The following is a 72,089-nucleotide window of genomic DNA, read 5'->3' as shown; positions in this document are numbered from 1 at the left end:
TTCTCTCTCTCTCTCTCTCTCTTTCTCTTTCTCTTCCGTGATGGTTATTCTTTCTCCCTTCCCCCGAGCGATCGGTATATAGGAAAAGACTCTGCTTTTCGGGATTCGGCAATTGGTTATGAATAATGCAAGGATGCGGCCAATTGCAGGGCAAGTGGGTTGCTGTGCGTTTCCGGGAGAGGACTGAAGGCGCGAGAGTTGACGGAGGGGCTTGGCGCGCGTACGTACGTGATGGAGTCCGTGAAAAATCAGGTTACGAAAAGACAGGGGGTGAGCTGTTTTTGTGTTTGCCCTCGAAAGTGACTTTATTTTATTTTTTATCTTGGTCAGGCTGTGAGGTTCATTTGACTTGATTTTTTTTTTCTTCCATCAAATTGAAATTTTGAAGGCAAGTCTTTTAAAACTTATGTTCATACGAAAGTATTGCCATCCAGGGGATATGTAAAAAAACTTTGTGCTTGCATTCTGATGGGTTATACATTTTAACCAAATATTACTACTAAATTTTAACAAGGTTTGTTGTCTAGTTTGAAAATATTATTACCGAAAAATGTTTATTATGTTGCTCTTGATAAAATCGGTTTGATAAGATCTTGCAGTTAATTAAGCATTTCCAGTCATTTTCAGTTAACTTTTTTAACAGTTTACTGTTTGAAAAAATTCATTTGGTTACCCACAAGATTTACCTTACGATGTAAAAACTAGGGTACAATTGTTGTATGAATTTTTGAACACAGTAAGAAAAATTCTTTTTTCTGAATAAAATGCATTTTTTATGCTGAATATTTTGTATTCATCACCGTTTATGAAAGATTAATCAGAAAATTTTTTTTTCAGGCAGATGGGTACTTGCAATAGACTTAATACACTAATTTTTAATACGCCTTATGGTTAAAATAAAATATTAAAATACTTTGACTCAATTGATTTCTCTTTCTATAATCGCAATGCATTGTTTATGCTGGAAAAAATATTGTTGAACGCTTTGTTACAAGTAGTAGTTAAAGAAAATTAATTCATTATAAACAAAGCCTTGAAAAAAAATTCTTAAACTGATGATTTTTCGTGTAAAAAATCCTGTATCGAGCAATGATTCCGCTCATTCCCTTATCCGTTTTTTTACATCTCTTTTTTGAGTTCTTCTCTGCTTCCGTCACTGTCTTTTTGCCACTGCTTCTTCTTCTTCTTCTTTTGTTTTTTTTCTCTTTTTGCATTTAATTTTTTTTTTCTCGACCTCACGTACACGCAAGAGAGAACAGAAGCATCGCAAAAGAAGAAGAAGAGGAAGAAAAGAGCGCCGAGGCGAACTTTCTTAATTTGCTTGTTTACATATTATAACGAAGGGGAGCCCCGCTCCCCCAGCCCCTCCTTTGGGTGATGTACGCGCAACAATTTCACCGTGCATTGCGATTGTTAGGCCGAACCGGTGCATACGTCGCTCGATGCAAATAATTGTCGATTTCAATTAAACAGGTTGTACCTGGTACGGGATTCCTCCAGCTCGTCGGCCGACCACACGGCGAAGCTACATCAGTCGGGGCATTTCGAGCAACCACGTGCAATCTGAATTTTACGTTTATTTTTTTGCTAAAAGCTTTTTGATGCCAGCGTGCAATAGTACGTTCTTGTATACCTGGTTTAGGGCCGAGTCAGTGAAACTAGGTTCAACTTTTTGTTATGGTGCACTGAGAGTTTTCCTGTACTCTATTTAAAAAATTTTAGGGTACAATGGACTCCTTGGTAAGTTTTGTAATTTTTTTCCTTGTTAAATGGTTCCTCTGGACTTTAACTCAAATTATAGACATTTTGAAAGTATATTCATCAAATGAGTTTGTTCGCGATATATCAATGCATAATAAGCTTTTAGTACTTAAAAGAAATCATTGTCACACGAGATCACACGCATGAAACATCTGGAAAGCATAACTAACCACTTTCTTGATTCAATCTTGTTTTTTGACTAAAGGATTGAAAGATTAAGATTAAGGTAAGTGTTCCAACTCTAACTTGATTTTCGAAGCGATATAATTATACCTCGTAAAGTAACAGACAGGTAGTTTTAACCTTTCTCTATAGCATGAAAAACAAATTTTTCATCCAAAGCCATTTTTTTGCCTCCATTAGATAACTGAGACAAAAAATTTCTCTCTGTATTACGAACCCTTTGAACCTTTCATAGCCCCTCGAAAAACACTTATTGATCAAACCTTAATAGTTTGCAAGCTCTCATTCAACTGAGAAACAATTTTTTTAATTAAAATACAACTTCTGCGTTTTTGTACGGCCCTTCAAAATAGCGATAGTATAACCACGATAAATTAGGGAACAAAAAATAATGAAAAAAATTATGCTTTCTTGTAAATAACGTGTATGAATGACTAAAAATGTATTTACGGAAGAGTCACAATAAAGGCAGGGTCCTGGTTGGAAAATGTACCCCTGTGATAAAAAATGCAGAATATGACACTGATTATCTATAATTTATATGCAGAAAAATTCTAATGATAATATGGAAAAGTTAGAGTTTGACTCTACCAGTTTAATTGCTTCCTGCTTTGTCTTGACCATTGAGTACCGACATTATAGTCGAAATTATTTCATATACATAACCGAAGTTGAAAGCGTTCAGTTGGACGGAAATTTCCTAATGATAAGTTACGTGGGACAGTCGATTGCGCTGTGACTTTTTATGTGTTTCCGCGCTCATCAGTCACGAAACCCCCTTTAATCTTCCACCAAAATCGCAAACAGTCCAAGTACACACGCGAGCCCAGCAAACGACACGCCAAAGTTGTCCCCGAAAAAGATGAAGGAGGTAAGCAGCGACGCACGGGAGCCAATAAAAACCCCCGCGCGGACAAAATCAGCGAGTCGCGGGAAAATTTATGGAAGCCAATAGGGCAGTGTGTTGTACCCCCTTGGACGGAAGCCGAGAGAGGAAACCCGGGCGATGGCGCTTGTTGCGAGTACACCGTCAAAGACGTCGCCAGAAGGAGACACTCGTCGTCGCGCTTGGGTCGGCGATCGTAAAATAAATCGCATCTTTGATCTATATTCGGACGCGAGTTTAGCCCTCTCGTGCACCGTTAGACGCGAGGGTTGGGGCGCCGGGAGCGATGGGGTATACCGTGGCGATCTGTCTCAGTTTAACGAAACGTATCGCCCAGCTCCTTTACCCGCTATTTTTGGTACGTATAGGAAAGGAGAGGGGGTGAAAAAAGGGTGTTTGCACAGCTCGGGGCTGTCTCTCTCCATATCTGCGATACGGAAACGTGTATGTATTTTATAATGTCGTTGGATTCAACGGGTGCTCTGTTGATTAGCTCTGGCGTCGAGACGAGATCGCCGGATGGTGGCGGGGATCGATGAGCTGTGAAATTAAGAGGTACGGTATACCGAGCCCCGAAGGGGAGGCACAAGTTGGATTTTGAAATTGAATTTTCCTCAAACAACAAATGAAAAATCATACAAGAGGCGTTTCATAAAGTAAGTTTGAGACGAAAATAGCTTCAAGTTGACACTGCAGACGTTTGGCCTAGAATTTAGTCAAACGATTGATGAGCACATATAGCTAAGAGACTCACATAAAATCATCAATCTTACGAAAAAAATATGCACGAATCGTTGTATAAATCGTTAATGGAACTATAATTTAATGAAAAAACATTTGGCAATGATTCAAATTCCCACAAACCGTCGATAAAATGATTGTTTAAGTTGCACTGTGTAAAAAAGTAATTTCATGGATGTATCAAAGACAAGTCAACTTGTGATTATTGTAAGTACATGGTGAGAAAATTTGGCCACGTGAATCCAAAAAAGTAAATTTCCTCAAGCAAAACAACGCCGGAAATGGAAAACCAATCGGATCATCCGTATAAAAATAGCCCATTAAACAAACCGTCCGAAGGGCATACATATAAATGTGTATATACAACATATATGCTTAATCAAATCGCACTCGCGGCGCATTCCTGCGGGGCCTTAAACGCTCGGAAAATAAATTATACCCCATATACTCGTACGTATATATTATATGTATATGGGCGACTGTTGACCTGCACCGCGCAAAACTCCAGTTAGAAAATCCAGATTAGGCATACACGTGAGTATATATATATATACACTCGTGCAGCTTAGACCGGTCGAGGAGCCCGATTTTTTGAGGAGCCGCGAATATAATAAGCCACCATAAATTAAACGGCGCGGAAGTCGCGAGCGAAACGCGAATGAGCGTGTATACATATATACATACGGTGCTCCGTGGGCTCCCTGAGAAATGGTGCGCGCACGGGGAAAAAGAGAGCCGGTGCAGCAGATGTATATCCCTCTTCTCTGATCCTCGTGTGCATATACTTACATGCACGCCTTATACCAACTTACATCCGCGTATAAATGTGTATGTATACGTGCATACGTACGTATATACAAGTGATGGGGTGGTAGCGAAGGAAGATAAAGAATAAGGAGCAAAAGAGTAGGCAGCACCAGCTGAGGGAACAACAACAATCGCGACGATCGCGGTGGCGGAAACTCGACACGAGGACATCCAACAGTGCCAGAGCGCGGCTGAGGCCCAATTAATACGCGTCCGTTCTTTCTCTCTCTCTCTCTCTCTCTGTCTCTCTTGCACTTGAAAATCCGAGTAAGTGTATACGTCGTGGTAGTGTATTATAGCCGTGACGCTTGGCTCCTATACATGCAAACATTTTATCGTATAGGAAGGTAAGCGGTGAAGAGATAACAACGGGAGAACATAGCGGAGAAAATAGCTTACGTTGACGAAACGCTGACGGGTAGTGCCTATAATGTATGCAGCTTACATCCACTTGTTTTTTACTACTTATGGGCAGCCATACTTACCTACGTTGCTTCTGTTCTCGTGTTTTGGAGTATTCCATGATGACTGTTTTCAAGAGCGAGCTTGCGAGGGGGATGGAATAGGGTGTAAGGATGCGCGATGCTTAACGAGACTGGTGTGTGATATGGGCTAATAATGCCATGTGTTGCATTTTGAGTTAAGATCATTTGTTGCACCAGTTATTTCATCCATGACACAACTGATACGAATTTTTAACAAAAAATTAAGAAATTAGTGGAAACTAAGCTGCTTGGAGTATACGTTAGAATCAAATGACAAGAAATAATAAACGCAAGGGCCTTACGCGATTGGGAATGTAAAAATATACACAGATGGCAGAAAATGGAGTATTATATGAAAAGGAAAAGCTAGCCATTTTAAAAATTAAAATGATTGTTACTTAAATTAGAAATCTAATGTTCCGTCTGTAACATGTGAATGGAACAGTATTATATGCAAGCTGTTAAAAAAGTTGTTAAATCTAAGAGATATTTAAGAGACACTTGTACCTTAAGTTTCATAATTTAGTAACTTCAAATAATTTAACATAGGATATTATAAATTTTTAAGAGAAGCTTATGAAATTTGATGAAATCATGTATTAAAATCAACGAAACTCAACTGAAGATGAAATTTTTCTACCGATTGTTAACATTCATAAGAAAATTTTATTTACTGTTAAGAAAATTCTTGAATTGAAGAGATATTTAAGAGACAATGTCATACTTGAGCCTCAGACAAAAGATGAAAAATATTGGTGTCATTAATGTGGGTGGATACGAAAATATAAGCTTTATTTGGTTGAAAAAAGGAAATACGGAAAACTTTACAAATAATAGCGCTTTCACCAACGGTATGATAATGGCTTTACTGGGAAAAAAAATATTATTTGTTAAAACTCTACTTCTAGAAAGTGTCACAAGAAATTTTATCAATGCTTTAGTCACACTGGCTTAGAGATACAGAAGTGAAAGGCAATCCAAACAAAGAAAGTTAAGACTTTGCGTATTATAGTAATGTGATAATTATAATTATCGATTTTGTAATGTTGTTGAGTCAGCCGAGTGAACAGCGTATGTTTCAAAGAAAAAGTGCAGTAGTGGGTATATGTATAAATATTCATACATAAGTGGACTAATGTCAAGTGACGATGAAAAAAAAAAAGCTTCAGTACTGTTTGTGAGTGGAAAATGACAAACTGTGCTGTTTCGAAATAACGAGAAACTGTAATCCAAGTGATGTAATTTTGTGCACTATTTGGTTTATCTTGAGGTACTAATTATTGTGAACCACGTCTACTTCTAGACCTTCAAGGCTCAAATTAACATTAATGCACAAACACATGTGTTTTGGTTTCATTTGTTAAAACAGAAGTTCAGGAATGTTTCAAAAATACTTTAGGCTCGTAGCGCACTAATATCGTCAACAAAGCGATTAGATGTTCTGTACTATCATTGGTTCGGCCAAAAATTATCGTTAAAAATTATTATCACTAACCGGCGACTCTGACATCACCGTCACTCGCCTGCCATACTTAGTGCTGCGCAGTTACTATTCCCAAAGTATCGAGGTTTAGAACCTAAATGTACTCAGTATTCCCTCAAAGGACAACTGCAGAACAGTTTCGTTTATTTGATAGCAAAGTTACACAAAGTATCTTTTAGATATAAAATCAATACACCAACATCAGTCACCATCACCTTTTCTTCCTTCACCGAGGTGAAAAATAATCATCAGTCATGAGTAACGAGAATAGAATCAGTCTTCACGAAGCAGTACGCATCGGTGACTTTGCCACAGTTGATGAAATTTTGCAAGAGTAAGTCATATTTGTTTACCAAAATTATTATTAAACCTGCAGCTGAACATTATGCACTCACTACTTTTTTAGAGATCCATCTTGCATCAACGATTGGAATCTGTGCTACAAAACACCTCTGCACATGGTTTACAACAATAATAATGAATACGAATCCACACATTCTGATGACAAGCTTCGGATGATAAAACGACTCATCTACCATGGGGCGGATGTCAATGCCCGAGAAGGAGTTGAATTGAAATCTCCGCTGTACCTCGCCACGAAAAAATGGCATGTAAGGTCTTTGAAATAGTTGACAAGTCGACAAACATTTTACATTTGATGAACTTCTAGACTGACGGGGTGAAGCTCCTTTTGGAGAACAAGGCCGATCCGAATGTCAAGGACATGTTCAACTCTACAGCTTTGCACTGGGCGACGTTTCTCTGTAAAAAAGAAATCGTAACGCTGCTGGTAGATCACAATGCAGCCGTCAATATATTCGACTACAAAAATGAAACACCGTTGGATAGTGCCATCAGAGCTGGGGATTTTTATTCCGTCAAGAGGCTCATTCAATGCTCGTGAGACTTTGACTCTTTGACCAATGATTTTTTTTTTTTAACCCATTTTTAGAAAAAGCTGTTGGCACACCGTTGATTTTAATTATTACAGCAGCAAGACCAGAAAACTGTACGAGACTTTGCAATTTGCCTGCAGCAGTATATCAATTTGCATCAGGAATAATTATATTCGCCACAAGAAGCCAATTTACGAGCAAATCATCGAATACGTGGTCAACCACGCATCTGAAATAGACTTGAACAATAACTTTTCATTCGAGGCTCTGGTGTATTACGCGACATCTGGAAAGCATAAGAAAATACACGATAACGACGGGAATTGCTTTATCACGAAGTTGTTGAACAGAAATGGAATAAATATCGAATGCGTCACAAATGCCATACGTCACTCGGACTTACACGTAGCTGCCCGCGACGGAGATGAGGCAACTGTCGAGGCACTTCTCAAAAATGGATGGGACGCTAACGTTGCAAACGTCTTTGGTGAAACCCCGATGCATTTGGTTTGCAAGCAAATCAAGATGTTTGACAAGGACGAAACTTGTCAAAAGTACGTGAGAATCGGTTGTCTACTTGTTAAGTATGGTAAGTTGAAGCTTATTAAGGAATCAAATCAAGGTACACCTTTTTTTAAACAATGTCCAAAAAGTATTTTACTTGACTATACTATGAAAAATATACTTTTTACTCCAACAAAGTTTTTCTTTACCATCAAGAAGTGCAAAGTCAACCCAAATAACAAAGTGTTTATTCATTTAAGGAGCCGATTGCTGGGTGCAGAATTTTATGAATAAAACACCATTTGTTCTGGCCACAAATGCATGCAGTGTTTCATTAGTAAGTTTGATGCTGATGAAAATGACAGGAGTAAGCGTGGAGGCTCTTAAAAAACCTGGTAAAATTGAATTTCGCAAGTTTCGGATGATTCATCACAACAGTGAGATCGAACTCTATGAGCTCATCGCTGCCATCGCTCTGAACTATGTGCCGGTCGTTGATCGCCTGCTTGACATGGATCGCATCATCAAGATGAGCGAACATTCCGTTCTGAACGTCAATGTCGCACTGATTTTAGCCCTGGGGTCGTACAAACCGACATTGAAGTACAACATCCTAGAGATGCTTTTAGAAACTGGATTTCGGGCTAAAAAGTAAGTAAAAAATATTGTGTTTATTGCTGCCTTGTTTAGTTTATATAATTAACATTTTTTTTTCTTTTTCATCAACAGTTATTCTGAATTCGATTTGCACTTTTTCCTTTTGGTGCCACTGAACAGGTGTAACTTGAGAGTTGCGTGCTTATTCTGGGAATATAAGGATAGAGTAACTGTGACTTTTGCAATACTCACTGCCTTCAGTGACGTTATACAATACTCGTTGGAAAACAAAATGACACAGCTGATGATTTTTTACTACGCCTTGCAACTGCGTTTGAACGAACTGGATGAATTTTCAATTCCAGCGAAGGGGCTATTCAAACTGAATGCTAAATTGGCACAAATTCTCTCTGATTGCAATGAGAAATTGGATGAACTGAAGACTATGAAAATAGGAGGTCTTTATATCTACGACATTATCACGATGCCACAAGATTCACTTGTGAATTTGTTTGACAATAAGAATTATATCAATGCTTGCACGAAGTATTGCTCGGCACTAAAAAAAAAAAAAGAACTCCAGTATTACGAACACGCAGTGAAAACTCGCATCGATTTAGCAGTAGAGAAGAGAAAGTTGTTGAATACTGCAAAATATTGTCTGAACAATGCCTTTCAAAGCATCCTAGGGAATATGGGTTTCAAACATCTACCAGATCAAATCATGGCGAATATTTTGGGTTATCTGAACAAGAGAGAGCTTCGAAAAATTGCGAACGTTGGTTTTACTTACAAGAGATCCCATCCTCAGTCCTTGGGAAAATAAATTTTATGATTTTCAATCAAATTAGTGTAGAGAAAAAAAAAGTTTGGGATTGGCAAAGGAAAGTTATTAAGGAATTAGGTACGTCTAAAAGTACTATGCATTTAATGAAGACAACTACAGTAGTCGTTGAAAAGAGTTAGAAAAAATGTTGAGGTTTAACGCTGGATGGAGAAAAAAATCCAAAACAAGTGTAATTAGATTATCTTAAATGGTTTCTAAAACCATACTTTTTCTCGCTTTTTTACATTTAAATATATGTATACATATAAGAAAACTGATATACATTTTTTTTGTACGAACGAAAGGATCGATTTACATTGTACATGGAGAATAAAAATAAACTCTTTTTGTATTTTGAAAAATATATTATTCTAAAAAAAAATTTGTCTAACGTTCAGACATTTTATCATTTTGTCCGGATCTTTCTCCTTATCGTCAAAAAATCCTTACAACGTGGTTTCGTCTGCACATCAGATAAATACGAATCTGTATTAGGTAAAAGTTAATTATTAAGATGGAGTGAAATTTGCAACAAATAGAAAAATTTCTCTCAAAAAAGTTATTGATCTAATTCACGGAGTCAATGAATATTAGGAAATCGAATTCCAAAACTCATAATAATAGTCATGTAAATGAAAATAAATGTGTTCACTCAAACAATCAACCGAAATTGAATCACAACATTCAAATAGCTTTGCATTAATCTTTTTTTTTTTTTTTCATTGTTCTCCAGTCGATAAAACTCTTTTTCCACTTGATGCACCAAATCGCAAAACTCTACTTAAAAGGAGATATATTTACTTTCAAGACTCGATGAATGAAAGAAAACCATACCTCCCAACAATTTCCCCATTGCTAACGTGGGAGAAGTAACGATTGTTTTTCCACGCCAACGAGGCCCACTAACCACCAAAGACCACAATCGACACGTTCGGCGTTCACATGTAGGCCGATCCGCTCAAACGAGATGTAATGGTAATAATTGTTGAGTTAAACACCGGCATCCTGCAGCTTTAGCTCTGCACGAGACCTCCGCACGTCGCTGTTGTGTATCTCTCTTAAACGAGCTCAAACCCACGTGGAAAGAGAAATTACAAAAAAAAAAGGGGCTCGAGAGTACCTCGATCTGTTTGACAAATCTATTAGCGAGAGCCTCACGGATGGGATTCATACAACCCACCTTATAAGCTTTGACTCATCGTATGGTACAAATGACGTAGCCGTTTCGTGTATCACGGGAACGGCAAGCCCGTCCAGGCCGTGTTGTGACCACCACACGAGCGTGGCCAGTGTGCACAGAAGCAGCAGTGCCGGCGCAAGTACAATGAGCGGGCCGAGAGGGTTTTATTAATTGCCGAGGATCAGTCAGTGTCCAAGACTAGCGTATATTAAGCAGCCAACCGTGGCGGTGATGGTGGTACGGTGGGCTTTTCTCTCCTCCGTGTGAGCGGCATATATATGTATATACCTTATTTATATTGTCCCGAGACCTGCCTCTCTTCTCTGAGTACACATATATACATGTTCAACGGTAGCCCTGCGACGACGTGGTGGTCGAGGGTCTCTCGCGTGTCCTATTGCCGCGTATTATTGTATATATGCACCGGGTATTCACGCCGCTTTTTGTCTGTTATCTCTCTGTATGGAGGAACTTTTACGGTACTCGGCATTGGAATGGAGCTGGGAGAAGTATGATGAATGAGATTAATTTCTTTTTTTTCATCATTTTTCACATCGCTTGGTTTTGTGGGTCTTTTCGGGTTCGAGGAGTAGACGAGGAAATAGAGAAGTGTAGCCAGTTTGATGACTTTACCAACATGCCCGTGAGTAAAAGGTTACGCGAACTGGGTACTATGGCAGGTTTCAACGGTACTAATGAAGAGCTAAGTGGTATTGATGGTCAAAAGAGTTGTCGATTCTCAGGAAATTATTGATCAAGTTTGCGGTTCCTGAGTGAAGGTACACGATTAAAATGTTTATTTTCTATTTTTGTACGACAATTTTGTAGACATTATTAATCTTCTAGCTAAATGAGAAAATTTCCAACAGCCGATGTCATGTGTAACAACGTTGAAAAGTGTATGAGTGTAATCTCATCAAATTTTTAATGGTGCTACGTTACAATGAGATCGATAAATATTGTTCCTCATTGTAACACATCGGAAACAACAACAACAATGTGCGATGTGGAAAGGGCTCAAGAAACGCGTTTTGGATAAAGTAAAAAGGTCTAGGCCTCCATCTTTTTGGATCCATGTGGTATAATGTTCATCGATAACACAGAATAGAACAGAATTTGAGTGTTTAGTTGATGAACCGATGACTTGTGGTTCCACAACGTTATGGTAACAAAATAAATTTAAGAAAAAACACATGAAAAGTTCAGAAAATAATAAAAAATAGGAATAAAAGTGAAATCCTTTTGAAGAAAAATGTTCACATTACATCAATTGTACTTCTACTGGATCGAAAGCTCTGTATATTCTATTAAAAAAGAAAAAAAAAATTAAATTTCAAACCAAACCGAATATAATAGTTTTATTCACCATAAACCTCTAGTACACGTGTATCCCTCCAGAAGATAACTATTAACACGTACCGAAACTTATGTGGCACTCAAAGCTTTAGACCTGGAAAGGTTGGTAAAGGTCACTGGGTAGAGATGGAAAAGATGATCGAAAAACATTAAAGCCCAGATCCAGAAATATATATATATATTGCAAAACGAGACGAGACGTACATCGTAAAATTTCTCGGTCTCGCGAATGCCCATTGTCTCGTACGATAAAGTACACGCGAACACATACTATAGGCATAGGAGGCACAAACGTAAACATTCTTGCGCTTATTTCCTTCTCATACATAATATAATATACCCTCGGCACGGATAAACGACGATGTATTCGAAGACCTTCCTCTATGTATATATACACACATTAACCAAACTCGGTTCTATTACAAGGTATATATGTATATACGTACACTCGCATAGGTACACCTAACGGAATCGCGGTTCCCGCGCGGTTGAAAGGAGGCAAGGGAGGAGGAGGAGTACAGGTCCATGTGGTACAATCAAAGATGTTACACGTATGTGTATAAGTCCAACTAATGCGTTTGCGATGTACTTATATTACATATAAGTGCCGACTCTGGTGTATATCTCTGAAAGTCTGAACTCCAGTTCTATACGTATGTGTGTATAATCCGCGTTTCATGTATACCCCCCCCCGACCACCCTCGCTCCACACCCTCTTAGTTTACATTACAAGCTAGAGAAACCGCGGTGGTCTCCCACGCAAGTCCGTGTTATCGCTTATTGGGCGAGGGAGTGCATCCACGGGTATCGCCGGACCATCGCACTTGTTCCCCGATGGATCGGAGATCATCTCTCTGTTTCTGTTTTTTTTTGCACTTTTCAACGCGTCCATACGCGCGTGTGGACGCTGTCATATTGTTGTATGTATACGCATATATACGTACAGGTACGTCAGACATTGATCTCTCGTCGGGGCGGAGGAGCAAGTCATCGTCTTTTAAGGACTCGTTAAGTGATACGCGTGTTGCGTATATACACATAACGTGGGAGAGACCTTCGATTTCCTCTGCGAAGCATATCGTGGACCGGCTCTCGGATATTCGTGTTTTTTTGAACCACTTCAAAACAACAACCTCCCGCGTGTACGTATATATACGCACATGCACGTTTTACGCGGACAAGGAGGTATAACTGTAAAAGGTTGATTGAATCAAGCCGAGAGAGAATCACTTGTGTATGGCCAATATCATGCACACGCGAGATCTTACGCGGCGATTATTGAAAAAGTTGTTTGTTGTGCACAAACGGCCGGTTCGTCGCTGATGGGAGAGTCGCGGAAATTAATAACGCACACCTATCCTTGCGGTAATATACACATAGACAAGCAAACGGGATACATCGATACGAGCGACGAACAATCAGCCCATCGGGTGTGTGGAAAATCCCGTGGGATTGATAGATAGGCGTATGGTTCGCTTATACTTCTGGGGAAGGGAGATGTCAAGGGGGCGACTTTTCATTGGTTCCTATATTGCGAGACGTGTTGGGTGATTGTACCAAACGAGCTGGTACGTCGTCGCGGAACATCCGACAAAAGGATCCACCAAAGTTTGTACGACTGTCCACGTGTTGTGGGAGACAGGCTCATTTCTGGTCTATTGTACTACCCTGGAGGTATGAAAGTCCGCAATGCTCTGATCTTTTTTCCCCATTGGAATCGAAATGGCCAGTATGGCCCGATGACGATGATCAACGTCACGGAAAGAGTCGAGACGAGGGAAACAAAAGTCGCGGAGGAGAATCGATGTCGAGGGGTCGATGATCCGTCTCACGCTGGGTTTCCTCGTGTCATTATCGACGCACGTGGGCCCTGCTATTATACAGCTCGTGTACATAAGTAGGTACCGCGAGGCAGACATCACACGGAGAGAGAGTGCGTGGAGAGGCCGATGGCAAATCGAGAGGCTCCTTTTAATTAGACAGACGTGGGTAAATTATATAATTATACGTGAGAGAGTAAAAGCGCTGGTGCGACGTGAGCGTGGCTGATCGACAACACGGTGCCAAAGAACTCTCTTTTAGTACTCGGACGTGGACCGCTCGGACTTTATATTGTACGTTTTGGTTGGACGCGAAGGTCGGGTCCTCGGTTTTACGACACGGATGTTTTGGGTTGGATTCTCTTTTTGGATGGAATGAGCTTGTGGAAAAAGATTACATATGGATGTTGGTTAAATAACATAACACCTTCATTTCTCAATCGTAGGTATATATAGTCGTGATAGCTTTAAAGTTATTAAAAAAGAAATAATACTCGTGCGCTGTTAATATAAATTCACTTGTATGCGATACGGTGAACAGTGTTATTAAATATTAAAAAGCAAATACTTGCGATAATCAGAGACAAAGTAGTCAAGTCATTACTTATAACAATGTAAAGATAAATAACTCATTTATAATGCATCAGCACGACTTTACCTGAGTCTAATGAGACATAATGTCCGCAGCAGACAATTAGTTTATTGTTAACTTACTCATCGGAAACATCATATAATATACAATATGTACCTGTTTCTTGAACGTGTTATACATAATGTTTACTATTGTGCGTCACCTGTCAATGTAACCTCAACTTCAACATGCAATTTAAATAACAATTTTCTTGAAACCTGTCCATTTATGGAGGTCGCGACCCTAACAACTTTTGTTCGGGAGATGGTAAACTATACAACATACTTTAATTTCATTAAAATCGACTGAGAACCAAAAACAGAAGGATCTGTGCGGAGTCCCAATTCCAAGATCAAGCCGTCATGGAATATATATTTGCACGTTATATTTGTGCATTGCATTTGAAATTGAATGTATAATTTATCAGTAAAAGTAAATAATCGGTACAACACCTTGCGTGCTTCGTACATTCGTGGGTACGTCTCGGGCATATTCCTCATTGTCCGACGATAATCACGGTATATCCAAAGGCTACGCGTGTTTACGTGTATCTACGTTGAGGCCGATAAACGGTACAGCGCGAGGAGAAATGACAAGAAAATTACAACCTTAGCACGTGGGTACACGTGCAAGGCGATGACGAGGGAAAAAAAAAAAAAAAAAAAAAAAAGTAGAAGAAATAACACGTCGGTCAAGGGCGCTCGTGTCATCAAAGCACGTGATACGCAAAAAACCCGGGGCACAGGTCGTCGCTCCTCTAAAATTACTGCGGCATCCGCGCGCGCTCGGGAGCGAGCGTAACGTGATTGTGTCCTTTTGTCCGGCAGCCTTTGGCTCTGTCGCCCGGTCGAGTGAATTTGAAAGGGGGAAAGAGACAACTTTGGCAATAACAATGTAATTAAAATAATGAACGCCGAGCGATGATTTATTGTCACGTGCGTCAGGAAAGTATACAATTAGCTTTGGATTTTTTTTTTTTTTTTTAATTTTTCCTCGCAGCACGCGGTTATTTGCTTGCGGTTGATAATAATTGAGGCGATTAATTTATTGCCGATGGGTAATTTGGGCTCTAATGGCTCTGGGCTGCTATTCTCAACGGCACCGTCCGGAGAACGGTAAGATTTTTGTGTACATTATACGCGCTCGTGTGGTACTTACAACAATCGCCATTCAAGCATCAGGATATGCGTGTGTGTGTACCTGAATGTAATCGATAGTTCCCGACAATCAGTCGTTAATATTATACGACTCAATCATTTCCCTTGGGATTATCCATTCATGCGCTTTTGCTCGATTCTCGCGCTGATGCGGAAGAAAAAAGTCGCTTCCGCCAGTGAACTTGAAAATAAATCATCCACCTTATGTGTCTGTGGTATACTAACGTAACTTGGAAAAGTGTCGATGGAGAGGAAGATAAAGAAATGTTGTTTGTTAAAGTTTTAATAAACTCTGCAGTGACAGTAGTATTTGATTTAACAAGATGTGACCTTACAATAATTTTATATGGTAATTTTTTCTATTTAAGGATAGTTGGGACTACAAATACACAGAGTATACTTTTTTTTTTTTTTTTTTTTTCGTAGAGACACAAGATTCTTATTGTATGAACGATGTGACAATAGTCCCTGTAGTTATCAAGTATTTCTTATTGTAAGCGTTCGTTTTCTGTAATCAAGACCGCATCACAACTGATCAAATAAGGGTTGGTCGGGGTTGATAAGACGAGGAGAGCCACGGAGTGCACAGGCATTAAAGTTTCTCCACAGACGTTTGGTCGAGATGTGTGTCTCTTCTTTTTCGTTCGAATCAATTGACAAGCATCGTTGTCAAAGCAACAACGCGACTCTTTTGGTTATTATTTTTCCTTTTGCTGTTAAAAACAAACGTCTGTATTTTGCAGCGAGCATTCTGTCAATACACAATCAACTGATTTGGTTAATAAACCGTTCCCTTGAAACCCGTTCTTTTTTTTATCACAAAGAGTTGATAACAGTCCAATTTAGCCACAGTATCGAGTTGGCAGTGAATAATCCTGGCACCTACTCTTCACACAATGTGAGAACTCAATTCAAGTACAATGATGGTGCACGCAACTTGAAAAGCACTTTTTGAATTAACCGTCACTCATGTGTGTATGTATGTGTATCTACAAGTTGTGAAAAGCAGGTCGGAGTCACGAAAAGTGCCACGGCGTATAGTATCACTTCACAACAAATTAGCCCCGCGCTCGTTTAATAGCCTTTTAATGACGCGAGCGTTTATCTCTCGATTTAACAACAGCCGCTGAAAATCTTTGCTCGCAGTTTACGCGAACCACCGAAAAAAAGGGGACGTGGTTCACAGGTGCACTTCGGCGAGTAAATGTTATTATTATTATTATTAATTTCTTTTTTTTTGGAACCACATACGAGATGAACGTGAATGCCGACGGATGTACGAAATTGTCCAGAGGAGCCATCAGGCCGAGGTGGTAACAAAAATCAGCGGGAAAGTAATGCACAATTAATTACTGCTTTGTCACGGAAACGGAGGAACGCGGGAGGGAAAGTGTCGGGACCCTCGTGCGTGCGGTGCGGAAAGGATAGATCGGCGCCGCACGCGATCCTCGCGAATTCGCGGACGGGAGGGGAGGAGACAAATAACTTTCTGCTAATTTGCGAGTCGCGGGTCGCGTCGCTGGTGGCTCGTTAAAACCAGGCTTTTTATCTGACCTTTTGTTGTTTGTTTTTTTGTGTTTTTTTTTTTTCCTTGAGGTTTTGTGGTGCGTGTTCCGCTGAGTTGGTCATCTTACTTTGTTGCTGCGGGGGAGGAATCGCACTCGAATAGGGTGTCGACTCGCGTTTATTTTCTGTTAGTGGTGAGGATATAACCATTAATAATTTTTTTATTTTTGTTTGATCCATGACATGAGTTTTTTCATGGGTTTTTGGAATGGTGATTGGTTTTTTGGAATTTATTTAAAAAAACCCTTTTTTGTAATAATGGAATATTACTTTTTAAATTTAAAATTTTGGTGGAATTTTTTTCGGGCGAAAAAACTTGACTATTTTGTGATAAATTTGTTTTATACAGTTCTTTAAAGTCTTCTGCGGAAAGGTAACAGTTTCAATGAAGTGTAAAAATAGATTATTGCACTTTTCCTACAAATAAACTTTAAAAAGTTTTTTGACAAACTCTAATGTGCATCTACGTGTAGGTATAACTTAGGCATTGTTTTTTTCAGGTTTCAATTATTTTTACTCTGAAATGAAATTGTATAAATGGGACATTTTAACTTGGATATTCATTTGTGACACAATGACAAGGTTTCACGTAACGTTAATCATTATAATCCTTAACTACAAAAAGAGATAAACGAATAACCGATTCACAGCGGCCAATAAACAGATAAAAATGTGTTGGTATCGGAAAAAGAAATAACCGCAGAGGGTCGTAAAACGGGAATATACTGCGCACCGCGTTATCAATAAGGATTTCTTTTTTTTTTTTTTTTTCATTTTTCATTTTCCATTTTTCACACAATAATCGTAGTTTTAATTTAACGTGCATTACAAGACCTCGGCGATAAAAATAAGTTACGCCGGAAAGGAGACGCGCATCGAACTTTTTTAATTAAAAAAGCCTTTTAACGCCGGTACGTGTGCGCGCGCGTACCCGCAGAAAGGTATTACAGCAACGATCCTAACTCATGCGAGGCCAATAACGCGTCCCCCTCTCCTCCTCCTTTTTCCACGATCATTCCATACTTTACGCGAACGGAAAAGTTATAACGAAGCGTTATTCGACTACTTTAGTGTCCTGCAACAAAGGGTGTACAGTGTATAGATACAATAAGACCTTTGTGTGACCCGCGCAACGTAACTTGTGTACGTTTTACGTGGTAAAAGTGCACGGGGCTTTTCTAAAGAGGTAGCTGCCACACGGAGAATTGTTTTCATACCCATCGAGTTAGCTCAAAACACGTTACAGAGATTCCATTGATTCGCAGTGAAAGGTCCAGAAAAATCCGAGCTTCGAATGCCACTTACCGAAAAATCGATAAATTACCTGTAGGTCGAAAGTTGGTAGATTTTTAGATATATTCGATGATCCTAGACGGGTAAAAATGTTAAGATACGTAAATTTTCGTAAAGCCCAAATGCTCAAGATAGTTGGGATTAAGAGGGCAAAGATGGTCAAAACGTAGAAACGGCTGATCCCTGCTTGCTCACCTTCGATTCACAAAAGGACCAAAGATCGAGGTGGAGAAGCGCCGGGCTATAGAAGCAACGTGTGCGCCTGTATGCGCGGTACATTCGTGTAGCAAGTCCCAACCGGTTTCACCCGTGTATATCTGCTTATAAAGCGCCGCGAGGAGATGTATTTACGGAGGAGGCGCTCGGCTCGTCCGTATATGTAGAGAAAAACTTGCGTGGCTAAGAGAAAAATCGAAATGGTGTGTGGAGTAAGGCCGGGAGGAGAGGAGGTATCTTTGCTCTACCTCTCTGGAAATAACACCAGAAAATCGGCAGAAAATTTCTCGGGTCATCGACTTTTTTCATTTTGCGACTCCATCTCGCACTAAATGAGAATTGCTATACTGATTGATCTCTTTTTTTGACATCTTCTCTGTTTCTTGTATTTCATCATTTTTGCGTTGGAACCGTTTTTTAATTTGGAAATAAACACAAAAATTTTTTTAATACCGTCAGTGACTGTGAGTTAACTTGAAATCATTTTTATCAATTCTCAAGACATTGTGTAAGATGAGGTGAATGTAAAAGATACTGCTGGTGTGATGGGGTGATTTTCATTGCGTAATTGTGTTTGGAAATAAAGTTTAGATTTCACCGCCGCACAATCATCTCTCAAGACTTTTGTTTCCAACATGATGGTACAAAAAAAAAGTGAATTAAATATTGGTGGTCATTACCTGCCTCGACAAATCAAGCCCTTTTTTCATCTTTTCGAAACTCAATAGTTATTGGATCTCAAAAAATAATGGTCAGTACCACCGAACCTATACTACAACTAACGATCGACAAATTACTGCACCTGTTAAGGAACACTTTTACGTGTCGGCTGTATTTTTCATTTTCCACTTTCTGGGACTTCACGTGTGTCTTCCGAGCATAGGTGTGAAATACACACCTCCCACTAAACGCGCCACGAGCGAAATTGAAAAAAAAAATGAAAAAATCGCAACCATTACAATACACGCAATTGATTAATCGGGCACTCGCGGCTTCTGTTAATCAAGCCCGATTTCCCATAGCCCCTAACATCTTTCAAAAGGTCTTGCAAGTTACGCAACCGAGTAAACGATCTCATTGCCGATTTTATAAATCATCAGCGGAGCATCGGATCGAGGAGGGGGTGGAGGCCCTCTAAATTTCCCCCGCGACCAATTTTCATTATTCCCTCGCGTTGAAACACATACGTACATACCTCATCGACAACGATACACGCGTACATCTACCTCCCATTTAATTTTCTCATTTCGTTGCCCCCCCGCGCCATATATATTTCCTCCCGTTTTCTCCTCAGCTGCATGGTCTATCGGCAGCAGCTTTCTTACTCCATATATATACCCACTCCTCCGCGCTGAGAGAGAGAGAGTAGAGGAAGCGGGCCCTTGAAGCCTCCCTCTTCCCTCCTCCTTCTTCTTCTTTCACCGTGAAAGTGGCATTCCAGTACGTCCGAGGTCGAACTTTATGGGGTCCCGTGGCGCATCGGTCATACGGAGGCTAAAGTTTCCTCTTTCGCGTGTTCGTACCTTATATTATACGTGTTACGTGTGTGTATGTATATATACCACGTGTGTGCGATTCGATCAGATACGCGAGTGCTGAGAAGCTGGGAGTCCCTTCCCGCGAGCCCAGTAGGTATGAAAGCCCTTTTTCTTCCCATCCCCCGTGTGTGAGTGTACTTTACTTTTTGCCCGTAAATATATATACGACGCATTTTTGCCTATAGCCCGCGCAGCTAATATCATAAAGTAGGAAGTATCGTCCCGTGGAAAAATTTATCTCTCTTGCGGGGCAAGGCGGGATTTAGTGAACGTTCGACGGGAGGACGATTTATCCGAGAGAAGAAGCTAACTTTCTATAACAGCCTCCAAACATCGGCTCACTCTTGTGCTCGTGTGTCTCTTTTTGCCTTGAAGAATCGAGTCGTGTCGGCCGGGCTAATGATTCATCGCAGTCGGAGGATTTTTTTCCGCACTGTAGCGACACGGTAATCCTTCTTCTTACCCTCCTACTATGTCTCAAGTAACTTACCTCTCTTCGTGAAATTAACAAAGTTCTCCATGGAGCGCACAGTGCGAAATTTGAGATTGTCAAAAAAAAATGGTACGTCTTGAAGCGTGGAAAACGCGTGGGAACTCACGCTCAAACCCTGACGAGGGTACTGTAAAATTACTCAATAGCGAGCATTGAAAACCAGTGAGAGTGAGTTAATTATTAACCCACAAAGGATTCTATTAACATATAATCGACCTCTGTTGTGTACCTGGAGCGATAATCACCACGTATCATTCGTTTCCTAGGGATGAAGAATTTAAAATCATATTAGTGAGTATTCATTTTTTTTTTTTTTAATGAAATCGAACGCGCGTAATTGCCGTATCGCTTTGAAAAAAAGGAAGAGATCTTCGACTCTACACATACCAGTCATCATCGTCGAGCCGCACGAACATCCGAAACGACCCTCATACACCAGCTCCATGGCAATTTTAGAGCGCAAAGTCACTCCGCAATTGGGAGTATGGCTCAGTATGGTCCTTCCGCGCATGCGTGTCAGTCGAAAAAAAAGGGGAAATCCCCATAGCGGGCAAAAAATCACCGGTAATTTTAAACCCCTTGGTTCTCAAAGATGCGCGCGCAAATTAATACAGTCATTCCGGAATCACGCGCCCATATGTGTGTGTGTGTACACATAACGTGCGACTTTGGTTTCTTTGGGTTTGGCTATTAAAATCCCCGAATTCGAAATGTCTAACATTTCGAGTGTGTCTGGCACGTCGCCGCATTACCGATGCACCCGTGTAGAAAACCATACACATACATTCCAAAGGCCGCGGAGAGCCTAATATCAGCTGCTGGTTGCCGAGCCGAATGCTGTATATACGTACGAGGTGGTTTATCGACGTGTAATCAGGAACCGCTTCGGGAAAACAAATTAAAATCCCGAGCGCGGAGCCGCCAATTAGAGCGCATATATCTTGTACCGCGAAGGGGTGGGTATCTGTTTCTGAGGTCACGCCGTTGTGTGTGTGTGTCTTTTGAGCTCTTCTCTAGTATCTTCTTCCTTTCGTATATAGTTGTGCTGTTGCCCTTGGCGAATTGGAGAAAAAACAGAAAGAAAGAAAGAAATAAAGAAAGAAAGATCCCTCGTTTTCGACTGCCTTTCTCGTTCCTCCTTCTTCTCTTCTTTTGCGTTTGCTGGGAGGGAGCAGGCATCCAATGTATCATCCGAATCTTCGTCGAACTGGTAAAGTCGTTAAAGGAAAAATAAAATAGCAGAATTTATGTTCGGCCGGGTATATTGTGGGAGAGGCCGAACGGATATATAGGTACGTTTATGCGTGCCGCTAGCGGTGCGTTGGGTGTTTGTGTACGTGTATACTTCGGGGGAACGGTCGGGGATATATAGTTAAGGTGCGATTCTTATTTTTTTTTTCTTCTTTTTTTCTTTTCGTGCGAGGAACTATTGGTTCGGAAAAAATTAAAAGGCCTTTGTTTCCAAGAGCCATGCGTGTGATTCATACGTCTGGTTCGTTGTTTTATTACTCGGAGAGTATGGTATATAAGGGGTGACCGTGTTTTCTAATATTGAATTGTCATGGAAAATGGACCGGGGGTATTAGATTGATCATTTGAAAAAGGGAAAAATGGTGATGCTAAAGATTTCTAAACATTTTTAAAGAGCGTACTTCTTTCTAAAAAAAAAAAGAGAAAAAAGTACGAATCTCAGGAAATTGATAAGTGTCTCGCTCACAGGTTGAAGTGGAGTTCAAGCACTATAAATGGAGTTACCATTAATTATTCCTATAGTTTCACTCATAAACCTAATTAGATGCTTTTTTTTTTTTAACAAACGATCTGTCGAAACAGCTTACGTTATCGACACTACATCAACTACGCCCCACCCAAGAAACTGTTTGTATCTAACGTGAGGCTTTCAGTTTATTTAGTAGCAATTTTTTTTTAATGTATAAAATTCCCAGAAATAAACCGTCGACCGTAACTATCTACAGTAATTCTCGAATCGACATTGAGTAGATTACTGTCCTCCGGTCATTTTATGGAAGTTTGGCATTTAAACTCTAACAATCGTTAGGTATGAAGATAATTGTGATGCTTGACCGTCAACTCATGGCCTGTACTTTTGGAAAGATTCAAATTTCTTTCTTGAATCTTGAAAAAAAAAAAGACATAACAAAGAAACAAGGTGGGTCTCAGGAAAAGGGAATCCTCCTTGTGCCCAGTCGAGCCAAGAGTGCGGAAAAGATGAAAGCATGTCTGATACGAGAGGGGGAAAAGAAAGGACTCGACAACTTTTCTGTAACTTATTTCTCACTCGGCTCCCGAGACTTGGGTAAAAAGGAAGCAGCACGTAGGTAATATTTAATATAAAAGAAGCCACTGTCGCGAAGAAAAGTGGATAAAAGAGCGCGTGGAGGTTTTGATACGAGCGAGGAAAGGAAATCTTAAGAGCTCGAGTGCGTGCGACAACGTCAAAGAGCACTGAAAAACGAAGAGAGAGGGTGTGTCGCAGGAGGAGAGGAGAAGGGACTTGAAAGAAAAGTCACGGTGCACTTGCGAGGATAGGCGATGTAAGTGCATGGGATGATGTCTTCATATTGGAGCAATTGCACGAAAAGATTACAACGATTTTATCAAGGCACGCTGTTGGGACTATGATTTTTGTCTTTTGCTGGCGACGGTCAGAAAATTTGTCCTCGGGGAACGCGCGTATTAAGTACTGACTCCTGTGAGCGAGGAATGCAGGTTTTTTCTTTCACTTTGTCAACAAGAGGAAAAGCAATCTCAAAATAATTTGAATTCATTTTGATTTTCATAGGTTTTTCTTTAAAAACATCCTTTCACTCTTACGGGTACCCCAAAAATTGTTGAGTAGAAAAACTTGGAAAAATCAAAGAACTTGGTTTTTTCATTTGAATGTTTCGAGGTTGTGGAAGAAATTTTATAAATATTTATACAATATGATACCCGATATCGTAACAAAATAACAATTCTCAATATCATTAAATGGTTTTTAAGAAGCATTAATCATCAAGAAAAGTACAATAAATCTATATCTGATTATTATTACGGATGATGTCCACTACATTCCAGGAGGTACGTGATACAACAAGATCTTTATCCAAAAATAGGGCTTAGAAAATAGCGAATATGACGGATAAATGGAGGTCAATGCTGTTTAGAATTTAGTTTTACTGACAGTACAATAAAAAAGAAAATTCTGCAGTGTGATGTACATATATGAAAGAAAGCATACGTGTACATTCATTTGTAATGACGTTAAACTAAAAACCAAGTAGTGGGGCTCAAAAGAGCTGTTTGTAATAAATAAATAAAATTATTTTCTAGAAAAAACAATGCTCTACAATTGAAAGGAAAAAATGAATTGTCGCAGTTTCAAAAGATATTTGAGTATTTTATTGTAAATTTTTCATATGTATTTCACTTATTTTCCAGGAAAAAGATTTTTTAAATATTTTTTCGTTTATGAATTACTTGATTTGTAAGGATTTTCACGTACCAATTTATATTACTGCGACTCGATAAAGACTATACCTAATGCATAGTTGTAACATCAATAAAAACGATCACTGAACAGAAATACCCAAACTTTATTTTTCTCGCCAACCATCTAAACTGCAAATAAAAAAAAAACCCCTTGTATGATCAGTGAAATTTTTCAAAGAACCGCTCATGTAGGAGAAAAAAGAAGGTATCAACCGTAGAAATAAGAAAATGCACCCGCGAAAAAAAGGAGAGTGAAGTAGCCTCGACGACATCAAAGGAGAGACGCGCGACACATCCGTTCGCACTGTACGCGCCACGTTATATACACTCATCGTGTGCAAGCGAGCGGGGGTCCATCCCCGCGATCACTCGACTCGTGGATTAATGCACGCGACCATCGCGCACATGTATCATATATTATGCACGCACGTAAAAGAGAGAGAAACGAGATGAGTTCCGCTCGAGCGGGAGTCGTGATAAAATGAACTTGTCATTCCGCGAGAGCAGCCTAACCAGCCCCCTCTGCCTCTTCCCTCCTGCTTTCTTCTTCCTCTTCTCCTTCGGTGACTTTTTTTTTGTTTTTTACTTGCGCTGTCGCAAAGGACCTTTTTTCCCAACCTGCGCGTGAAAGTGGCCTTTTTCGTCGCTCTTCCGTGTTCGTTTTCGTTTCGCCGACCTTGGTAACGCGGAACACTGCAGCGTGCACCGCCGGCTCGTATGATTAATGCGGTGGAATGATTGCCGAGCAGGGAGAGAAAAGTTGCGCAATTAATTGCTGTACATTGTCGCGTGGCTCCCTCAACTATACACCGGCCGAATAAGTGCAAGATATATGTATAGCGATGGCGGTGTTAATAGCCAAGCAATCGATACTTTTTATAATTAATTATTTAATATTGAGTCAATAAAAACGAAGATTGTGGTATGTAACAAAATACTTTGGCACTCCACAGCTTGTACTTGTGTCAAACGTTAAGGAAAAAGATCCATTTTTGTATGGTAAATTGAGTAAATAGGGCTGATTATTACGAAAACTTTAATTAACACTGCTTGGGAAAAAAAAAAAAAAAAAAAAAAACGAAATTCCAGCTACGCGCTTTAAACACGTATATAATACACCTCACCTCGTACAGCACTCCGCGTCCTCGAGCGTTTTGCTCTCCCTTTTGCCTCGACAAAGTACACGTTTGCTCGTATAAAAAGCGACGAGGCGAGATAGCGAAAACGAGAGCAAAAAACCCTCGGTGACAAAATGGGAATCGACAGGCGATACATGGCATACATTATGAAAGCGTATAACATCACTGCTCTGGCGATATTATTACTCGACGTTAGTTAGCCCCACCTTTTTTTTTTTTTTCTTACTACACGATGCGAGAACTGTGTACGCGCATACTATGTTTCGCGTCTGGTGTTTGTGGATTATAATTCATTAAAACCCTCGCTGAGACTGTGGTAAGCATTTTGCTGTGTGCGTACCCTTTTTTTTCAATAACTAACACTTATATACCTTGTAAATTTTACAGGGCTATAGCTGCACGGAGGATTTAAGGTTGTTGTTGTTGTCGAATTGGTAAACTTAATTGATCGGCGTCGCCGGGCTCGAATGCGTGCTTTTTAATGAGCCTCGTTGTAGGAGTCAACGTCGTGCAAATGAAGATGCATCGTCGCCATCTGCAACGATCGAGTGGAAAGTATACGTGCGACAGTTTGTACACGAATTAAATGTTAATAATTTCTTTTATTCTTTAGCTCATTAAGGTTTGAGCAAAATCTTAACTTTTTTTTTTCGAGTCGCGACAAAGCGATCCTCACAGTACAACCGTGGTCATGTTAAAAACGCTTTGTACGATTGAACACGACTGCGATCGCGTATACGTTGCTATGTTTTAAAGAAAATAAAATTTTACTATTTACATCTTATCTATACAATTATCTAAAATACAATTACTTCTCAACTTGTTTCTTTTAAACGTACAAGCAAAAGTAATGTTATTAAAGAAATCAAGTAAACCTATAGTTAAATGCTATTGTTTTTTTAAAATACCACCTAAAAAACTACGTGACCTGTCCTAATCTTTGAAAATAGGAGACTGAAATCGGTAGGAAAAAAACGTTACAGTTTTATCCCTGGACTCACAAAAGGTGCTTATTACTTGTAATGCCCTAAAAAATGTTGAAGATAATTTACGTAAAAAGTGACAAAAGATTAAGAAAAAAGTACAAAAATACGGAGATGTGAGAAAAGAAAAAAGTGCTCGCCCGGCAAACATACATAGAGTCATGATAATAACGACGAAGCTCGTGACGAGGCGCTGACGAAGACGACGGGCCCGAGGGTTTATTTGTACCTCGTTAAATTAGCAACGATCGCCGATCTAAATGGGCGCCTATCGGACGCGCCGCATCGCCAACTCGTCCGACTCGCAAGGACCGTACAAGACCCGGACGGCACGCACAAGCACAGTGGGAGTCAAGTTCCAGCTCAGCGAAATATCGAGGACGTTTCAGCGATGCTTATCCTCCCTGCGTGTACACATTACACTCGTCGTGTTGAAAATCGGTCGAGCAGCTCGCGCGAGAAAGACGACATCATTTTTATCCTCGCGTCCCTTCTATTAACCCCCTCCCCCCCCTTCATTTCCAGCGACCGATCGATCGAGGTGTTACTTTCATCCCCTTCTCGATGTCGATCATTTGTCCCGGGTAATTGAACACCCGAAGAAGACTCGGCGAGAAGGAGGAGGGAGGAATGACGGGCTTCGGCCAAATTAATTTGGAAATTTCATATTTTTACGCGCCAAATTAGGATAATCTCGTGTATCTATACATACATATATAAACGTATGCCACGGGAGGCGCGAAGATCGTTTTATCGCCATACCGATCTTTCCTCGTGTACCCCTACGTTCGTTCACACGTGTACGTGTATATATATGTATATATAACCTGTGGGTTATCCCCGTTGGTGTGGGTATACCGTGTCCCTGTTTCTCTACTTGCAATACGGGGTACACGTGGAGGGCCAAGTGCCGAGAAAGAGCTCCGTGAGTCCATAATAAACTCATTACACGGTAATTATCGTAAAATCGCGAGGGAAGAGAGCACCTCCGACACGGGCACCTATGGGTGTTTGCGAGGAGGCCTCATGCTCTATGGCAATAAAGGAGTCCTCTCTCGTAAAGCAATAATCGGACGGAACAAGTACCGCAGGACGCTTTAGTACAGCGGATGGGAAAACGAAGATCGGAGTTGGAAAGGGGAGCCGCTGACTTTGTGGGGCGAAACTTTGCTGTTTCGGGGGAAAAAAACAGCCCCAAGTGTCATTTTTTGATAAAATTAAGTCATTTATACGAACGGATGCGTCAAAAGTTCCTGAATTTCGAGAATTTTATAAGTTTCTTTTTATAACTGATGATAATTTAATGGAGAACGACATAAAACAATAAATATCTTGCATTTGTCTGTTATACAACTAGTTGTAGGCGAGCTTTTATCGCTCCCTCATTACATACGAGCAATTTTTTGTGTAAAGAGTGCATCTTATTCTTATGCGAGCATCCCAGTTAAACGAGATAATTGAAATCGTCATGGATATAGCCACTTTTACTTTCTTTATTTCTCCAAATTTGTAATTGTTAAAATCTGAGATAAATTTTGAAAACTCTTTGTTCACCTCGGTATTCAGTTCATCAGAGCTCGAGTAAATAGTACAAAAAATAAATAGGTACGAGGATGGGGGTTAAAAATGGTTATGAATCTTATGATTATAAGATAAAATTTATGAATAATCACTTACTCAAGGAATATTTTTTTTTACATTAAAATCATCTATATCTGTTTAATTCGCTCACATCACATATTATGTATAAAATTTATTCTCGATTTTTACCTCCCTTGTGTAAAATCAAAGATTCGAATCATCCCCCGATTTCCTGCTAAGTTTAAGTGACCACTCATATGCTTCAAGATCACGAGAAATTTCTTCTTTCTCTCCTATATTGTATTTGTAGTATCAACCATGTAAGATGATGTCCATCACAATTCTCGACTTTACATCACCCCTTAATACTTAAAACCCCAAAAAATGCCCGAGTAAAGCCGTGCATCTCGACTCCTTATATTCTACGATAGAAAAAAAGAAAAAAAAAAAAGGATATTTTTCTCTTACCACAACCTGCAAGATACCCGGTCTCATACTGTCACGAAATCGATATCGTCGCATTGACTCGAATTTTCGCACGTGGCAGTAAATAACACCTCGGCCCCACTATACTGCGTGGTTTCGTGCTTACAAGCAAAGGGCCACGTATATATGTATATATATGTACGTATGTAGGTACTACAACTATTGCGAGCGAGCGAGCGCAAAAGATGAAGATAGGGCGATAGATGCGGATAAAGAGATAGAGAGACTGATGGCTCGCTCGTGCAAAAAGAAGAGACAAGAAAAAAGGGCAAAAGCACAGAGTTGCTCTCTCGCTGCTAAAGGGCAGAGCACTCTCTCTCTCTCTCTCTCTCTCTCTCTGGAAGCTCCGTATGCACATATACACACGTACACACACTGGATGCTGGTGGTGTATGAAAAGGCTCGTCGAATGAATATATGCCTAGGCAAGTGCACCGAGAGAGAGAGACACCCGTAAAGGCATTCATCTCATTCAAGCCGTATGGGCCTCAACGTTTCTGATCAGATAACGAATGTACACTCTGTCTCTCTCTCCTGCCAGCCTCCATCTCTTCCACTTCGCGGCTGTACGTGTATATATATATATGTACGCGTGTGTGCCAAAGTCGCGCTAGTCTTTCCGACGCTCCTTTTCTCCTCCACCCCCTCGGCTTCTTTCTTCGGCTCGCTTCGCTGATGCTCTCTTCGTCTCGGCTGCCTACCCTTACTTCTTTTCGCTCGTCTTCCCTTGGGTGTATCATACCTGATGCAAACCACGGACGCACTGCTGGAACGCGTTCTCGAGGTCACTCCTCGTATACATTGGCCACACGTATACTTATTTCACTCGTGGACCATCTGTTTCTCAACCAAACTCAATACGATAGCTATTGTTCCGCAGATGTCACAAAAGATGTTGGCCAAAAGAATTCTCTGTGATGTGCCTCTTTACCAAAAGCTCTACCAAAAAAGTGTCCCGCTTTCAAGTTCATCCGGTCATTGGAATCATACAGAGTATATAATATCCCTGCAGAAGAAAACTCGGTTGGTCACTTTAGCTAAAGTATCCCCCGAGACTCTTGGGAAAAAAAGGCACATCGGATGTCCACCGCAAATAAGCCCGTGTGGGTGTACAAAAAACGCGCCACCGACTCTTGCACGTCCTCGAGTATCCGAATATCGCATTCCGATTAACATTCGCGGTCCTCCCTTCGAAGGCGCGTGCGTGTACGTAGGGTCGCAAGCTCGTAAAGCGCGAATTACAATAATGAGCAAATTAATTAACCCGAGAACGGCGCCTCCTTTGTTTTTTTTTTTTTTTATCCTCCTCCTTCCCGAGCTGGCGAGGCGGCTCGATTATTCGGTGGAAGGGAAAAAACGGCGGCGCGGGGAGAGAGCGTCCAAACGACGCTGTACGTCTTCGGAAACGAGGCAGGTGAGATGCGCGGCCGGAAATTCCTCGACGACCGGCCGAATGGGAATGCTCCGGTTCGTCCTCGTTTGCGACGCGTTAGAATATATTATACGTTGCTTTTTGTTTTTCGACCGCGAGCCTCCGCCGTGAAATTATACCGATATCGCGTGCGTTCGCCATAAATCGCGCTTGATAATGGGAGGGACGACTGGGTGGTGCTTTATTGTTCCTCTTTTTATTTCTTTTTTTCTTTTTTGTTTTCGACACCGCTACTTTATGAATCATCGCTGCAGCTCTGCAGGTTTCGCTGTCTCTTCGTGTGGGATCGGTTCGTGGAATCGGTTGGAACTCGGAACTGCATCGGTAGAAAAACAGGGAAATCAGTGACATATTGCAGTGGTATACGTGATGAGGATGTGATTTGCACCAAAAATGAGCTGCTATATATATAGCGATGGTTAACCAGAGTAACACCATCGACTTCCTTGAGAACTACTTGATGACGAATGAATTGGCAGCTTGGGTGAAATAAAAGGAAGACAACGTAATAAGTAAATGGTAGCAAACTCGCGGTTGGTTAATGAGTATCGCTAGCATTTCTTGCGCGTTTGATACGAGCCCCGGGTGTAACTATATCGAGCTTTCTTTGGCACAAAAGACAACATAAATAAAGGTGATATACAAGTACACAAAATGATTAAAACAATAAATAATAAAATAAAATAAAATAAATACATAACAAGTTTTATTTTTACAGAGATCGAGCAAACGAAAATAGTAATGTATGATTTAAAGCATGACGTTGAAAGACTTGCAGGGTGACCTGAGTTTTGATGAAAGCAACAAAATCAGCGCACATGCAGGACCATCTATCTTAACGCATCCTTTGGCACATTTTTTATTGTAATACGAGATTGTATGTCACTTCTATGAATCGATACGCACCTTAATGGTTGTCTTCAAGCTATGTATTGCTATTTTTTTCCCAAAACTTTGAGTTCATCTCCTTTTTGCATGCTTTATCGAGTCAATTCGCTTTTAATCCTTTAGAAATACATTGACTCATTTCGTCGGTATAGTGCAACTGAACTTATTTCCTTTGTACCACTGGAGCTGAAATGTTTCATCTTTTCTTTTGTTACACAATCGTTTGAAATATCAGTCAGTATTTCCTTATTCTTACCGTAAAGAAAAAAAGATTACTGTATAAAAAAATGGACTTTTAGTTTTTGTATGCGTGGATGCTTTTTGGAAGCATTCGTATAATGATATCTTCCACGACCTCCCGTTTTACTTGAAAAAAAAAAAAAAAAGAAAAAAAAAAAGAAAAAGTAGAAAAGCAACAGCATCAAAAAAAGTGGAACAAGGAGATTGAAGGAGAGAAAGGAAGAACGGGGTGAAAGGCGAGCGCGAATCCCCTATAGGGGAGGAAGCTAACTTCTGGGGAGGCCGAATAAATTTTCGGCTTCACGCAGCCTTTTGTGCGCGCCCAACGATCTTAAACGCCATTTTTCCCGCTTTCTTCTCGGACTCTCCTCCCCCCCGTCTTTTGTACGTTGTTGTTGAATTTTTTTTTCTCCCTTTTTTTTGTTTTTTGCTGCTGCTCACTGCGCTACGGGCAAAAGAGACTTTCGTCTACACTGACGAGAGATAGGACGCGCAGCCTGAAAATTTCGCATTGTGCACGTCGTATATGGCTTCGTTGGCCTTTTTTCGAGGCGCATCCGCATAAGTATACAGGCGAAATGAAAAATGAATCAGAGCCACGGGGATGATTATTATCAAGTGCGACGCGAAAAGATAGATCTCCGAGCTTTGCACAATAAACATTTTGCATTCGACTATACGTGTACAAAGCCCGCCTTTTTTTCTTTTTCTTTTTTTTTTTTTTTTTGTATCCTCGTGACTCTTTATCGGTACAAGTGAACGATTCAAAGTAAAGCGGACCTCCATTGGAACGAGTTTTCCATTAAAATGAAGCGAGTGTGTGGCATCGAGAAAATTTAACGTACTTACCCCAGGAAAACTTATAAATCGCAATGAATACCGTGCAGCTGCAGCGGCTGTAAAAAAAAAAAAAAAAAAAAAAAATCAGCTTGTACAACGCGCCGCGCTCGGCACACCCTCTCCCGCTGTATTTCATATTCCACTCTCATTCTATCGCGCAATCTTCGGCCCTCGACATCGAAAACGTATATACACATACACGCGCTCCTCCTCCTCCTCTTCAGAGTCACATTAATTTTTTCGTCGGTCCTCCTCGGGCTACTTTACGACCAACGTGTGCAGGAAAAAAAAAAAGAGGGAGAACGCGCGTATTCGCCGATAACCGATGGCGTAGTGCTGGAACGGACTACCAACGCCGCGAGAGTCTTTTGTTGTTTTTTTTTTTCCTTTTTTTCGTGCGTTCATACGCGAGAGTCCCTTTTTCTTTCTCACTTCGTCTTCCTGTTTGCGCCCGAGTGCTCGTACGGATTGTACAGCGACGAAATCAGAATGTCAAGACGCTCCCGAGTTGACGACACCGCGACGCGGATGATAATAATAAAAAAGTGAGGGGGGGGGAGGGGGAAAAAATGGATGTCTCGCGGAGAGGAGGTATCTTTTGCACGGTGTGTTTGACAGGAAAACATTATTGTTCGGGGGATCTTATCGGGAGCTGCTGATGCACGCAAACGCGGCCTCTCTCTTTTGGCGCGCTTTATTGCGGATGAGTGCATGTTCGCGGAAGAGGTATTTTCACGTGCTTTATGAGCTTCGAGACCTTCTTTTTCTTTTTTTTTAATTCAGACTTTACTTTTGTTTATCAACGTATCGTTTGGGAGTGCGAGCTCGTGTTGGATTGGCCGAGAATTCGCTTACGCGATTGTTGAGTTTGATACGCAGGGGGTAAGGGTTACTGGAGTGCTTTTTTTATTGATTATTTTTGAATTATTTCCAAAAATAAACCAAGGAGACCTCCTCAATGAGCAATTTTTTGTCAAGCAACTTCCTTTTGTACTAAGATTTCTATAAAAACTTTTTTTTTTTTTTATTCTAACACATTTATAATACATAGTAACTTCAATTAAAAGGTTAGCTAAGCTTGGTCTATCATAAGAGACTGTGTTAAACTGTCAATATTCAATTATTATTTTCTCGGAAATTTCCCTGGTAAATAATCTGAAAAAAAATTCACACGCACTCCTGATATTGTGTTTAATTATAACATATATTTTCTTGGGAATGATTCTACATTTTAAACTGTTTTTCCTAACCCCCTTAAAACTATATCCATGAAGCACTATTTAAAAGCTTGCATTGCTATCTCGCTTTCATCGTTGATCTGATGAAAAAAAAAAAAAAAGTAAAGCGTCACAATGTATTTTATATAGCTCAACCTTATCGCAACCTTTTGACTTGCAAACTTTGCTTTTGTGAATTAATTTTTAAAGTAGGGATACCAGGAGCAATACACCTGGCTGGCCTTTTTGGCATTGCATCTTTGAGTGAGTTTCAAAATAATAGTAGGACCAGGCAAGCAATAACCTATATGTTGAAACAAAAATCGTTTTTGTGGAAAGCATATACTTTTGTTTGATTAAATTATTATCAAGTACTGAAGTAAATTCAACTACATGCTACAGTAGATGCATCGTACTTTGGAGCTTGATCATACATTTTAATGGCAACCTAAACTGTATTTCATCATTTTTAAATAAACATCCCTCCAACTCGACATAAATCATCGAATAAAAAGATTACCGGGTAACAAATAAACTCACTTTGCAGAACTTGTGTATTTTCAATCAGTGAAATTCACTGAAATAACAATAAAAATGTGAAAAATAAATGGTTTGCGTTTCGCATTAGTCATAGCCCTCGATTATCGCCAGTTGGCTAAAGGGTGCAAAGGTGAGCTAAAGCAACACCATCGCCATCGGTTTTGAAAAGCTCCCCCGGTGACATCTCAAGCAGCGCTCGAAAACGCGAGAGAAGGAGGGCAGGAGAAAAAACACAGGACCCCGAGCTGAAATCGGCCGCGCCAATATTGTCGCGGCTCCTTTTTATTGCACACCCTCGCTCTCGGGCACCTCTCCTAGTGGTATACGACAAACGTTATGTTATTTCCGACGGTAAACGTCATAGTGGGTGAGCCTCGCTCATGATTCACCGCTCCCTCGCTTTTATATTTTTTTACCCTCGTCGGCTCCAAGTGCCACGGGTCGGTCAGCCTTTGCTGCTGCCTCCGTGGGACTTTATTTGCGGCTTACTTTTATGCACTGAGCAACTCCGCGGACGGACCCTCTTACTCTTCTTTCGCTCGTCATACAGTCGCTGTTGTCTCTCTCGCTACGTGTGTTGGTTTGGTCTCTCTCTCGTCCCCTTTGCTCTCGAGGGCTCGTAGAGTCGCTGATGGATGAGAGAAAATCCGGGGGACATTTATTATACACGATATGGACACGGACCGCATCCGACCGGTCGCATAAATAACGCGTCGAACCGATCGTAGTTTGCTTGATCTTTTAATTGTTGATGCACGCGAGTGCAACGAAGGATGGGAGATTATTTCAGATGAAACTTTCGTAAAATAAGTGAAAAAAAAAAAAAAAAAAAAAAAAACATCAGAACCACATCATCGAAATGGGAAGTTACCTTTTCTCATCTCCAGTATATATGAGCAACACGAGCAGCTAAGCCACAACTCTCGCGGTCGATGCGTCAAAACCCGCGCGTCCGAACATTTACGGCCCTCTTGCCGCTGATGAGATTCGCAAAGCCCGGCCGTCGTGTGGGCGTACGCGGAATATTGAACTGCCCTCCTCGGCAAAACGAGTCTTCTTCTTCTTCTTCCCCCCCCTTTTTTTCGTCCCTCTTCTTTCTCTCGTCGCTCAACCGATTTCGTTTTTTTCTTTTTCGCTCTCGCTCGAGTTGTCTTCGGGTACATGGTTCTTTGCGCGGGTAATCCGAAATGTGCGACGTGTAAAATGCAAACTGAGAGGGAGAAGCTGCTGCTATACGGAGCAGAGATATCTTTTGCGCGGACGAGGTGTCGCGCGAAGCGAGAAAAGAGCGAACGTGTCTATCTATCGATGCCCCTTGATTTACGAGCATTTTTCGGAGGATTAAGACTGGCTCTTTAAGCGCTGGGGTACTTAACTTTTTTTTTTCCTTCCTTCCTTTTTTTTCTTCATTTTCGAGGGGGATACCAATGCCGTCCGTTCAATTTTTACTGCCGGCTTATTTTCGTACTCTCTTAAAATTTGGACGTTCTCGAAAAATATTTTTTGACAATTAATTGTCGTTCTTCCTTATAGACTGAAGAAATAAATCAAAAACTATGCTCTCTCTTTTTTCGTCATTTTTTACGCCCTTAGAAACTCTCAAAGTGTAATGAAAAATTATTGACATAAGCGTGTCGAATTACTCGGATTCAAAACTATGATTAATTGCAATCAAAAGTAACTAACTTGTAAGATCAAAGTAGGAAGACTCACAAAGGAGAGTGAAAGTAAATACCTCAAGAGTCATTGAAATTAACGAAAGTGCACAAGTATACATCAAGTCTGCAAAATGTGATATGAAATTAGTTTTAGTATTTTAAAAACGTTACAAAAAAATTGTAACCTCAGAAAATTAAAGGTAAATTGGTAGCAACTAAGAAGAGTGTTAAGAATCTATGTACACCTGGTAAGTCTAATCATCCGCGTAAAAACAGACAATGTCGTTTATCCGTTAGAAGAATAGTTCCAAATTTCTTGATTTTCACTCATCAATGAAATACCACAAATATTCTCAATTTTGAGTTTGTGTTATAACAAATATATATTTTTTCTTAATGTACATCCGAAAAAAGCCCGAAGCATGAAATCCCCCGTTAAAAAAGAGTTATTTAATGCAATTATCTAAAACAAGAATTAAATTTTTTTTTCAAATATGGTTGGTCGTGAATTAAGATCTTACGCACATAGAGCATGCAAGCTTTTATTACCAGTGGATAAATAAACCTACCAAAATAAATTCGTGCAATTATGTATTTGCAATGCCGGTCTAGTTGCATTGTCGATCCTAGTCCGCGTCATGTGCTCTGCCGAGGGACAAATAAAGAAAAACAAAGGGAACATCCGCGAGCGCGTATATATATATAGGTAAAGTAAGTACCTGTACGTGATACTGTAGGCATGCAGATGAAGAAACATTCCTTTGCTCCAGAGAGTTGTCCTCTCTCCGGTGGCGTATAGGTCTGGGGAACGAGGGGACGCGACATTGGGTGTATACATAGAAGCGAAAGCGACCTTCTCGTGTCACCGCTGGTGGATGTGCGTGCACGTGTTTTCCGATACACGCGGAATAGTTTCCTAATAGGCTGCGGATTGTATGCTCTCAAGAGCGCGTGTAAGAAGAACGCACTTTTTGCTGACGTTCGGATGTTTCGCTTTCGCTCTTCCATTGAAATAACTTTGTTTTGTTTACTTGATTTTTCTTTTTATACGTGCACGAATTAAGTCTTTTTTGTTTTTTTTTTTTCTATAGCCAAAGAAAAAATAATAGTAAGTACAGGTGCATGGAGTAAACAATTGGTGGATAGTTGTAGCTCAAGCAAAGCTGTATCACCTTGACGAGTGAATAGAGAAAATAATATGAGGGTTTCCAGATTTTTCGGGCATGACCTTAAGTGTAAATCTTAGCATCAAAAAAATTTATTTCTTTCTTTTGATAACTCTTACAGCTTATTAAACCTAAAGTCTATGCCCATCGGAAATGGTTGTATAGAGATGTACTAAAAATTCAACTTTATTGTACCATAAAAACTCATCCTGGAGGTAATATTACCAGTCAATATGAAAAACTACCTTTGGCCATTTTTGCATCAGGTTAAAATATTGCGGGATTTTTTTTTAGTTTAAAAGTACTACAAGGTTCCTCGCAACGGCCACGCACGTACAATAAAAAAAAATGTATATTTTGAGTACGTACAATTACTGTATGACTTTTCATTTAAAACGTAATTATTTTTGCATGATGAGTTATATTTTTTGTCAATTAAATCTAATTTAGTATTAATTAAGTATGACTGCACTTTGTCTTCTAGCTCATAAAAATTACAGTGATTTCGTACAAAAAAAAAGTTTTTTTTATTTTTTGCATCAAACAACCTGCTCGGCGTATCTTTTTGGCATTCGTGTAACTTCCATAGTTCAACAAAACTCTGAGACATCACTTGAGACATCCACACACACACGAACTGTACTGACAGTATTCGTTTCATATACCTAATTCAGTAACCATCTAAATTCGTAACCCAGCACTGTTGGTTTCCTTAATTCAGTTGTCCGCTTGTACATACCACGAAGTGCACAACACGACTCCGTCTAGAGGCCGCAAATGAATAGTTGAAATACTTTGGAGTAGATGTGTATAAAGGAGTCAACAAACACAGGAGAGAGAAAGCCAGAGGATAAATCGGCCGCTAATAACCGCGCACCGAGACCCATTGGCACGAGGAAGCGAGCGAGCCTCTCAGGAATTAACCCTTTCATGCACTCTCTCTCTCTCTCTCTCTCGTGTGCATGCACATGCCGTGCATCGCTCTCCCCCTGCATATACATATAGTGTATACGTGTGCATAATGCAAAGAGAGCCGTCGTTCGATACCCATCGGCGAGGAAGTTCTCTTTATACGCGCGTCTTGAGATCGGCGATCGGCAAAAAATCGGCGTGATCGGCGATCGCTTTATAGCTCCCTCGGCTCGACAATGACCGGACGACACTCGGTGATGGCCGGCAGAGAAATGTATATGTGCCATAAGCCGCGTCATCTGGACCCTCGTGATCCCTTTCGTCGCTCTTATATACACGTGTGTGTATGTTTATAAACTTATCGGTCTCCCCCTCTCTGTCTCTTTCTTCACGACGACGACGACCCTCTGGGATTACTTATCCTAAGTCGCGTTCGAACTGTCGACGCGGGGCCGGCCGCTTTACGAACTCGGAAATTCAATGGACACGCGTGCGGTGTGCGAGTTAGCGGAGCGCCTGTAGCTATATATATATTGTATGTACCTTCGTCCTCGCAGATAATATGTGTATCCCCGCGTGTATCTATACTCTTCGTCTTCCTCTTATTCTTTGATATCTGTCCTCGTATCTTGCTTTACTCTGCCTCGATTCTGATATCTGTGTGTGTGTGTGTGTGTGTGTGTGTGTGTATACGTGCACTATGTAGTTTGTGGATATCGCGTTTTGCTCGTGACTGGGAATAAATTAAAGAATCCACCTGTACGTGTTGCTGCTTGTTCGCTTGTACGTATAATACACATTTATGTTTTCTGGCGTGCGTTGTGTGCACCGTAATATTTGTTTTTGTTGTTTTTCGGGATTAAACGTAAAAAATATGAACTTAGGATGTATTAAACTGTTGGTATTTTTTTGATCTTACAAGTCGTACTTTTAAAGAATACTTGACAATGTGGTGATTAACTTCCATGCAACGAATGGAAACGTTTTTATATTTTATTGAATTTGACAAATTAGTGATACGTAATCGTGTCAATACCAAACACGTAGAGATCACCTTAATGTAGTCCTTATAATAGGAAAAATTAATTGAGCTACGTATTAAAAGTACAAACTCTACATTAAATGTAAATATTAGTGTTATTAAAAAATAATGAACAGTATAAGCACTTAGGAATCAAATATTCCAGAAATTCGCCCACGGTCTGACAAAAAGTTTTTACACCTGTCAAAATTTTAAAGATTAAGCTGGGCTCATAACTCGTTATATCAGTCCTATATAAACAATACCTCTTATTAATTTTAAGTGTACATTATTTTAAGAAGTTATCCAAATCAACGTAAGATAAAAATAATAACCAGACAGGGTCTACCAGGTGAGGGGGGTAAAAGAGAAGGTAAAAACGATTTTTTCACTTAAACTTTGTGGATTAAAAGGTACTATGAAAAATTATTTTTATGCCAAACTTTAGGTCCTAAGACCACCCCCCAGTAAGTACAGTCGGTCAAAACGGTAATGCACAATAATTTCAAAAATGACAGTTTTCATTTTTTTGTATTTCCACCAGTTTTAAAAATCTAAAAAAATTTATGGCAATAGAAAAAATGTTTTTTGTTAGTAAAATTTTTTATAAAAATAACACAAAGTTTTATCTAGAATTTAATAAGAATTCCCAACGTTTCTGATTAGTTCAGTGCCAAAAACTTTCAAAAAATATCTGTACATACTTACGTTACTCAAAAGTAAATTTTTGTAAATTAATAAAATTTGTTCAAACCGATTAGACCTACTCAGAGTGACCTAGAGACAGTGGAGAACCAAAATTTAGCGCGAGAACATTTTTTTTATACTACCTTTTTTTTTACAAACATTAGCTGTAAACATTTTCTAGTAAAAAATTTATCAATTCATCAAACACTTTTCAAATTACATGGACATAAAACTAGATATTCGTTAAAAAAATAAAATGACAATACAATTCAAGGTAATTAAAAACAAAAGTTAAGTTTTTTTTTTGTGTTTGGTGTAAAGTGAAATTATTTTAAAAAACTAATTTAAAAATTTTTAATTACAACAAAATCATACAAAACGTTAAAAATAATATACAAAATACAAGTCATATAAAATAGCTGTTAAAAATTTGAAAATTTATTCTTTATGGTCAAGTGACAAATGATAAAGTTACTGATGTTGAATGAAAAAAATTGTATAAAGAATAATTTTAAACCTGAAAAAAAAAATCAATAGCTTCGTACAATTTCATTCAACATGTTGTGACATGACATTGTTGTGAATATTATTTTATTGTCTTTATAGCTCAATGTATAAGGTTCCATTAGATTGTGTGTTAGTACGATACTGTTACGTGAAAAAACAGTGGATATTTGCTAAAATAACACTTACATCTGTTTCTTGTAATAAATATATCAGTCATACTTTGTGAGCGAAAAGCAGTCGATTTTGATACATTTAGCCATTTACATTTTATAGCTATACTGTATATCATGGCTTCATCAAACATGGAAATCAAGGTTACTATAGCCTAGCTCTTAGGTATGTCATTACCATCTATAGCTTCTGTAAGGTTACGCAGATCCATACCCGTAACTTCTGGATGAGTCAAGGAAGGAAATGCGAATGGCTTTTATCTGATGCGACTGTTATTTTTAGTCAAACCATTGCTTTACAAGGTCAATTCTTACGTTACCTTAATAATTGTAATACTAATAATTTTTTATTAAAATTCGAAAAGTGTGTGTTAAAAATTCTAGAATAACTTACATAAAGGCAGAATTTGTGAAAAAAAAAAAATAATAATAACAATAATAATAACAATAACAACAGTAATAAAAAAAATAATAGAAATGGACACAACATAAATAAGAACATGTTTTATACTGAAAAACCTTGGTCATTTTTATTTTGTGTTATTAAAGTTCGACTGTCCATCAAAAAGTAGTCCATAAAGATGTTTGTCAAGCTTATCTTTATATACCTCATGTAATTAAGTTACAATGTTTATAATTTTTTGCAAATGTGGTAGGTAAATGAATGACTAATATTTTAGTGAATATATTTTTAACGTTTTTTAATAATCTAACGATTTTTTATACAGACGTACAAATATTCGATGGCTTACAAAGTATTTTTTTTTTTTTAATTTTCAATTCTTATGAATCACAATGGCTAGCCGTAACTATATAATCTGAAAAAGTAAAAAAAAGGCTAGTGGAAAGTTGCGCATCATAGATTACATGAACTTTGATATAGAAAAAAAACAAGTCTTAAACATTTTTTAGTAGATTACGGAACTGTTTTGAGCTAAAATATTACAATGACTTAATTATATTACATTCTTTTCTTTCCATCGTTTCTTATACAAGTAGTATGTAAAAGAAAGTAACGAGGTACACAAACGAAACATATATTTACGGCTATTCTAAACTTGACTCAACTAGAAAAAAAAGTTAAAACATGACAACGAAATCGATTTGCTCAATAAGTGGACTAACCCAATTCCGATCAATAGTTAGATGAGATGGCGAAGGATAGTATTTGATTACAACATAAGTTGAGCTCTACGCTACACAAGGTAACGGATAATTGATCGTAATGTGAGTAATATAGTAACTGCACGTGATATATATACCACGTCACATGAGTTTATCCACTCACAGAGCAAATCGAAAATTAATATCGTTGGCCAACAAAAAAAATCAGACTATATTGGTGATTGAAGAGAAAAAGTCGATTAGATTCATAGTATAATTAATGCAATTGCAAGCTGTTACACAATGAATTTATATTTACTTTTGAAGCACTACTTAAATCAGAAAAAAATATTATTTCTGTTCGTAAAAAACTTTTCTCAAGTTTAAAAAATAAACACATTTCGTTATATAAAGCAATTTTAAAAGTACGTTACACGTGCTTGTATATATTAAATAAGATAAAAGCTCCATGATCAAACTTTAATCACATTTCAGACTACAGAGTCTATAAAGGAAGTCATTTGAAGAAATCAGTTCTTTTGTATCGTAAAAATATCGTATATTATATTTTACTGTATATTTAAGGACATTTGACTACAAGAATCAGTTCAGTATGATTGACATGACTTACATTCGTACAACTATCAAAAACTTATACATATACAAATTTATGAAACCGTGCGTATTTTATCGGCACCTTTAAAATTTTTATCAGATTTTTCTAGCCAAATCTCCATCAAATTCAATTAAACACGATATATTTTTAAGAGTGCGTGAGTGAGGATATGTTGTACATTTATTTATTTAGTTACATTACTTATCGTACGTACATCAACACTCATGACATGATTAAAATGAAGACCCATGAGTTACAAGTCCATCTCTCTATGATCACATCCGCTTCATAAATAGGTGGACGTGCGTATTGGGTTCCGAACAATCTATCTTTTCTACTATTTTCAAGACATGAGGAATGTCATAGAGGCTGTTGACGATAGTTGTTGAATTGCCTTTTCTCGACATTTTTGGTAATCATCAATTTTTTTTACAATTTTACCCGGGTGTTTCACGCTGACGGTATTGTTCGCAAGCCAATACGATGGAAATTGATTCTCTTGCTCGCAGTTAAAGTTTATGCATTAAAATACTTAATTATTGGATAGCTCTATCAAGTAAAATCGATATCCTTATTGATTTAACCTTTGAATGAGAGTCTGAGAATCAGTTGTCGTCGCGCGTGTGTGTACAAATATTTAATATTAGTTTATGATGTAAAATGCTGAGTTTCCAATCGAATCAAATATCACATTACAAAAATATCGTGAGATGTGTGCACAATTGGCACTCTATAGAATATGATGACAAGATTTTTAATTATGCAACTTAATTTCCTCAAAGTTCCTCATGATCTTGTGGAATTTTGTCAGATGGGATTCTCAAAACTGTCAGCATAAGTTCTTCAGTACTATCTGCAAAATCTGATGGTTCCCTCAATATGTAACCAGACCTAAGAGTAGCTGTGTTGTACAGCATCCATGAAATATTTTCTATAACATCATCCTCTCGATTGCTTTCAACTTGGTGCAACAGTTCTTTAATTAAGGGATGGTCAGGGTTTATTTCCAGGGTTTTCTTCTGGTTCAAGAAGTGAGCTTTTTGTGGATCTTCCGATTTCTTAAACGCATTCGATATCGCCAGCCTTTCCATGTTACCAGTCCATCCAAACATATTAGCCACTAGAGCACAGGGGGAATTCGTCAAGCGGTCTGATATTTGAACTTTGGTGACGTTTTCTTTGAACAATTCCTCAAAGAAATCAATGAGTGGCTTGAACGTCTCGGTCAATTCCTTCTTATTGCTATCATCCAAGTCAGGGATTTCTTTGGCCGCATTTTGGATCTTGATTCCATCAAACTCTGGCAGATATGAAAGGGTGTGTTCATCAACAGCTTCAATAAGGTACAATACTTCAAATCCTTTCGACACTAATTTCTCAATGAACGGAGATTTTTTCACTTCTTCAAGAGATGTACCAGCTACGTAATAAATCCTCTTTTGGTCTGGCTGTTTGCGAGAAACGTATTCCGCTAGAGTCGTTAGATTATCGTGAGCAGAAGTGTGGAACAACAACAATTTTGACAATCTAGCGCGATTTTGAGAATCCTCAATGATTCCTAATTTAATGTTGGTGCTGTATTCTTTCCAAAATGCGATATGATCTTCTTTAGAAAGTTTCCTTAAGGTATCCAAAATTTTTCGGATCAATTTTTTCTTAATTATTTTCAAGAGTTTGTGTTGTTGCAAGTTTTCACGAGAAACGTTAAGGGGAAGGTCATCACTATCAACAATACCTTGGATGAAAGACAGATAATTTGGAAGTAGATCGTTCATTGTGTCTGAAATAAATACTCTTCTGACATATAATTTGATGCTATCAGTTTTTGTACCATAACGATTGAAACTTTCGCTTGGTTGAATTTTAGGGATGAACAGTAATGACTTAAATGTAACTTCTCCCTCGGCGTGGAAATGAGATTTGATAAGAGGATCTTGAGTATCCTTGGTGTGATTTCTGTAGAACTCATTGTACCTTTCGTCACTTATTTCTGATGGTTTATATGTCCAAATGGGCTTCAAGTCATTCAACAGTTCCCAATCCCACACTGTCTTTTTAGTTTTTTCTTTTTCTTTTTCTTTCGGTTCAGTGGATTCTTCTATCTTAACATCGTCTTCGTCTAGTTCTTCTTGTTTTTCTACCTCGTTTGTCTCATCCTTATCTTCTTCTTCGGCGTCTTTTTCAACCTCAATAACCTTACTATTCCACAAATAAATTGGGAAATTTATAAACTGAGAGTATTTTTTTATGAGATTTTTTAGTGTATCTGTCTCCAAAAAATCTGTAGCTTCGTCTTTTAGGTATAAGCTGCAATAAAGTAAATACAATATATTGTAATTTTTTTTTTTACTAATTTCACGGAAAAAAGATAAAATTTTTTACAAATAGTTCAAACTCATATTTTAATATGAAAATATTTTTTAATCTCATTATGTTAACAGTTAGTATCTAAATAATTCTAAAAGGGCTTAGAGGGGGGCAGTAACACGGTATTTAATATTCATATCATCAAACTACATACTTAGTTTGAATAGAATTGCCTATTTATTCTTATGCTTTACGGCTATATTTCTCAAGGAATTTTGAGACACTTATTAGAATTCCCAGTTGCGCAGAACGTTTTTGAAAATAAATAATTTACAAATCAAACCACAAGCAAAAAAAATATAACATAAATTTGAGTACATCTGGAATTTTCAAATACTTAATTGTTCATTTTTTTCCGAAACCTGTGTAAAAATTTTTTACTATGATTATTGTTTATTAGGTAAAAAGGAATAGTACGTCGTTGTACTACATCACGTGTTTTGGCTGATTTTGGGCTCATAATCATGTGTAATTAAAAAAAATTACGTGGGTACTGTGGGACACTTTAAGGCTGTTGGTTTTTTATCAAGTGTGCCTTTTTAATAAAAAATGCGAGAAAGTATATACTTAACATTATATTGGTAAAACTCTTTTATTTTTTATCAATCAAAAATTTGATTATAAGATTAGAATATTAATAAGATGGCTCTAACAGACTTGCAGAGATAGAATTGATCATTGTAATAAGTAGAGAAAATGACATTTTCAAATTATGAGTTATTATCAACAGTTAATACACAAATAGTTATAGAAAGACTTACAAAAAATTTAAATAAAATAGAAAATACCTATTTTGAAAAATTAATTATCTAGAAAGTACGTACTCTTATACAATCAGTAATAAAATTATTGATTCACGAAATAAAACCAATTGTCGATAATGCATGAAAAAAATAACATTTTAATTATTTTAGTAAAAGAATTTCATTTAAAAATGGGAAGTACGTAAAAACAGTATTAAAGAAAGTAATATTAACAAAAAAAGATATTTTTAACATAATGGTTGGAAAAAAACGAATTGCCCTACGATATGCATTCTCAGCTAAATCAATCATTTAATTTTTTCAATTTTTCGATTTATGCAAATATTTAAGCATTTTTTTTTTTTCATGTGCACCTTTGCAGTAATACAGAAAAATTCTCCTCGAGAAATGCATGAATTTCATTTTCCAGCACCACCATTTTTTCTGCAAGTGGTACTGTTTTAATTTAATTCCACACGATAAATATCGAGCACAAAGATAATAAAGTTTCATGACGCTTTCGCTTAGGTTATCGACTACTGGGTCCATTATCTCATAAAAGTAAGAAGTGAGCTTTAGCTTTTCGAATCAAAGTTACGCATCCTCAAAGTGAAATAAAATAACTGTCATTTTTTAGAATAACTATGTATTTCACGAGGTATTTTTTTGAGAAACCTTTTTTTCATAAAATGAGCTATAAATACTAGAAATATTAATTTTTGCTGATACTGTTTTTTATATATCTGCTTATTACAATTCATGGTTTGAAACGTAACTTCGTATATAAGAGGTCAAAATGCACAGGAAATCCTTTTTTTATACAATAGAAATTACACGTTGAGTTATCGAGACATATCTGAAGCGTAAACTATACATATATAGGCTCTCCTATGCTTTATTAACTTTTTACACAGTGATATAACAGTGCTTGCAGCCGAGATCACATAGAAGGTTCTCCATTTTTTCAAAAAAAACGACGCCAGGGGTAAATGACCAGTTAACTGCGCACTCTACGGTAATACAAAATATAAGAAAAACAGACGCGAAAATTCATGTGCTCAGATATATTAATAACGTTCGATCTAGAATCTCACTGTATATCTCGACATTCATAATTGTTTAACTAAATCACTTTCAACGAATCTAACCTATAAAACTAAAGTCGTTGGCAGTAATTGGTGAGCAGTGATTGGGTCTGGGCTTCAGCAAGAAAACCTTATGGGAGATACCGGAGCAGTAATTGGGGGTGCAGTAACTAATGCTAATTTTATAACCATACGCAGTAATACAAGGAAGTGATATCAACACTAAAATAGTTATTTTAAAAATAAATAAGTAACATAACAGAACAACGTTCGTCGTTTTAATCGTATAAGATGCTGCAGATCAAGATAAAATGAAACTGTTTTAATTTACATCGAAAAACATCAAGAAATGAACAATTTAGCTCAGTCAAAAATTCCAGAGGCCAGTAATTGGATCATTTGTTCCTATGTTTAGTAAACTTCCAAATATGGAGATTTCTGAAATATTTTCACTTATGTTTCGAAAGTCTAGTTCGTTGGTTGTGGTCTGTTGTTTACGTTGTACTATTAGCACAGAAGATGTAAAAATAGGCGAATTATGGAGTCAAAAGTGAAATTATTTTTATTTCAAAATAAAATCTGTACTAAATAATATAAAAGTGAAAAGTGATATTTGTGTGTAAAAAATATCGTACTTTTAAATTAATTAACTGATGTTAGAATAAATACTGAGATTTAGCAGAAACTTAAAGAATACTATAAGAAGAGCTTAAGAAAGATAAAGTTGAGTATTAGTCTTATTACAAAAAAATTGATACATATATTTTGTTAATGTTCTATCAACATATTACACAATCATGTTTTCGATCAACTTCTATCTTATATATTTCACTTATTAAAATTAACCCATAAAAATGAAAATTTGTTCACTGATAAGAAATAAGAAATAAGAAATAAGTTAAAAAGCAGAGCCAACACTGGGAAATTGATCATATATACTCGTACATACACTGTTATACAGTCTACGTACACGAAGTAAAGAATATGAAACGAGGAGAGTAAGTATATAGAATGTGGCTCTGGCTCTTCGAGTATATAGTGCGGGGTTAGTGCTCTCGGGAGCGGCAGACTGATCCGTCACGTTACCATTTTTTGTATGGGAGCAAGTGGTATCATGACAGAACATTCCTACCGCTTTCTAGAGCGCAAGTGCGGGAGAGACAGTCAACATAACACACAACTAACTACAGCGTGCTACTATCACCATGGAACGTACACAATTATTGATAAAAACTATTCCATCTGTTACGAAAACGAGTAAGATTTGTTTCTCAGAACATTGTGTTGGAATCATGCATCCAAAAAGAGAAAGTAAATACCTACTTTCTTATGAAATCTTTACTTTTTTCGTACTAGTTTGGTAAACTAAAGTGTTAATATACTATGTAAAAAGGTACAAATACAAAATAGTACTTAAAAATCATATTACCTAACAGTAGTTCCTCTCTTGAGCGTATTTCCTTTAGGATCTTCGACAATACTGAAACTTGAACTATCAGATTCCCAGACATATTGTTTATCATCATCGTGTTTCGATGTGACAGCTACTTTATCAGCTACAAGAAACGCCGAATAGAATCCCACACCGAATTGGCCAATCATATCATTCATTTCCTTGAAATTCGAGTCCTGGAGTTTTTCCAAAAACTCTGCAGTGCCGGACTTTGCAAGTGTACCCAAATTATTTATCAGGTCTTGTTTGGTCATACCAATACCATTGTCCGTTATACTCAATATTTTGTTCTCTTTGTCTGCTTTTATCCAAATGGAGAGTTCCTCGTCTTGATCAATGGCATTTTTTACCGTCAACATTAGCAGACGAATCTTATCAAGAGCATCAGATGCATTTGAAACCAGTTCTCTCAAGAAAATCTCTTTATTTCGATACAAGGAGTTGATTATAAGTTTCATCATACGACTGACTTTAGCCTGGAATTGATATGTAGTTGGGCTATCCTCTGTATTTTGGGCATCTAAATAACATATGATAACATAAAACATCGTCCTACTATCACTCCTGTTCGAATCATTGCATGTGGATATTTAAATGAAGCAAAAAGTACTTACCAGATGCCGTTTGGCCGGTGCAATTTTCATCTTCACCGGTACAAACTTCATTTTCATTCAGTAAATCTTCTGCATATATCAAACCTACAACAATAATTGTAAAAATAAATAATAGTAGATTATAAATCACTAACAAAAACGTATAAAGAGTTAGTGTGTAGCGCAAAAAAAGTTGTGTGGAGTAAAGATTGGTTGAGCAAAGTAAAACGCATACCTGCTAGCACACAGAGAACCGCTACGATGTACACGGCTTTCATCTTGCTCCAAGTACCACGGCAATTCGATCGAAACTGCTGACGCGTATGCTCGTTTAATGCAGCCTAATGCGGCTAATAAGTGACCAACAGCACATAAAAAAAGTCGAGGATATTCACCACTCGTCGTGCAAAGCACGCTTTTCCTAACGACCGACTATTTTCCGAAAAACTAGCGGATTGTACAATTTCTACGTCGAGACTGAGCCAAGCGGTGTAGTATATACCCATATACTATAGCTGCTCGGCGTTATTGAACAGTCGTGGCGCTACCAGAGCCCAGCGTCCAATCAGAATCGTCCACGACGAACACGTGGGCCAATGCGAGCGGCTCTAGGGAGCCGGAACTCCGCTGTATGCGCGGTCCGACGACAGAGACAACAATACACGGCGGTACACTGTAGCTTTAACGATGCTATAGCGGCGTATACGCGTAAGACTCGTATTTGCGAGAAACACGTGGCGTTGGCGTACAGGCACTACAGGCACAGCTGTTATGTTGTCATAGTGTATATGCACAGTCGCTTTTTCCACTGTATATTATGTTGCAGTATCGATGTAGCAGCGCTGTTGTGTCTCAAAACCGTCCAATTGACGTTTCAAAATAGTCACAAGATGTTTTTAAGACAGAAATTGGATGGCCAGAGCCCCATGATACTGTACACCAAGGAATACCGTAACAGCTTTTGTATACGAGATATTCTACGAAAAATTATCAGGCTATATGGGGCTGAAGAAAAATGTATCTTAAAAGTTTTTTAATTTTTTTATTAGAAGAGCTTCCTTTTTTTTATAATGGATTTTTCATCGAGAGATAGGTGCACATAAAAAATCCAATAACAATACTTGTTAGGTTGAAAAATAGTGTACAGATGAAAAATTATGTGGGATTCAAAATTATACACTATTGTAGTTGATAAATTTTTTTGAAAATTACCTAAATCTAACGAAAGTGAAGGTATTGCCTGATTTTAGTATATCATCTATACAATAGCCAACATGAATACTACTTTAAGTTTTTTATAGTTTCATGCGATCATTGTGCTTGTATTACAGGTAATGTTTCTAACATTATTACTTAACATATTTTAATTACGAATTATTGTATTACAGATTTGTTTATTATTAACTATATAAAATACTAAACAAAATACAAAACTAAATTCTCATGCTGACGATACTGCAATTATTTCTGTTAAAGACTCTTGGAGTAAAGTCAAAAGTAATATGAACAAATATTTGGTACAAACAATTGATTTGCTGGCTCTAAATAAACTTTGACTTAATATAGATAAAACAGTATTTATGACATTTGGAAACTACTGTAATAGCGTACCACGGACATTGAATATTACCATTAGGGATAAAAAAAACATAAAGGGTTGAATATTGCAAGTATTTGGGGTTAATCTTTGACTTTCACTCAAAATGGGACAAACTCATTGAAAACATTATATAAAAAACTAAGTATTTCGTATTTGTATTTTATACAATTTCTAAATGCATGAATTTCGATACACTAAAAATAATAAAATATTATGCTTACTTTCACAGCATAATAAGCTATGGTGTAAGTGCTTGGGGTAGTGCATATATTACCCGTATCAATGTCCTACAGATAATACAAAACATACTTTTAACGGACAAGCCTTTATTTGTAAAACAACTCCTTGGTTTTGAATTTATTTGATTCTACTATAGTGATTTATAAGAACATTATGAGACTTCAAATAGTATAACTAGAAATAAACTAATACAATTACCAAAAATAAAAACTGTGAATTTTAATATTAGTTATATATGTGCTATAAAATTATTTAATGAATTAACAAATGATCTCAAACTATTAGATATTACAAAAAAAATCTAGATAAAATAAAAAAAATGGATATGCACTAACAAGCTTTCATAAATTTTCTAATTTTATCTTTAACAGAAATGTGATCACTAATAATAATGTTATAGGAAATTTTTCGTTTACTCTTATAAAGAGGATATTATTTTGCTGTTTGGATTTTAGCCAAACTGGCACTTTAGTTTATAGTAATTATGTTATAAGGTTTTTAATTATTTTTTTTTTTATACGTTGTAATTAAACTTAAGGTAATCTAGCCTGCGAACGGGTATTTGGATATACCTCTGCACGTTTGCAAGGAAATTTTTATGTTTTTATTGCTGTGTATATTTTGTATACTCTAGTTATGAATAAATAAAATTAAAATAAAAAAAATAGGGAGATAATGATGATATTTGACCTCTGATCTGTAAAACGTACTCTAATTTATGAAGAAAAATATTTAAATAGTACATTACATACAATTGTATTGTATACCACTAATATATAATGAAAAAAAATTTTTTTTCAATATTACATGTCCTATCAAATAGAATATCATGGAATACATCAATTTCGAAAGGACTAGAAATTATGATGAATCTATAAAGAACACAATGTACCTACCTCTGTTTCATAATATAGTTTTTTTACTAGATTTTACTTTATTGCATTGTGAAATTTCCATGTTATTAAAAATGTTGATAAGCTAAGTCGAAACATAATTTAGTATCATGGCATGTTAGCTGACGTACTCTTCTTACCTATACCAACACTACTTTGTACGACTTCATTTCACGTATTTATGTATTCATACACTTCTTTAATATTTCTTTACCATTTTCAGTTTAGAGACTACATCATGATATTTTTTATACATAAATATTTTTTGAATGACTACAGTATATCCTTACATTCCGGATTATTGTGTGCATATCCATTATCTAGAATGTGACAAACCAATTAAGGTCGGTTTTATAAAAAATATAGTTACAATGCAATAAAAAACAATAGACGGTATAAAACACTACTTGGTAACAGTTGTCTTATGAATTAATAATCGATCACTTGCAAATGCCACTTTCATAATGGCTGCTATGTCAAATAAGTAAGTGGCAATCAGTTATTCGATCCGCGGACAGCGAAAGGCTTCTCTGTAGTCCATAACATGAGGTATCTACTTTTATATATATAACTAAATGGTGGTTATATAACATCAACATTGTTGTGGCCTGAATTCAAACTTCTGCCGTCAATATGCACAAAGCAAATACATTAACTAAATATGTTGGACTTTGTTGATCACCTTCCAAATTCCTAACTGATACTTTGCTGAAAAAATTGAAACGTTGATTTTTCATTTATGAATGTAAGTAAGACAATGTATCATTGTGTGGTACGATTTCAGATTGATTATAAATAATTGTTTTATAAATAAATATTACACAACGAATAGGGACTTTCTATGAAACCCGCTGAACTTATCATGGCATTCATGAGTTGTTTTCAATATCTTTTGCGTTTTTTAATATAAGCATCAAATATTTATGATTACACAGTGTGTTCACTATAATTGATACAAAAAACTTTGTAGGTTTTAAGTGTCCTGTAATTGAATATATTCGACATGAAAATGTAGATAAAAGAGATTAAAAAAATTAAGTATAAGAATGTAGAAATTATATGCCAAACAATAACATTGTTTTCAGAAAAATCTTCAAATTTAATTAAAAAACTTTTTTTACAAAGTGCATTAGGGTAAAATTTAAAAAATAAATCTATTATTACTTCTCTATTGCAATACTTTTTTTAAGCATCATCTTTTTCTTTAAAGTGGTTGTGTTACACTCACTTAGCGTAATTTACATTCTTAATTTTATATTCACTGATAAGTGTTTAAATGTTCAATCATATAGTCAGCGTACTCCACTCTACCTAAATAATTTAAAATTTTGTTTATTTTTTTTATTTTTTGATCTTCGTAAATGTTAATCCCTTTTAACCTATGCAATTTTCGTGCTGTCATCAACTATTAAATTTTTCTGATTTAAATTTTAATTAACTAAATTAATACAAAATTTTTATCTAGTTATTTCTATCAACTATATGATCAGTCTTCACCAATTACAAAACGAATAAAAAGGCTTAATTTACGTGACACGCAAATCTATAAAGGTATCTATAGGTTTTTTTTTTTCGTAGTTTCTTAATTCTTTGTCCAAAGAATACAGCCAAAGAAAGTAATAAAACGGGTCTTTCAACAAGTTTTGACGAAAATGTTTTTAATTTATTACATGTTAAACTTATTCACGGACGTACAGCTGTTGTAACTCAAAGGGACTGCATGCAGGTACTCTGGAAATATTTTTAGTTTCTTACAAATAGCTCAGCAGACTTATAATTTATGATTCTAAAAAACCATGTTTTGAAATAACAAAATTTTTTTTAGATTCTCTTACATCAAGTATAATTTTAGATTAAATTTGAAAATCTTCAACAAACTGCAAAAAAAGTTGAGCTACAACAAATAAAACATATAGTAATAGAATTGTAATTTTCAAGTAACATTAGTTTTTCAGCTCTGTAAAAAAAAGTTGACAGTTTTCTTTGTCAAAAAATAATTTTTTTTTGTATAATCAGCTTTAATATGTTTGAGTTATTTTTATAATATTAAATTAATTTTAATGGTAGTAAAACCAATACTTCACATTTTTTAAGGCTAACAAAACTATTTTAGTTTTTAGGGTTTTACAACACTTAAAAAGTTTTTCAGCCAAAAAATAGAGAAAAGTGTCCGAGGTTTTGTTTTTGTATTGTAAAAAATTTAAAAAGTTGATGACAGTACCAAGTCAATACTTATTTAAATAAGTTCTTTTTTCTTAAAAATTATTGAAAAAGTTACTATTTTGACATCAGGTCAGTTAAAACTATTTTCGTTGAAATTTTTTCTGACCGTCTTTACCAGTTCGCTAGGCCTTACCCTTTTTATAAAAGATTTGGGTAACTTTCCAACGCTCAATATCTATTTCTTAACGATATAAAGTTGTGTGAAAGGCTTATCTATTAATTGAATAGAATTATTAATTACACGTTATCTTAATCACTACGTTCCTTTTTGGATTTGAATAAAAATTTCTTTGTTTCCCTACCCTACACTTAAGGTAGTAGTGACGAAATATAAGGAGACGACGGAATGTCTCGAAATTTTAAACATGTATTTCTTTATCTATTGTTAATCGACGGTTAAAATTGTAGATAAGCCATCGGGGTTAAAACACGTTTTATTCGATTCGAGTATAATCGTACATCCCCTTTTTCAAAAACTGACATTTCATTTCGTATGACCATACAAATATGATTTTGTTAAATAAAAAAAATTGTCCACGCCGTTTAGAAAATATTGCAATTTTAATATATTTTTCCATGTTCTTAGCATATCCATATTATAACCAAAATGAATACTATTTTGAATTTAATATAATACTAGGCGTATATTATAATAAACATCCTATCGATAAAATTTTGCGTAACTCACTATTACACATAAAAACTTTTGGTAAAATGATACAAAACCTTCAAATACTCTTTTGTTTTTAGAAGATTTAATTTAAACTCAAATTTTTTTTTTTTTTTTTTTACTAAAATTTTACTTTCAACAGAAAGTTTGTGTTATTTGTCTTATAAAAAGTGCAAAATAACATTCAGTGTTAGCGTATAATACGAATTCTCACAATTTATTATGTTAACAGTGAAAATTAACTGTATTTAGAAGCAACTAAGAAGTAACAACTATCAAATATTTCATGAAAGACTGGCTATTATGTGTTTTTTTCAGATATTTCGTACGAATTTACGTAATCTGTTTTAGTAGTAAAAAAAAGGCAAGGTTATTGTATCTAACTCATTGCACTATAATATTCAATGAATTTATCTCGTGGCAGTGAAAAATATACGAAAAACATTTTACTTTCACATGTTGCAGCCATAATAATAAACACATGTACTCCGTCTGTATAAATTACTGCATCTAAAAAAAAAGAAAAAAAAATACATCCCTAATGTGTGCATAAAATACAATCAATATCTGTCTATTACGCCACCAGACGCCAAAACACACCATACCCGCGTCTCGCGCACGTAACTCTCTATTTCAGTACAGCCATTATAGATTAATTTATTTCCTCTAATAGCGCGATTATCGAAGGCCAAATCCTTTTTCCAACCTCGATAAGTGTATCCTCACGACTCTTCCTGATTCCTCCCTCGCGACTGCTTTCTTCTCTCCCATTCTTATCAATTTCAATTCACAACAATCAATTACGATACCTTTCCTCGGCGACTACACTCCGAACAATCCCGAACGTCATGTTTCGAGTCACGCGCGTTTTATAAACGATCTTATTTGCCGATACTTCATAAATTGCCGCTCAGCACCGCCGCGGCTCCTCCGCGTTTGTATACATGTATATTACTCAAAGCTTTGCAAACCATAGGCGAGTACACCGCCAACAGATCATACACGTGTGATTTTCAAACGCGTCCCTCTCACACTTTCTCTCGCGTACCCGATATATCTGCTCGCGTGCGCTCGGCTCATCGACAGCAAACACCACTCTAATCGTGCATCTTTCTTTTAACGTCGCAACACACGTATAATACACGTAGTGGGATGGTGTCGAATGCCGATGAACATATTACCGGTAAAAGACTCGGGTGGGTACATAAAGGCCGGGGTGGAAAAGGGGGTGGGGGCGTCTTGTTGGTGTGACGCAACCCGCGAGTTTTCGCTTATCTCGCACGTGGATCCTTCGGCGTTTCGCGCGAAAACGCGCGCCTTATTATCTAGATCCGCGAGGGAGAGTGTATCGTGTAATTCGTTATGGGAAACTCGTGTCGGAGACCTCGGTACACACACGCGTGTGAGTTACTCATGGCAAGCTCGTTCCTTTAATTTTCAGATAAGCCGGTCCCCTTTATTTTTCTCCCGATATATAATACCGATTTTTCAGCCAATTCGACGATTTACGCAATAGGAAGTCCATAGGCGAGGTTGATTTTTGCAGTGTGTGTGTGCGCGCACTTCGTAATCTCTGTGTAATTGCATATATTACAAACTGCGGTTTGGAGAAAACAAGTCGGGGGGAGGAAAGATAATCGCGCGGAGAAAGTTTGCTTTTTGTTCGAGACTCTTGGGGCCATTATGGTTTTTCAATTTTGTGCTGCTTTTGCAGACGATTTTGTCGTTTCCGTGGGCCTTTATGGTGATTGGCCTGTACGACGATCACAAGCCGTACAGATTCTGCCTGATAAATTAGTAATTGTTTGATGATAGACTTGGAGATAATTTTTATGAGGGAGGGATAAGATTACAAGTGAAAATAAGTATATTCTTCAATACTAGTGTCAAAAGCTTTAATGATGCTAAGTTGTGTCCTCGTTGCAGTAGGTAACGCAAAAAATGGTTGCCAGGTGTCATCATGTATATGAAGCTTATTACCAAAGTTTGATTCAAATCGCATATACGAGGTTTTTTTTAAGATAAGTGTAGAGAGCCCATTAGTGAATTCTGATTGATTCAAGGTGAAGAAGAATATCGAATTATGATATACGCACTCATTTGCTCCGGTGAGGTCTCTGATAAAAAATATACACTTTGAATATCATGACAAGTTTTGGAGGCAGATTATGTAAACATTTTGTCAGTAACACTACTAAGGGCTTCATTTAAATTTTCCAAATTGAAGTAAAAATGTAATAGTAGTAAGGATTACTAATCCTTTCATGTTTGAGATGGAACGTTTCTAAACGTGAAACTACATGTGGACAATTATAATTATATAGTTTTAATATGTGTGGAAAAATGGATGAGTTAATACAGAGATAATCAAATTTAAATTAATTAAATAATCTGTTGGTCTTGAATATAAATAGAAGAAAGTAAAGAGTACCACTTTAATATTTTCAATACAGTCGTAATAATCGATGTGCCCTTACAGAAGTACATTAAAAACAAATTTTATGATCAGACTATGAATCTTTAGAAAATTGGTATTTGAAATCAATTTGCGAAAAATATGATTCTCCTTTTATCTATAAATATGTACATTTTTTGGTTACTCTGTACTTTCTCTATTGTTAATAAACAAGTAAATGCATTTCTATTTATTTTGAAATAACTTTCGATAAGCATCATCTTACTTGGTAATAAGCATTCAAGAAGTTAGTACACATGGCATATTGTTATAATTTATACTATACTTATTCCACACATATTTTTAATTTTTCAAATTCACGAGTCTCTTCAGGAATCCTCATTATCTATACTTTCATTGTAGTTGTTTCTTCTCGAGCTTACTCTGTTACAGAACCATGTTTTTTATTTATTTGTTTAAAAACGCATTAGAAATCAGCAGAACCAAAGATCTTATGCCTTCAGTTTTAGCATTATTTATTATGATAAGAGGTTCTGTAATAGTAAAAAATGATGTTTTTAGGGGTATGTGATAGCATATTTTTATATAAATGATAAATCAGTATACTTTGGCAAAAGAATAGACTCCTATATTATAACTAGACCCATTGGATCCGATTAAGTTTCGTGTCTTTTATTATCACTCTTTTTTACGTCAAAGTTTTCGTCACAAAAGCAACTTTTGTCTCTGCTATTGTTGACTTTGTCAGGGCAAAGTAAAGAATTTATTGTCTTATAAAGCTCCTTTCTTACAAATATATCTTTTTTTTTTTAAATTTATTTTTAATAAAGCCTTATTTTAGCCGTACTTAATTTATTTTAGGCTATGAAGGAACATTAAGAAAATAACGGCAACGCTACTATCCAATACGTAAGATTTTTATATTTCATTACGATCTCAAATATTTGACAAAACTAATTTACGTATGTACATAAAAATACAAGTGATTTTTTCTTTTAGCCTTTATACTATATGCAAGATGAGTAAAATACTTCTTATAGAGTCCTATAGTTGGAACACTTTACTTTTTTTGCGGTTATGGCAAAAATTGTAACGTTCACTACTAAAGTCATTATCTAATCTTGTATTGAATTAAAAATGACCTACACTCGTAAAAAAATTAAACTTTCGCTTTTCACGTCAAATTATCGCTGTAGTAATTAGAAATGGTAAATCATTATCTCATAACTAGTAAAATAATCTTTTTTTTTTTTTTTTTTTTTTTTTACCAATCAACAAAGAGCCTTGTTAGCCCAGTTTTACGAGAGCCTTCCGTTACCTGGGTGGAAAAGTCATACCCTCTTATACAGTGTACAATTTACTAGGTGCTTACTAGTGGACATCGTCTGCTTCTAAATACGTATTGAATCTGCTTCTAGTGTAGTCCCCCTGGGGGAGGCCTTATATTACAAGAATCGGCTCTGCATCAGTGAGTGTTACTCAGTAATATTCTATGCAGTATACATTTCAACTATCGTGATAATTTAATATAGTATCTCGTTTTACTCCTCAGCGTTACTGTAAGTACACATGGAACCGAAAAACTCATAGAGAAAATGACAGAGAAGCAAATAATAGAGTTAAGAAATTTGGTTTTACTAAAAAGTGGAAATTCTAACTAATGTTACCAAAACTTTAACGCAGTGAGATCTTCATTGAAAAAAGAAAATTATTTTTATTAAAATCCAGAAGTAAGTTGAAGAAATATATAAAAAAAAACTTTAATTTAAAAATTATTAAGTTCCTATTGAGGTGGTATATCCAGCTAGTAAAACTTGGATTTCTGAAGTTTAATTGCCTTTAACCTTATTTTAAATATTTTTGTTAATACGAATGGTTATCAGAATTTGGCACACTTATTTTTTGAGTTTATAAACATTTTAAGAGATATTTTTTTCTTCTCATTAAAATGCATTGAGAAAAATTTTATTTCTTATAGACATTTGTTTGTATACAAGAAAAATCGTAACTTGTAATTAAATGATGATTTCTATTAAGAAAAATCTAATACAAATTTTCTAATCTCAATAATCAACAGAAAACATTCTGAAAGCTCTTCAGTCGAAGTGTCATAGTGTGTATGAAATTTTTTTAGTTTTGAAAATAAATTACGAGTATACAGCAGACAGTTTTTTCCATGCATTGGGCATAGAGCAGCTAGCTACTTATTTTTTATTAAAAAAAAAAAATTGAAAAAGTTAGTTTTTCATATTATTGAAAAGCCTTGAGTAGTGAGTACGAATAATAAATTAGGGTGGACAGCTGAATATATTTGGAAAATTGATATCGAAAAAGAGATTTCTTATCGCAGCCTTTTTCGTGTTGGATTTAATTAAAAAATGCCCGGAGAGCCATTATACAAACATTTGTAAAAAAAAATTACCACTTAATGATAAAAAAATATGATTTTTATAAAACTTTACAATTCACAATATACATACGCCTTTAATAGAGAATTCAAAAATTTTTAGATAGCATATGTAACTGATTTACAGTAGTAAAGAAATCTATTAAATTTTGTTGCTTATTGTGTTTAACAGGAACGTGACTATACCCTTGTCGTCAAGTTGCAGCAGGAATATTTGAACATTCAAAGATCAATCAAAATAACGAGAAGAGCTACTAGTTAACCAATAAAATCAAAATTGGTGCAATTTTTTTTGGTAGTTGACAGAAATGGCTGGGAGCAGCAGTTATCATCTTTACGATATTTGTGGAAAAGTTAAGCAAAAAAATGATAGTTTCAATGCGCACAAACACATCCACACGGATGATACCCCTTTCTCTTGTAAATCCCGTTCCAAAACTTCTTCCCACAAAGGAAATCTGACGAAACATCAGCTAACCCACACAGGTGTTAGAACCCACACCTGTGAGGTGTGCTTGCAAGCTTTTAGTTACAAGAGTAATCTTGATTTGCACTTTCGGACCCACACTGGCGAAAAGCTTTTCGCTTGCAAATCGTGTTTTAAAACTTTTTCCCAAAAGGGAAATCTCACGAGACATGAGCTTGCGCACGCAGGTGTTAAGCCCTACACCTGCACGGTGTGCTTGCGAGCTTTTAGTTACAAAAGTAGTCTTGGATTGCACAAGCGGACCCACACGGGCGAAAAGCCTTTCACTTGCACATCATGCTTCAAAGCTTTCTCCCACAAAGGCAATCTCGCAAGGCATGAGCTAACCCACACAGGTGTTAAGCCCTACACCTGTAAAATTTGCTTGCAAGCTTTTAATGACAAAGGAAATCTTACATCGCATGAGCGGATCCACTTGACCGTCAAGCCATTTAGATGTTTCGAGTGTTCCCGCACCTATGCCCGGAAAAATGATCTTAAAAATCATATGGCCATGGCACACGTGCATCATTGCGACGAATGTTTACTCATTTTTGTCCGGCCTCACGAGTTAAAAATTCATTTACGTGACCAGCATTCCTTTACCATCGAGGAAAAAAATAAACAATGGGACATGATATGATGGAATTGTTCATAATGACCTAAAATTTTTTAATAACCATAAAAATAGTTTATTGTAATGTGAAATTCGAGCGCTATTCAAATCTGCTATTTTTGTCATTGGAGTATTAAGTTGTTGCAAACGAAACGTGCAGCGAAATTAAAAAAACATCCTACGACATTCTTGTATACTAGATTTTTACAACTGGCCTTAACTTTGTTTTAGTTTAACAACCAAATCATATGCTAACATTAACAGTGGAATATTAATAATTATATCTATGTGCTGCAATCAGTACACTTATTTATGTTTTTCCTTCCAGTTAACGCTTGCGATCTCTGAACTGCGGTTAAAAATGTTTCAACATTCATGCAAATTTGTAGTCAGCAAAAAATGATTTCAAAAGTTTTCCACAATGTTCAAATGCCGTTGGACATAATGATAACAGTTTTTAGTATTTTCAAGTTTTTTGATAACTCAAAGTAGCTGTATTAATATGAAGTTAATCACCCCACATTTATCCGCAAATGCGACAGTATTAATAAGTTATATGCACTAATGGGTGTACAAATACATACGTTCTCGTGACCTCAGTTGTCTATCAGTCCACTTTCTGATACTATTGTTGGAAAAAATGACGCATTAGCACTAAAGACAGTATCAATTCGTTCTTTTTCTTATTAAACAATATTTCAAAAAACAGTTGGTTTCACAAAAATAAAAAACCTAGTGAGACCTTAAATAATAAAATAATGGTTTTACTAATCAAAAATTCAGAAAATTTATTTCTGTGTGATGATGACAAAAAAAAGATTTCATCTGAATTTTTATGCACATTCTCAACTGAAGATTAATGGTAATTTAGTATGTTTGTCAGTTTGTTACCATAAGGCTGGGATTAAGCTAAATTCTTTGAAAATTAAAAAAACTGATGGTACTACCATACACTAGAAATTTAAATTTAAGTTTGATAGTTTATTTATTTTTAATTCAGCATGTTTTAGGTATAATGTATTTATCTCTGGGGTATGTTATTTGATTTTATATTGTGGCATAAAAGTTTATTACTTGAACGTACCTGCTACGCTACATCTCATGTTATAAATATTTCAACTGTATCGTAAATATAAGCTTCTAAAGAAAATAATTTTGCACAAGATATAAAAAAAATATCAAAAATAAAAAAGTGTAGCAATTTACGCTGTATACGTACGCTCCAAAAAAAAAAAAAAAAAATGCTGACTGTGTTCAACAGAAAAGTTAGCTACAAAGAAACAAATAAAATTTCGCCCTCTAATCGCAGCAGAAACATGAAAACATCAAAAAATCATTATAAATAACGACCACTAAACTACTTGGCGACTAGATTAGCGGTCAGTTCGACAATTTTCACTCAGTACAGCTCGCCAACATGTTCAAAGACCTGGGCAGATGTCACGTTTGCGATACATGCGGAAAAATTTTTAAGTTGAACAAAGATCTCGTTGTGCACAAACGTGTTCACACTGGCGAAAAGCCTTTCGCTTGCAAATCGTGTTTTAAAACTTTTTCCCAAAAGGGAAATCTCACGAGACATGAGCTAATCCACACAGGTGTTAAGCCCTACACCTGCGAGGTGTGCTTGCGAGCTTTCGGCGAAAAGAGCAGTTTATCAAGACATAAAAAGATCTATACTGGTGCAAAGCTATGTTTGAAAATAAGTGCCTGTGAAAATGATTTTCTGGAAAAGCATAAGCAAACTCACACAGAAGTGAAGCCCCATGTCTGTAAAGTGTGTTCGCAAGCTTTCAGAACCAAAAAAAATTGTATAGTTCATGAAAGGATCCATACTGGAGTGAAGCCTCACACCTGTAAAGTGTGTCTACGAGCTTTCAGTGCCAAAAACAATCTTGTGGTTCATGAAAGGATCCACACGGGAGTGTGCCCTTATACCTGTAAAATTTGTTTGCAAACTTTTGGTGACAAGAGGAATCTTACTCAGCATGAACGGACCCATTGGACCGTCAAGCCATTTAGCTGTTTCGAGTGTTCGCGCACCTATGCCCGGAAAAGTGATCTTGGAATTCATATGGGATGTGTGCATATCCACCAATGTACCGAGTGCTTACTCATTTTTGTCCGGCCCCACGAGTTAAAAATTCATATGCGCGATCAGCATACCTTTTTTACCGAAGAAAGAAAAATGAAACAAGAAAAGTACACTACATCAGCGAATTATTTTTAATTTTAGATAATTTTTTAATAAGTATAAAAATAATTTGTTTTAATGTGAGATTCAAATGTCATCCAGATTTGTTGTTGTAATGTTTAATTTTAACAATTAATAAATAAAATTAAAAAATTTGTTGGTCTTTTATTTAATACTGATCATTGAATGATGTATTATTTAATTATTTATTACTATAGACTGTGATCATTTGTTATATCAAACGTGTTCAGAAGTAAAAAAAAAGTACAAAAGCCAATAAAAAAAAATTAAAATAGACAAATGACAGTTGTGTTTTTGTGGTGCAGAAAAAACACAAATTTTTCCTCTTGGTTACTACTATTTGTTACTACTATTTATTTCTAGAATTTAATAAAAACATATTGCTTGTTTCTTTATTATACTGACCTTGAAATAACATACAATTAAAACACAACTTCATGATCAACCACTGAATTTAATGTGATAACATAGTGTCCCGCTCTGCCAACCCACGCTTATACGATAAGAAGTTTTACGTCAACCGTTGCAACTTTTGTCGTGAATGTAAAAAAAAATAATAATGATAAAATAATAAAAAAGAGAAGAAAAAAAAATTTAAGGTACACGTTATTTTGAGTATTCGATTAATTTATTATTTCATTTTCATCAATATTTTTCTCCCTTTCGGCTAACAAATATTGGCACTTTTGAACTCGTCATTTGTTAGTATAAAATTATTCCAAAAACATTTCCACAAGCTTAAGGCTTTATAAAGAAATGAACAAGAAATCCTCGAATACTCTCATGCACAACCCTCCCCTAAGTACCCTTTCGACCTTCTCAAAGGAACAAATTACCGAAATATTTCAACGCAACATTTCGAAATGCCAGTCGGACGCCACGGCGAAATCTCCCCGCCATCCAAGCCAATAAAGAAAACCCACCACACACGTACCGCATAGAAATACCCAACTCGAGCTTTCCAACCGACCATAACATGACATATCCTTGGCGAAGCTACACACGCGGTCCTGTGCAACAAAAGGAGCGCAAAACGCACGAGAGCGAATTCGGCGCGCGCGGAATGCGGTCCCACACGAGCTCCACCGCGATATTTGTACGCGTCTTGCGTTCCCCCCTTCATCTCCCTAGTTCGAGTGTATAAATGGCGTTGAAAAATTTTGCGCAGCCGGCTTTAATTAAGCGATCGATCGGGGAGACGCTGTAACTGTATGGCCGCGCAGGAGCGCGCGAATTGGCCGTCCCCCCTTCCCCGGGTTTTCTTCATTTCTCTCTCGAGCCGAGCCGTGTGTTGATTCGTTTGTCCATGTACACATATGTAGGATGTAGTTATAGGTACTTGAGTCGCTATATACATGTACAAGAGTTATGGTTATTGATGGCAGTGTTTAACGCTTGTGGCTAGGAAGGAGGAAGATGTCTTGGTTCGCGTGTGCGATGCTGTACTTATATAGGCGCGTTCCTTGTGGTTTTAGAGGGAAAATCGGTTGTGGCGGGAACGGTAGTGTGGAATATCGTTTGGTCAAGTCTGTGGCTTCCTTTGGTTTTAACCATCAGTTTTGACAAAAGCTTTTTCTTTTTCTAATCCTTACATTCTCAGCTTTTCTTTTCCTTTTGATTATTTCGAAATTTCTTGCTGACTGAAATGATTGCTTGGTATAGTATATTGCATTCTGAGACAATATACCGATCAAAATGTTACAAATCACCCAAAAATATAATTTTCAACTACACATGTACACAAAAATAATTAAGTATCACAAAGCAAATATCCTTTGTTGGAGTTACTTTTTGATATTTCAAAATTTATTTGTCAAAAAGTGATAACAAATTATTATTTCCGATAAAAATTGGGGGGTTTGGAAAATTCAACTGCTGTTTCTTCAATTCGTACTGTAAAGACCATTAATGGCTCTAATTAATATAATAAAATAAGCATTTCAATTTCTTTGGTTCTTTATAATAGATGCAACTGTATGTTGATAAGAACTAATGCTATATTTTTCGTGTGAATGAAAAATTTTGAGAAATTTTGAAAATTGTAATTGAATTTCGTAAAAATACTTATCACAGTTTTTCCAAAAAAAGACACACTTATGCCACTTATGTTAGAAACAAAAAAAATTTGCAATTAAAAATTCATTTACTAACTTTTTTTATTTTATAATATTCCTTTGATGCCGATTCTCGACATTAATCCTTCGTATCGAGGTCTAAAAAAGCCTCCCTAATCTATTTTACAAGTATAATTCCTTTATCGATCCACCAATGACCCTAAAAAATGCCTCATGAGTCAAAAAAAAAAAGAAAAAAATATCATAATATCAAGTATCCGTCTTCACTTGGGTAAAAAAGCAAAAATGCAGCAACGAAAGAAAAAAAAACGAAAAAAAGCAAAACTGCGAAGGAAACATAAAAAACACGCACACCAAGAAAAAAGGCAAGTCGCTGATACATATCTCGCGACGTGTATAGCGAACACACACAAGAAGCGGTGACAACGAAATACATATAGGTACAGAGAAAGAGAGAAAAAAATAAAGGAGAGTCCACCTTGGCATCGTAAAATAAATAATACACCAATATCTCTGCGTCCAAGCGTCCCACCGAAGAATACAACCAAAAGCCATACCTCCGGTCTCTGTCCCGCACACAGAATATTAATTCCGTATTCGCGCGATTTCCGCGTGCACATACATATACACGCACGTATAAATACATAATATGCGAGCACACGGCACATACCTACCCCTCGTACCTTGTCTGTTGTACATCCTCACCCCCTTCCTCTGGCGTCCGACTGACGACGCATACGGTCCTTTTCTTTTACTCCGTACTCTTACGACGTACTTAGGTATATCCCTACGTCTGCGGACACAATCGCGTGGAAAAAAGCGCCAGCCAGCCGGGCAAGGAAGAGAGAGGGACGCGCCCGATACCGAGAGAAGGACAAGCGCTGAGATAGCGATACCGATCGCCGTGGCTCCGCGAACTCTCGAGGAAATGTTAAACGCCAATTAAACATTTTATTGATATGCTTATGTCTCTCGCGTGCATACATACGTGTATACGTTATAATACGTACTCGCGTCCGCGACCGGCCTTTTATTCCTATACACACGTTTGTTGGGTACATGCATAACTGATTGCCGATTCTTCTCCTCTTTGTCCCGTTGTCTTTCTCCTCTCTTTTCCGTAGCGTATGCGCGTGTGTCTTTTTCTTCCCCCCCCCCTTTTTTTGGTTCTGTTATTTTTGCGGTTCACAGACGATCGGTTCGTTACCTTTTATTCGTACAACCGATGCTCCGGCTTGTTAGGCCCTCCAAGATCGGCGGGCAATAGTATTACTTTTACCGTCAGTGCGTATAATTTTGCATCGAATTGTCGGATCTCGAGGACGCGGTTCATTTCGCTCGATCATCAATATTATCGGGACGAAGAAAATCGGCAGATAAAAATCGGCCATTAAAATGCAAATAAATCGGCGACTTGAGCTTTTTTCAAAGAAAAACTTGAAAAAAAAAGAAGCTACTTCCTTGGACAATGGTACCTACGAGAAAAATCTCCTACGTGTAATATAGTCCCATCCACCACCCCCAACTAGTGTGTTACCGATCTCTTTTTTCTTCGTATATACACATAATCCTCCTCCGTGTACCTCGACGGTGCATGTCCGTCTCTCTCTCCGCGCATGTTGACTTGTAAGGGCCCCGTGTTCGCAAGAACCTTCCTCTCGTTGATTCGCCCTGTGCACTTCGTTAATCCCCCACCCCCCCCCCTCTTGCTCCTATATGCACAAGACCTTGGAGATCGGGTCGCTTTCATGTTACGTCTGTAATCGTCCGACAGACAGGCTACCCTTGTTGATATGCTCGCGCGTGGAAGGAAGCGATCGAGAAGGCATCCTCCTCCTCCTCCTCTTTCTCATCGCACGCGCGTAGCAAGTGGACGGCGAGCCTTGTTCCGGTAGCCCCCCTAGCTCGTCCCGTGTATACTTAGTCGTTCGGTGCTCGTGTGTGTGTGTGTGTGTTTTTTTTAGCTCTCTCATCGGGGTTCTTGGTACGTATACTCGGTTTTCTTTTTTTGTTGGTAATGATTTGTTGATTTTTAATAAAATTGCCTGATAATTCATTCACGTTGAATTCATCAAAAGCAGAGGGAGTGACTTTATTAGAGCGGGACTGAAAGTTTCGATCGAGTTTGCTGGACGTTTAATTAAATTTTCATTATGCGAGTATTTTGGTGCTCGGAGTTGATTGAAATTTCTGTGTTCCGTCAAACGTTGCAATAACTGCGTCGACATACTTACGACATAGGTAGTTGATACAGGGTTCAGCGAAGCTACAAATTGGTCGTGGTATTTCGAAATTTATTAAAACTTGCTGCAGAGATTTTTCGTACGTTTGTATAATTTTCATCGCAACATTTTAGGGTTGATATTGGAAGCTGCGAATTTTTGCGAACTTTACTTTATTAAAAATGGCAATAATTGTCACCAACAGTCTATAAAATACCTTTAAATAGATGGAGAAAAAAGTGACGGGAGTTTTTACTGTAAAGTTCAGGCCACTGAGTCGTAACTATAATTATGACTTTGATTATAAGTACAATTTATCACAGTTTCAAAGTATAATAATACGCTAGTCGAAATCTGTTACATTCGAACACAAAGTTATAAACAAAAAAATTAGTTTCAAGATCAAACATTTGACAAAAAAGTCTCTTTAAAAATTCACATACCTTGTGTATTTTAGCTATATAGACTAACTATTATCATACACTAAATTGGTGTGTTGATCAATATTATTTTGTGCAATGGTAAGAGTTACTCACAAAACTGTGTAAATATTATAAATCTAATACAGTATTTATTGTTTCAAGAGATTTATGATGGTTCATTGTTGCTTCATAACTTTTTGGACTATAATACTTAATCTCTAATTACAAGATATTTGAAAAACATAATTAGGACAGTATCCCTAACATTACAGTACCCTTTAAATAACAATAGGACTATACGAGTAATATGAGAGCACAAAGATAAATTACACGCACATGTAGCAGTTGTAGTGAAATAAAACGTAACGTTACGACAAGCATCACAAAATTGCAAGAGATGCTTTTTAGAAAGCTCGTCCCTCGAGCTTTTTAATTAATGATCTGTACAACAATTTGGGGCTGTATGGGCTCGCTCATTTGCCAAGCAGCGCAAACGACTGTCTCGTTCATTCGAGGGCGATTCATAATAACGCCCGAAACGGCTTACACCCCTTGCGTGGCGTGTATTATCTTTATTTTTGAACCCACGTTTTTCTGAAACAAAACCTGGCCAGCAGCCAAAACGAAAGTAAGCGCCTTCGTGCTGAGCTTTTTTCTGCATTTTATGCCGAGATCGCTGTCTTGTACTTGGTTTGTATGACAAAGTATTTTCTCGTTCGACGCTTTTGAGGACACGAGTTTCGCATGTGTTACGCATTTTTTAGAAATACGTTGTGCGATAGTACGCGTAGTAATGAAATAATATGGAATTAATTATATTGAAAAATATTTTTATTTGAATGATTCAGGATTGATACTGCAATGACTAACGAAACATTTTTTTTTTCTTTTTCAGGTAAGTAGAACTACGACCCATACGTAACATGACCTTATCATGGAATGATTAAGTGAGTACCAAGATGATGTTTTATATTTTTTAAAAATATTTCTTAAAGACAGTTAATTATTGCATTTTGTTACATAAAAGAATGTGAAGTGAATGTACTCTAGTTCTTTCAGTTCATCCCACCAATGCAATCCCAAGGGTAATAAGGTTTTTTTTTAATTCGCGCTTTCGTAATGGGTGTACGCGTGAATTCTCGTGTAAAGAGTTACGTGTATGAAAATAAAAAAATTTAAAAAAAAATAAAAATTAAAGTAAACGCGTTTAAACGCTTTTAAAATACTCTTGAAATGGTTCTGTAGGTTAAGTGATCTTTTAATGATTTACAACTGTTTCGTAAATGGTCCAGAAGCTTTTTTTTGCACTCGTAAAGGAAAAGTAGCTCTACAAGATCATGAAAAAAGTTTGGAGAAATAAAAGTCAGCAGATGTGTAATTAAAGAATTCTGCGTCAAAACGGAGACATCTCTAAATTGGCTGTAAATTTTGTAGTTAATAGTTTCATGAGATTTTACTTAACAACTGAAACATTTTTAGATGAGTTTCGAGTTTTTATGTGCAACTTGAATGTACATTTTTTTTTTTTTTTTTTTGTATTAGATATTTTTGTGTTAGATATTTTTAAAAGGCCTAGGTGGTTAAGAAGGGTAAAGGTGCCCCATGTGATTTTTTAACTTGCATTTTATGGATCAAAAGGTACTCGAAAAAGATGATTTCATGCTAAATTTCTAGTTTCTAAGCCCCTACCGATAGATGTGATTATTAAAAACGTATTTTACTAACAGTTTTTTTTTTTTTTTTTTTGGCTTAGTGCAAATTTTTTATCTAAGGGTGTATTTTTTTTTTCAATTTGAGATTTTTCTGCTTACTGAATGATAAGTTTTGACCGTATCGAACCGAATACAGTAATCTGAAGTGGTCTAGAGATCTGATATTTGCCAAAAGAACATCTTTTTATATTACCTTTTAATTTACAAAGTTTGAGAGAAGAAATCGTTTTGTCACATTCAGTTTCTACTACTGGTAATTGTATTAAATAAATATATTATTATTGGTAGCGTTATTGTTAATATTATTGGTATTATTTAACGTTATTATTGTTATCACTGCTATAACAAATGTTATATTTACTATCATAAATGTTATAATTGTTTGCACCAACTGATAAAATTGCTATGATTTATGAGCCATTTTTTTTCCCAAGAAGATTTCATTAAAAAAAAAAAATTTAGTAAAAAAAACTGAGTCTATTCATTGACATCAAAAGTACGGAAAATAATGTGTTTCGTTTCCTAATGTTATCAATCATACACACATCCTTATATCATAAATCACCAATATACAAAACGTGGGTATATTATTTTCGTCGTGTGCTGCAAACGCTGATTTTTCGTTCTTAGTTTTGCACACCGCGCTCTAAACATCAAAAACAAGAAAAGTATTTGCACAGCCACGAGCATCTGATGTGACACAATATTTCACCAGTCACAATATAGACCTAGACACCGAGAAAAATCCACCCTCCACACCGAGAGCTCGTTTGTACAGCAAAAACCCATTCAACCCCGGATCCTGCGTCAAACAATACCCATAAAGCGCGCGCCGTTTCATTGCTTGCCCCCCCCCCCCCCACCACTTCATCTTAAAAATGACGCAATATAAATACCGCTAATAGCAACATAAATTATCGCAAAGTCGCGTCGTCGCGCACTACCCTCATCTCGGCGACCTTTGTATACTATACACACCAACAGTTACGTTGCGTACACAAATCCGCGCCAAAGTTGACCCCGCTAGCGGTCGCACCGCGAGAAACCATCAATCTCCCGAAACAACGCGAATACTCATTTCGAATCAAGCGCTCCTCCTCCTCCGTCCCCTTTTCTTCCTTTGGCTATTTTTGCCTCCCCCTTCTCTGCGCACGAAAAGCGCATAATCAATCATGCTTCCTTTTGAATCTCGGGCTCCTTCGGCCGAGAAAAGGGAATCCTCGTCCCCTCGTCGTCTCCCTCCTCCTTCCCTGGGGCTATTGTACCCGCGTATCGATTTTTATCAATGCCCCTCCCTCCGTCTTATTATTGCGAATAATGTCATGAATTGTCGGACCCGGCATCAATCGAGCGCGATTTTCCGAAAGTAAAAACAAAAGGACGCCCAATATGCCCTCACCATCAATGTCATTATGATTTACTCATATCGATATGTGGCTATAGGTTTGGAGGAGATGAGATGGTCCAAAAACTTTTAGTTCTAAATCCTAGAGGATCAGACGATTTCTGGCCGGAAGCTATTGGTTTTTTGAACAATAATACGTGTCACAAGTATTTTGCAGGTAATCGTTTCAATGACGCGAGTTTTCAAAAGAACTTATATTAGCTGCGATGACTGCATTATTTATTGTTTGATGATTTTAATCACTTGACGATTCATTCAATAGGAATATGGGAGCAAATAACTGTCTGTATATCCTTACATGTACATTTACCATCCAATATATACGACAGAAAACTCAATCAGCTTCACGTGAAAAAGATTAAGGATTCTAATTACGTGCACGTATCATAAGTATAGTGCTAATGGGATTTAAAAAGTGCCAATTCCCAAAGGACCCGTCTCAAAATAGATTGTTTAAATACTCGACGTGAGGAGGTGCCCCCGAACATCCTATTGAGAACTTTATCACGATTGGCGACAATTTTGTGAAGAACAATTGTGCCAAGACGTTTTTAAAGAAAAAAATTGTAATAGATCTTCGTGACACCTGAGTGTCCTTATCTATAGTAACGAATAAAAATGGATAGACGGATCAGTAAATGAGGAACGACCCGTTCCTTGGATACCCGAAACACTCTCACTTTTGCGTGGCGCAAAAATCCATATAAGTCACAACGCGAAAGCCGAAACACTCGCAAGGCCGGTCCAGCGTTGTCATTTCCCTGGCATTCACTCTCCGTAGCTCGGAGGCGCGCAATTACCCGACAAAATGCCGATCGCCTCGTATGTGTGTGTGTGTATGCTCTCTCGCGAAAAAGAGTCAGAAGCTAAAAGAGCACGTAATGCCCACAAACGCCCCGAATCCGCGAGAAAAGATGAAGTATAGGAGTTTCGCGGCAGAGGAGTGGGGGTGGGGGTGTACATAATGAGATTTCATCTCTCTGTCGTGAGAGTCTCGTACAAAGGCAGCTGTGCGAGTGGCGCGAAGAAACGCGAAAGTAAATTCTCACGAGGGGGAGCACACGGCCGGTCTCATTAAGTCCCTCCTCAACCATACACCTCCTCCGCACGCATGTAAGCTAGCGCCCGTTCACGTGCATTGATCTCTCTCTCTCTCTCTCTCTCTCTCTCTCGCGTTGTGGTACTTATCAGACGAAGGCTGAACTTCGCCGGAAGCAGCGGTATCCCGGTCACCTTCGCTCATATTCTCAGCTCCGGCGAGCGGTTAAGAGCCTCTCTCGCACGGACTCACTTACGCGTACTTAATTTTATGGGTGTAAGGGCGCGAGAGTAGCGCTACGGGCCATCACGACACGTTCCATTTGATATTTTTCCCGCGCGCGTTGTTCCTTGGGTAATTGGGTTGGTAGGAAGGGGTGTGGCTTTGCATCTCGGCTTGTTTCTCTTTATTCGTGCGAATAAGAGAAATCGACCGATCTGCTGGGAGGAGTATGAAAATCGTGTAGGATCGGAAGCATTTTCTCTTACATCCTCACGAGTAAGGAATTTAATTGAATATGGTTCAAACACTTTCTGAATTTGTAATTGGTTGTCTCTTGTTACGTAGTATTGCCATGGAATGGCTTCATCGCGTTGTTCTTCTCTTTATGTATAATCGTATGATCTCACACCAGTATTTGTTGTCCATACGTGGTATCGTATGTCGGAAAAGTTTAATTTCTGAATTTAAAAAAATTTAGAAGTATTAGGTTAATAATTTACTAAAAAAAGAACTATTTTGTTCCAAGTACGATGTGTATTCAATTACTAATTTAGGAAAAATCAAAGTTCTGAAAAGTTATATCCATAGATGGATCAAAGCTATTATCGCTACACGTCGTTTCGGTATTTGGACTTATCGTGAACTACTTAGTCATTGATAACAAATAATTTTACTCGGTAAAAAAAAATTCTATTTGATTCAAGTCATTGTTCGAAAAGTAATAGTTTATGTTCCATTCGGAATTTTCACTTTTCCTCAAAAGGCTTAAAAGATTCATTTCGCCTGATACAAGTTGTTACTCATCAAAATAGTACAAATTCTTACAACACATTGCCCGAATTGCATTTTCCTGTATCTATACGGACAATCATATCCACTAAGACCCAAATGATCAAATTTCGTTACACTTTATAGTCCCTTTACTTTACAAAATCTCAGTCAAACCACCAAAATGACTACATTTTTGTGCCCACGTTCAAGTTCGGGCACAAACTCACGCGCAGTAGTCTCTGGATGTACCTGTATACTTCTGCATAATATTCTCAGCCGCACACCTCAACCTTCCTCCTCCTCGTGTCCTTGTCCCCGGGCGTACACGATATACGTTTACGTGCATATACTTACAAAGGAACAAGTATACGCAATAACGCACGCGAGAGCCATAGCATACATCACATAATATGCGGGGAAAAGAAGAGAGTTGCTCGGGGCTTTCTATAATCGATACAGCGTTATTACACCGCTCTTCTCTTCTCCTTTTTTTCCTATCTCGTAATGACAAGGTACATGCACACTGACGCACGCCGCCAGAAAGTTAGCACCGAGACACTGGAGAGTTTTCATTTCGTTGGTTTAGTTATCGCCTCCCGCTCTATCACTCACTCGTTGCACTGCACTTGTATACCACAGTGAGTTTTTCTTTTTTTAGTAGAATGCAGTGTTCATTCTTGACAATCAACAACTACAGGTTCTCAGCGAGGTGCAAATAAATGTGATACAAAAATTTAAGTCTTTTGAATTAATTAATTATTGTCAAGCATATTTCAAGTGAAAATAGTTGTATTAAATCGTTGTTATTGTAAAATCAATTAATATCGGTGGGCTTAGGGTGAACGAATACCTTAATGGGGTCAGTTGGTCAGCCTAAAGTGGATATTGTGAGTGTCAAAGAGACCTCGAGAGAGAGAGAGAGAGACAATATGTCATGCTATATCTTTGGTACTTTCACAATATTTTACTGGCTTTGCATTGACATTATTTACGAAACGCAGCCAATAGTGTTACCAAAGCGATAATTTATTTGCTGTGGATCAGGTCGTCAAATAACTCACAATCTTATGAGAATGTAAAAAACTTTATTGTCAACGGCAGCTGCTTTAACTATTTTGCTCCATGAGATTCTCCTC

The 72,089-nt window shown here is 37.2% G+C and overlaps 3 protein-coding genes across 4 annotated transcripts in view; 1 reads left to right on the top strand and 2 right to left on the bottom strand.

Annotated features, from left to right (window-relative positions):
• Nucleotides 1-6,180: 6,180 nt before the first annotated feature.
• LOC149375398 (uncharacterized) lies at nucleotides 6,181-9,489 on the top strand. Of its 2 annotated transcripts, none has more exons than XM_089589023.1 (6): nucleotides 6,181-6,680; nucleotides 6,753-6,957; nucleotides 7,017-7,246; nucleotides 7,341-7,831; nucleotides 8,007-8,397; nucleotides 8,476-9,489. In XM_089589023.1, exons 1-6 carry the CDS (start codon nucleotides 6,601-6,603, stop codon nucleotides 9,167-9,169), a joined length of 2,091 nt encoding a protein of 696 aa, XP_089445149.1. In that variant the 5' UTR covers nucleotides 6,181-6,600; the 3' UTR covers nucleotides 9,170-9,489. The 2 variants fall into 2 exon arrangements, with proteins under 2 accessions (XP_089445149.1, XP_089445148.1); XM_089589022.1 differs by having other exon boundaries at nucleotides 6,182-6,680; nucleotides 7,338-7,831.
• Nucleotides 9,490-40,062: 30,573 nt separating this feature from the next.
• Gp93 (heat shock protein 90 Gp93) lies at nucleotides 40,063-47,844 on the bottom strand. Its single transcript, XM_014359310.2, has 4 exons — nucleotides 47,575-47,844; nucleotides 47,361-47,444; nucleotides 46,723-47,266; nucleotides 40,063-43,405 (listed from the first exon to the last, which is right to left on the bottom strand). The coding sequence occupies exons 1-4, from the start codon at nucleotides 47,615-47,617 to the stop codon at nucleotides 41,875-41,877; spliced, it is 2,202 nt and encodes a 733-aa protein (XP_014214796.2). The 5' UTR covers nucleotides 47,618-47,844; the 3' UTR covers nucleotides 40,063-41,874.
• Nucleotides 47,845-72,058: 24,214 nt separating this feature from the next.
• The window catches only part of LOC149375397 (uncharacterized), a 3,459-nt gene continuing 3,428 nt past the window's right edge, over nucleotides 72,059-72,089 (bottom strand). The window contains exon 7 of the mRNA XM_089588795.1: nucleotides 72,059-72,089. This exon is cut by the window's right edge and continues 103 nt beyond it. The gene's annotated coding sequence lies outside the window, so the exon portion shown is untranslated.

Source organism: Copidosoma floridanum, unplaced genomic scaffold, assembly GCF_036245765.1.
Source record: "Copidosoma floridanum isolate Cflo_tuat_1 unplaced genomic scaffold, Cflo_Japanese_pri ptg000007l, whole genome shotgun sequence".
NCBI classification, from domain to species: Eukaryota; Metazoa; Arthropoda; class Insecta; order Hymenoptera; family Encyrtidae; genus Copidosoma; species Copidosoma floridanum.
The sequence above is the reverse complement of the archived record's forward strand: the minus strand, read 5'-3'. Positions and strand labels throughout refer to the sequence as shown.

Coding starts and splice junctions, on each gene's coding strand:
- LOC149375398 (XM_089589022.1), top strand. CDS start 6,601: ATGAGTAACGAGAATAGAATCAGTCTTCACGAAGCAGTACGCATCGGT. Junction 6,681..6,752: donor GTTGATGAAATTTTGCAAGA/GTAAGTCATATT, acceptor CTACTTTTTTAG/AGATCCATCTTGCATCAACG. Junction 7,247..7,337: donor AAGAGGCTCATTCAATGCTC/GTGAGACTTTGA, acceptor TAATTATTACAG/CAGCAAGACCAGAAAACTGT.
- Gp93 (XM_014359310.2), bottom strand. CDS start 47,617: ATGAAAGCCGTGTACATCGTAGCGGTTCTCTGTGTGCTAGCAG. Junction 47,445..47,574: donor GGTTCTCTGTGTGCTAGCAG/GTATGCGTTTTA, acceptor TTATTGTTGTAG/GTTTGATATATGCAGAAGAT. Junction 47,267..47,360: donor CACCGGCCAAACGGCATCTG/GTAAGTACTTTT, acceptor TATGTTATTTAG/ATGCCCAAAATACAGAGGAT.